This window comes from Spinacia oleracea, chromosome 2 (genome assembly GCF_020520425.1).
Source record: "Spinacia oleracea cultivar Varoflay chromosome 2, BTI_SOV_V1, whole genome shotgun sequence".
Classification (NCBI taxonomy): Eukaryota; Viridiplantae; Streptophyta; class Magnoliopsida; order Caryophyllales; family Amaranthaceae; genus Spinacia; species Spinacia oleracea.
The window spans coordinates 18,848,522-18,920,610 of NC_079488.1; the positions used below are offsets into that span (position 1 = coordinate 18,848,522).

The window sequence follows — 72,089 nt, forward strand, 5'->3', positions numbered from 1 at the left end:
TATGAATTATTCCATCAAAATAAATTAAAATTTATTAACAGATCGATAAAATGTGCCCAATTAGCAACCTATAACATCAGAACAACCACAAGCTCTAATTTGAACTTGGATTGAGACATTAAGCAGAATTAAAAACAGTATATATTCAGAAGAGGACGACAAAGAAAGGGGGAAGCAAAGCTATCATACGATCTTCCCAACAAGGTGCTAAACTTTGTAAATTCCAACCACCAAAGCCACCGAAAAATTGGTAATCGGGATGGTATCGACTAGATTGAACATATTACTAACAATTGAACTAAAAAATCCCAATTGAACCTATTACTAACAATTGCACTAGAAAAACCACAAATATCAAACCCTAATTTGTAAATTCATCCAATATTGGAACATTAGCCTAAATTTTCTGCATAATCAACTCATTATGCTCAACTAATTGAAGTGAAACTGAATTTTAAGACCAAGCAAAACAAGAATCAATAATAAACTAACCTTGACAAAAGAATAGAAACAGAGTCAACCGAGGTAGGGAAGACGATGGTCAGGGGCGACTACTATTGAAGAGGAGGCGAGGAAGGTGGTGGTGGTGGTGGATCCGCGCGGTGAGAACTCGTCGGCAGATTGCGTTGGAAGGTACGGAGTACTTGCTTTGTTCGAATAGAGAATTGAAGGGATTGGAATACCTAGCCCGCGGTGAGAAGCTGTAGTGTTTTAATTGTTTTAAAATTTGTGAGGACATATCTGTTAAAGCGAACAAAACAAAGCCCGCCCCTTTAGACTAGTATCTAATGAGGCGGGCATAATAAAGCCCCCTTCAACAGGTTCTATTGAAGCGAACTCCATAAAAGCCCGCCCCAATCTGTTAGTAAATTATTTGACCCGCGTTGACTAGATGGTTGTTGAGGCTCACTTATATATGCCCCCCTCAACAAGGGTGCTACAACAGGGGTTTTTTCCACTAGTGAATGCAAGTTTGTTAAATACGGATTTCGGTTGCACCCGTATGAGAAGAGATAGTCTACTTTACAAGATTGTATGAGGTTCTAACTTAAAAGATACTCCGTATTGCAATAAGGGAAGTAGCCTCTGCTGTTATCAATGTGGAACACTCGATCACAATGTGATGTTTCGTAGGTCAGATCTTAACAAAGTTTCATGCATACAAGTCAAATCTGGACCTGTTTTTTAACTATTCAGATAATGGAAGCAACTCCAAAACATGAGTCCGTTCAACAAATTGAAAGTTAAAAATGCTCCGAAGAAGATGCATCAATTGAATTCTATTTGTAAAGGCTATCAAATGCGTTGCACTAGGGGAAAAAACAAAGGGAATATCCAACTTAAAGTTAAGGTTTAAACGACCAACCAAACGCATAATAAGAGCATTCAATTGCTGGATGCCTGTAGCAATTCAAGGAACATTATATTGCAAACTTACCTAAGGTCACTATAGCACAAATTCTATTCATTTCTTTTTGTCTTCTGTTGGAAATTTTATTATCCTAATTCCGAGGTTTCTTGCTACTTTCTAACTACATACTCCGTAGTTAGAAAGTAGCAAGAAACCTCGGAGTAATTGATATACTTGAAAGCGAGCGACATATATACAACGAGACGCGATAAGATGTGATTTTATAAAACAACTGAGGTGGTACTTTTTTTATTTTTTTGGTTGAATTTCAGTTTAGTTTACTAGCATTCAGTTTTAGTTCAGTTAAGTAAAGTAAAGTTAAATTCAGTTAAGTTCAGCTCAAAACAACATACCCTAGCTCTCCTACGTATCATTAAATTTAGGCTTAAAGGTACGAGACTTAAAAACTACATTTTTAAGTTTAGGCTTAAAGGTACGAGACTTAAAAACTACATTTTTTTTTCTAGACAAATGTAGTACACTAGTACGAGTATTAGTGTGTAGTACATATATATATACATTTCTTTTCTTATACACCTAAAATCTAGAATAAATTAGACGAAATTTGGTATCAGGTTTATGGTGTGGCCTCGCAAGTCGCAACCTATACCAACTTAACATAGTTGGCAGCCAGAACATGATACATGCATAATTGCATAGGGTTTAGAAAGAAATGAAATAGCACGAGGGGGGTTTAGTTGTAAGAAATATATTCGTGTCTAGGGCGGGCAATGTAACAATGTTGGTGTGCCTCCACTTTCAAATCATGCATAATTGACTCGCACCAAATTATTCCTTTTCATCTCTTTTGTTCTTTACGTTTGATATTTTGCGCGGGTTTTAACGACTAATTAATGTACATTGAGATTTATCTATTTTTATTAGTTAAACCAGACAATTACGTCTATTTATAATGTTTTCACTTTTATCAAAATTCTGATATTGGGAAAATGATAAAAATTTAATGTTCCAATGGGAAAGTGTGAAAGGTTAAATGACCCAATGAATTTAATTGGTTAAGTAATCATTAGACACAAATTTTGATAGAATATTAAACATTTATGTGATAATATAAAAAGAAATGTAAATAACATTTTGGGACATCAAAAAAGGAAAACGTAAAGAACAAAAAGAGACGGTGAGATTGAGTAGTATTTATCAAAACATGCATATTGTTACAAGCAATAATAATCGTTGGATTGATTAATCTGTGATAGATGTTGATCGTTGGATTGATTAACCTGTGATAGATGTTGGTTTAGTAGGGTTCCTTCTTTATTCTTACCTAGTAAAAAATGATTGTCCTCATAATATATTGACATTTTCCAAATTGTTATGAAATTATGATGCATGCATGTGTTAATAGTATAGTGTAGTCTGAGTAGGAGACAAATAATAATAATATGGCAAGAATGGAATTGAAATGGTAGTTACTTTATACTTTTCCACAATCAAATCGCGTGCTTGAAGAGCCAACACCATCCACGTACTTAGACTCCTTTGCTTTGATCAACAAATAGTTTTTCAACAACATACTAGATATTTTAAATAGGTCAAGAATATTACACAAATATTATATTAATCCTTTAAATAATAATTTAAAATTAAATTCCAAGTAGAATGATCTATTTTATAAATCACTAGATTATGAACGTGGCTAAGAAATTTCAGCCATGCATGCATGCAAAATTAGAACATACACACTACTACCAAATTAAAGACGTTTTCGCATTTATTGATAGCTACTACCAAATCTTTGATTTTGTCTTGGCCTCCAAAATTATGGACAACAAAATTCAGCATTTCTATTCCTAGCTTTTCGTGGTGGACCACAAAGAAATTTCATAACCCTAGAACTACCAATTTTTTAGTAATTGTACGCCCATTTTAGGAGTTAAGTTAATGTTTGGAGACTTATCTTTTGAGTTTTTCACCTTTTGGGATCTGTACCTATTCTTTTCACCTTTTAGGACTTCAATTTCACTTTCCGGTAAATTAACTCACATTTAACTCACCTTTAACGAAAACGTGAAATTATATATAAAAAAAAAAAATTAAACCATTTAAATAAAATCTGAAAGTTTACATTGAATTAATACTTCCAAAATTTGTACTTTGTATTTATTTAGGAAATATATATTTTTAACATATACTTCATCCGTTCTTATTCACGTGACACAATTGAAATTTAGCAATATTCATACACTCTCTTTTGACCGAATTTTGTTACTTATGCGTCGGGTAAATATAGTCACGTGAGATCTTGTTAGAAACATATTGATAAACTTTAGAATATATATACTTTTTATAATTTGTTTCTTTTACAAAATTAAATTAAGATATTAACGATAAAAGAATGTACATAGGAAAAAGTGACTAAAAAATTATGTCAACTAAATAAGAACGAAGGAAGTATACAATATTATTAGAATTAATAAAAGGAGAGAAAATAGTTAATATCATAATTTATAAATTACAATATGTAACTTACTTCTATAGATTTTTTTAAAAAATTAAGTACATTCACATTATTCTTATACTCTGTATGAATTTTATATTTTAAAAGGACATTCATACTCTTTTTTTTATTTTTTCCGTCATGTTTTTCCGTTTGCACCCAAAAAAATCGTCGTAACTTGAATTTTCTATTTTTTTAGTGAATAAGAGAGGCAAAAACACCCTAAATTACAGTACAAGTAGCTAGCTAAAATTAATGAAAATAAAGAAAAACATAAAGTAAAATAAAAACGAAAGCAATAACCAACAGTCTTTGACCAACAAGACAAATCCTCAATTTGATGACGATGATGAGTTAATACAGTTAATTAGGTGATTTGATAACGATGAGTTAATACCATTTACTATGATGATTTAAGAAATAAGTACACAAATTTAAGAAATTAAAATAGAATGTTAAGATTGTTGAGTCCGTTAAAATTGTTAAGATCACCATGCATAAGTTTCAAAAAAAGTAAAATATATGTTGAGTACGGTAAGAATGTTATCAAATGTATAGATTATTTTGTATAGGAATATAGATCCAACAACAATTAAGTAGTAACAATAATAAAAATATAGAGTACACAAAAATATATTATTAGAATTTTAGCAAAAAATATTACTTCAGTAATAAAAAAAAAAATTAGTTACTGATAAAATATAGAGAGAATGAATTGTTTTTCATTTCCTTGCTGCTACCTTTCCACAAACAAAAGTATATATACAGCTAGAGCCTAGTATAACGTACAAGCTAATTAATATGCTAGGTAGCTAGAACACCAAAGGACAGTAGAACTCCAACAGACAAAAATGCTTCGCTGCACTAACATGGGCTACGCCCTTTCATTGCTCCAATACTCCCCCTCAAGTTGGAGTGTGTAGGTCTCGGACACCCAACTTGGACAAGAGAAAGGCAAACTGCACACTGCCAAGAGCTTTGGTAAAAATGTCGGCAAGCTGATGGTTAGTACGAACATGAGCAGGAGCAATAACACCAGAAGTGAGGAGTTCACGGACGAAATGACAGTCAATCTCGATATGCTTTGTACGTTCATGAAATACCGGATTAGCAGAAATGTGGAGGGCAGCTTGATTATCACAGAAAAGGCGCACCGGCTGAGTATGGAATACTCCAAGGGCCGCAAGGAAACTTCTCAACCATTTTACCTCAGCACATGTGAAAGCCATTGAGCGATACTCGGCTTACGCGGAGGACCGAGAAACGGTGGTCTGCTTCTTAGTTTTCCATGAAATAGGCGACCTGCCAAGTGCAATAAAATAACCAGAGACAGACCGGCGAGAAACGGGGCAACTAGCCCAGTCTGAGTCGCAAAATGCGTAGAGTTGGAGGTCGTTATCTGCTCGAAGAAACAGTCCCTGGCCCGGCCTCGCCTTCAAATATTTGAGCACACGAATTGCGGCATCGTAGTGATCCCGACGAGGTGCTTGCATAAATTGAGAAAGGAGGTGAATCGGATAAGAAATGTCCAAGCGAGTCAACGTGAGATAAATGAGACGACCAATAATACGACGATAAAGAGCCGAATCCTTGAAGAGAGGGCTTGTGGAGGAGGCGAGTTTGTGATGTTGTGGCAGAGGAGTGTCGACGGGCTTAGCACCAAGGAGACCAGTTTCTTGTAAAATGTCTAAGGTGTATTTGCGTTGACACATAAACAATCCTTCCGGTGAACGTGCAAATTCTATGCCCAAAAAATATTTTAGCGGCCCAAGATCTTTCAATTGGAAACATTTATCCAAGTACTGCTTGAAGGAAGCACAAAGAGAAGGATTATTTCCTGCCACAAGGATATCATCAACATAAACAAGAATAGAGAGAGAGTCTCCTCCTTTCCGGTAAGTAAATATAGTGTTGTCGGCATGAGATTGATAAAACCCATAGGATCGAAGAGCTGTGGCCAACTTAGCAAACCAATTTCTTGGAGACAGACGAAGACCGTATAGTGACTTCCGGAGTCGGCACACTTTTGTAGGTGTAGCTGAAGAGAAACCCGGAGGAAGTTTCATATATACTTCTTCGTTCAAGTCGCCGTGTAAGAAGGCGTTATTAACATCAAGTTGGTGTAGTTCCCAATTTTTTGCGACTGCTACTGCAAGGAAAGTAAGAACACTCACCATCTTAGCCACAGGAGCAAATGTTTCAGAAAAATCCTCTCCTTCCTTTTGATGATTTCCCAACACAACTAGTCGGGCTTTATGTCTCTCAATTGACCCATCGGACATATATTTGGTCTTGTACACCCACTTGCATCCGATTGGGGTTTTACCAGGAGGAAGGTCTACTATATCCCATGTTCCGTTCTTCTCCAGAGCATCAATTTCCAGCTTCATGGCCGTAAGCCATTTTTCTTCTTTAGCAGCTTCTTTGTAAGACCTGGGTTCCACAGTAGCAGTAACAGAGGCAAGAAATTTTCTATGATCGTTTGAAAAAATATCGTAAGTGACATAGTTTGCTATAGGAAATCGCGTACCTGAGGAAGACGATTGACTGAGTGGTGATGAGGGAGTGGAAGAGGGGTGTATAGTACGGGCCGAGTGACATATGTAATCTGTCATCCAACTAGGAGGACGACGATCGCGTTTCGGGGGCAAAACAGGAGATGCGGGCTGTATAGACTGCTGGCCAACGTTCTCTACTGCACGTTGGGCCGAGTCCAGTGGGTCTGGACGCACACAGGAGCTAGGTGCAGGCTCAGGTGAAGGGACAGTAGAGGTGGGCTGTCTGTGTTGGGCATAAGGGCTGGTGGAAGATCCCTGGTCCAGTGCCACAACACTCTCCCTCTCCATGGTGGGTGGGTTTATATCATTTTCACTTCCTTGCCCAAAATCCCAATCCAAGAACTCAGTCGTATCTTGCGGAGTAGATATAATTGGAGTAAAATCAATGGGATTGGAAAAGGGAAATTGAACCTCCAAAAATCGAACATCCCGTGATACAAAAACATCTTTAGTTTCCAAGTCATATACTTTCCAACCCTTCTTGCCAAATGGGTAGCCAATAAACACACACTTTCGACTACGCGGGCCAAATTTATCTTTCCGCCGTGGATTATTATGAGCATAACACAGAGAGCCAAATACCCTAAGCATAGAGTACGGTGGAGTTTTTCCAAATAAAATCTCATACGGTGTCTTACCATCCAAAATGCGGGTGGGAGTACGATTTATAAGATGGACCGTCGTATGTACACAATCTCCCCAAAATTCTATTGGCAAAGAGGCTTGGAATCGAAGAGCTCGAGATACTTCCAAAATATGTCTATGCTTCCTCTCTACCCGACCATTTTGTTGAGGTGTACCCACACAAGAAGAGTTAAATAGAGTACCTTGTTCATTGAACCAAGGAACCATAGAAGTAAATTCAGTGCCATTGTCAGAATGCATTACTTTGATGTTCTTGTTAAATTGGGTTTTGACCATAGGAAAAAAATTTCGAAAACATGAGGGAACTTCAGTTTTGTCTTTGATCAAATACACCCAAACTGCTCGAGAGCAATCATCAACAATAGTAAGGAAATAGTGTGCACCGGAATTGCTAGACTTTGTATACGGGCCCCATAAGTCGCAATGAACCAAATCAAAAATGTCTGAAGCTTTACTATCACTCAATGGAAAAACATTACGTGTTTGTTTTGCCCGAAAACACACATCACAAGACTCTAGAGTCTTCTTTATTTTGCTATTACCACTTGCACTAGAAATAAAAGAGAGAGCTTGGCACGATGGATGCCCAAGACGTTGATGAAGAAGACTAGCAGATTCAACAGTTGTGTGATGAGAGAGAATTTGTTGAGTCACCGGCCGGAAAACATACACCCCGTCCCGAAATTCACCCAGTCCAATCGGCATCCTCGAAGTGCGGTCCTGTAAAATACACAAACATTCATTGAATGTCACAAAACAATTAGCATCCGATATTAAAAGACCAATAGAAATTTAGTTGCATTTCAATTGAGGGACAAATAAGACGTTTCGGAGAATTAATCCGGATACCAAAGTGACACTTCCTTGCTTCGTGGCAGTTGTGTGGACCCCATCAGGTAGACTGACCGGAGACGGTGTGATATCAACACAATAAAAAAGAGACTCCAGGTTAGCTGTCATATGGTGGGAAGCCCCACTGTCAAGAAGCCATTCAATCTTACCGTGTAACTTATCAGATGGTGGAGAAGCCTCAAGCAGACATTTGAGACGTTGGAGTTGATCTGTAGAAAATCCTGGAAGAGAGGAGGACATGGCAGATGTGGAGGGTTTATTATCAGACCCTAGGTGCGCTGCCAAGGCACTATTTGCAATGGCTGTGGTGCCGCGTGCAGCTTGTGTGTCTCCCCTTGCATCTCCACAGGCACCATGCTTTCTACCTCGACCTCTCCCCCTCGTGCCACCTTGAGGGAAACCAATCCTCTTGTAACAAAATTCATATTCATGTCCATTGCGATCACAATATGTACAATGGAGAGGAGGGTTTGTGATAGGACGGGAAGCAGACTCGGAGGTCGGACTCGCCTGTACAGCAAAGCTCGTTGCTTCAGTCTTAACATCTCGAGCACGAACAATATTTCGATGGCGCTCTTCTTGAGTTACTAGAGAAAAGGCTCTGTTCAAATTCGGAAGAGGTTCCATGCTCAAAATTTGAGTGCGTATGGCACCATAATCATCATCATCAAGCCCCATAAGGAAGTCATGGGTACGATCTTGCTCGACCCGCAGTCTGAGTTTTGCGGCAGCCTCACATGTGCACCCACAAGTGAGATCTTTGGAGCCGTATAAGGCATCCCAAAGGGCAGTAAACTTATTGTGGAATGTGACAATGGTTGCCCCCTTTTGACGGAGGGTGTGGTACTCATTCTTCAATTGATGAATTTTGGGGCCATTAGTTGTTGCATATCTTTCCTTCAAGTCAGCCCAAAATTCAGTTGCAATTCTGTGACTCACAACACTAGATTGGAGAGACTCATGTAAAGAATTAAAAATCCATCCACAAATTGTGGAATTATTAGACCGCCAGGCGATGAATTCAGGGCTAGTTTCATCTGTTGGTCGAGCAATATCACCAGTAAGAAACCCAAGTTTATTTTTACCCTCAAGTCCATTCATAATAGCTTTAGACCATACATCATAATTCTCCCCAAGAAGGACACATTTGGTGATCGACATACCTGGGCCTTCAGAAGGATGGAGAAAATAAATTGAAGAAGTGTCATGAATTAGTTGGGGTGCCTTTTTCTCCGATGCCTCGCCTCCTGCCATGGTGATTGATGATGCAAAGAAAATGCTTTAAAGGAATAAAGCAGATAATCAACCTTGATTGGAGAAAAAAATGGCGATTAATACTGGAAGAAGGAAAATATTTGCGGAAAAAAAAAAATCAGGATTTTCAAACCCTTGGCTGTGATACCATGATAAAATATAGAGAGAATGAATTGTTTTTCATTTCCTTGCTGCTACCTTTCCACAAACAGAAGTATATATACAGCTAGAGCCTAGTATAACGTACAAGCTAATTAATATGCTAGGTAGCTAGAACACCAAAGGACAATAGAACTCCAACAGACAAAAATGCTTAGCTGCACTAACATGGGCTACGCCCTTTCATTGCTCCAATAGTTACACAAAAATATATTACGGAGTATTAGATTATATTTTCTAATTGATTTTTTAATTTACAAGTTGAAAAGAAATATTTAATTCACCATTTGCTGTGACACGTGTCAGAAATTAATTGGCTTCTTATTTATTGCACCGCAAATAATATGTTGAGAACGTAAATTGACTAATTTTTTAACCACGGAGACTAACCTTTTAACCATGGGGAATAAAATTTCAGATTTATTATTTACTTTTAGCCAGAATATATTTTAAGGGTCCTCAACGGTGAAAAGAAAAGGTTTGGGTCTTTAACTGTAAAAATTTACAAAGGTGAAACCCTATTCTTTATCTTAACTCATGTAATTGAGATTTTGAGAGATATGATTGTTATTTTTTTTATTATTATTAAGTGGGGACTGAGAGAGAGAAACAATAATATATATTGGGTAGTAGGGATTAATGAAAGAGAAAGATTTTTTTTTTTTTTGGTGCGAATGAGCCATAAGGGCGGGGATGAGAATCGATCCCAGAATCACTTGGAACCGGGATAGAAGCTCTAACCAACTGAGCTATCCATCACTCTCAAAGAGAAAGAAAATATGAATATTGTAGAAAGTTAACAACCATAAAAATTATGGCATTTTTTTTATGGTCATAGAAATGATGCATTTTAAAAAATAACATCCGTAAAAAAAACAAGTGATACAATTAAAAAACCTGGAAGGAGTATGTAATTATAAAATTTTATCTTACTATCTACGTAGTACTTTTTAAGTTAAAATACTACTTCGTATATATCTGAGTCCCATAATCATTTAAGATACTCCTTATTCCTTAATTTGTAATGCTTCTTTTATAATCAGTTAAGGATAACGTAGTTATCCTAGAGGATAGAATATCATATGAGATAGAGTTATGTTATATGATATGAGTGATACTGAGGGAGTGTCGTTATGTTATATGTTATGTTATATTATATACCTAAACCCTAGATTACATATTAGGTAACATACCATATGTAGGACTCATATTAGATAACATACCATATTTAGGACTCTACAGAATATTCACAATATAATATCTCCTATATTCTATCTTAACATAATCGTTTCTATAGTTTGGTGGCTAATATACGTACAAATTGTTGAGGGGGTTGTTCAACATGAACGATGGACGCATGATGAAATGTATACGTTGTCTTAAAGAAAAATGATGAAACTTATGAGGTTGGTGAAAAATCACTTGAAAGACACTTGATCCCGAGAGTTCGATCTTTTACTTACTCTTTGTCCATTATATTTACATGCAATGTCATAAGATTAAGTCGAGTTGAAAACAATTGATTATCATGTACTTGTGTCCCCTTAGGTCAACTAGACTATCCTAGATATGTCAACATATATATGCAGTTATTGAAATTAAGCATAAATCTACTTTGTAATCAAACTGCCAGTAGGATCCTCCACCCACATAGTCTCTGGTTTTATTTAAGCCTAATACTGAATTTTGGATGTCAATTAGCTAAGTTGATAAAGTGTTGAGAGAGTATTATCCAAGATCTAAGATTGAATTTCTATCCCATTTGTTGCCTTTCCCCTTAGGGCTCTATCTCTTTACACCAAACTTAAAATCAGTGTTATGAGTAATTTGAAACGAATTGTAAAGGATAGAATTAAATCAGTCATGTGTAAGAAAGTAAGTAGACGAGATAGTGTCTGGTTCTTGAGTCTGTAGTAGTTGAGTGGTTCCTTGTGCGTGCTGGCTGTTAGGTGTTGTGTGCTTTCTGTTGTTGGCAGTTAGTAGTAGTGTGTGTTCATCTCTGTGTGAGATGGCTAAGCTGTATTGACTTTGATTGGTAATAATTATAATAGCTTGCTTACAAAAAAAAAAAAACATAAAATCAGTGTTAGAATTGTTGATGAGATCGATATAATAGATTTCCTTGACCCACTTTTATGTCCTCGTTTTGTAAGCATTACAATTACGAGTCCCACAAATTTGAAGTTTGGACATTTTGACTAGGACAAAATCAAGATTAAATTATCACATGGATGCAAGATCAGCTCAGGACAGCTATACGTATGCATGTCTTTAGCCCTTGGTGAGGGCAAAAGGTTTTTATTCATAATACGGGGCCAATCCGGGGACAAATATACGTATCTCTATTATACCTTTTTTTTTTGTGAGAGAGTGTCTCTATTATACTATTTCCTCCGACTTTTAATATTCGCAATATTTGGACTTTTTACATTATTCATATCAATTACTTTGACTATTTTTTATGTTTTTTTATATAAGATAAAACATAGTCATGTGATATCTTATTAGATTCGTCTCAATGTGTATTTTCAAAATATCAAATTTTATATTTTTTGCATAAAGAGAATTTAAGATAAAAGACCAAGGTATTGAATCGGCGTGTATAAAAATAACAAACGTTGCGAGTATTAAAAAAATGGAGAAAGTATATTAAGTTAATTCTTGAGATTTTATTACTACGTAGTACTTCCTCCGTTTCAGAAAGTTCTTTACGCTTTGGAAAATGTGTCCAAAGTATAAAAACTTTGACCGTAAATTCTCACCATTATATACATCAAAACGTTACATGTAAGATCTTGTTAGATTGGTGTCGGGATGTATTTTCAGAATATCAAATTTTTATAAATTTTTTCACATGCGAAATTGGATATATTAGTAGTTAAATATTACATTGGAATCCGTGCAAATAGTACCTGTAAAATTTTTTTGAAACAGAGATAGTACTATGTAAGATCATGTAAAAATGCACACTTGTCTACACAATATTTTTTTTGGTGCGATCTAATTGTCTATGCAATTATGATCATATTCTCGTTTTTGTACATAATGTCACATAACGCGTGTATAAAAATTAGTTAATTAAAATGATAAATTGTTTTTTTACCATCTGAAAAAATCGAAAAATTATTTTTACCACCTAAAAAATTAAAACTTGTATTTTACCACCTAAAAAAATCACTACCAAAACTTATATCATTAACGATGGGAAATTCCGTCGCTAAAGGTCAATAATTGTTGATTAATGACGAGATTTCCTGTCGTGAAACCGTCATAAAAGTTTGCCGTCGTTAACCCGTCGTAAAAGACATTTGTGACGGTTGCTCCCATCTTTGTTTGGTTGTTAGCCCCGTCGCAAAAGGCTTTTACGACGAAATATTTGACCAGTCGTAATTAGGTTGTCGTTAAAGATACAAATTCTTGTAGTGAATATAAACTTGTTTTTTACCACCTAAAAAAAATTAGATGAAACCGTTATCTGGAGGGCCACAATAACGGTAATATATCTAATAGTTTTTTTTTCTTCCACGATTTCATGTATTTAACTCTCTTCTCTTTTTCTACTTCATTCTTTTTGTGAATTTACATGATTTTTTCTCTCATTAATTCACAAAATTAACAAAATTCAATGGAAATGAAGAGAGGAGGGTGAAGGAGTTAAAGAAAATTGTAGAGGGAGTGTATAAAATTGGAGGAAAATTGGATTAGTAAGACCAACATAACGATTTCATCTTTCTTTTTTTCGTTTTTCAGTGTGGTACAAAACAAGTTTTAATTCCTTTAGGTGGTAAAATACAAATTTTAGTTTTTTAGATGGTAAAAAATCATTTTTTGAGGTGGTAAAATTAAAAAGGAAAATGATAATTATTAATTAAATTCAATTTGAACTAATAATTAATTATTTGTTAAAAAAAAAATTAATATGAATATTAATTAGTAGGCAAAATACAAAATCCACGCGTTTATGAAAGGTGGTGTCATAATTAAGTTGAAGTTCTTGTGTTATTGGTGAATTGACCAACCTTATGTTGATTCAGTATTCTAGTATTCTTCTTTCTATTTGAAAAGACTTCTTGGTATCCATAAAAACACTAGATTGAGAATTATATTGATCTTCCTATTATTTTATTGAAGATGAGATAATGCTGATTACATGGAAAGTGATTATGTGATTAAAAAAATTATTAGATAATTAGTCAATTTTTTGTTTCGAATATAATCCGAGATGTACTCCGATGAACCCCTATAACACTATTGTTAAATTTAGGATGAAATGTTGGGCAAAATTAGTTACTTGCAATGATTCTATTCCTTTTGGTTATGTGATCCATAAGAGCACTACAAATGAGGGAGGAATGATTAAATATGTGATCTATCGTCTACATATCCTCAATCGTCTTCATCACTAGGCCAAACTCTTCCGTTATATTCTAACACAAATAGTATGTAGTTGATGCAAGGTTATGATATAGAAGCCTTGGCAAAACTACAAGGTCGTGCTTGGTAATTAGAGGTAACTTTGATTTTTAGTTGGTTGCATTATCTGATTTGACTTGCTTATTGTATTAGCTGGTTTGACTTAGCGGTTTATATTAGTAGTATGGCCCGGCCTGTTCGGCAAAATTAGCGGTATCGGGAGCGGTTGAGTAGCGGGTAGCGGTTCGAGTAGCGGGTAGCGGTGAATGGTAGCGGGTAACAGTTAGCTGTCAAAGTAGCGGCTAACTGATATGTGTGTTCGGTAAAAGTAGCGGTTGATATTCTAAAATAAAATAAAAGGTAGAATATTGTTTAAAACTTTATTATAATTTTGTCAAAAACTACCCACTACCATAAAAACTACTAATTTTAACGTTTGACAAAAGCTACACAAACGCTACCTCTACCGCTAAGTCGCTAACCACTACCTAAACCGATACCTTGCCAAACACTTACAAATTTTACAAGTAGCGTCCTGACTAGGTCAAACACGCCCAATATGCAAGAATGTTTGGTAAATAATTATTAATGATTAGTTATTTCAGTGAAGGTAATACGTACTACTCCTTTCGTCCCTCAATACTCGCACCGCTTTTCTTTTCGGGTCGTCCCTTAATACTTGCACCGTTTCTATAAATGAAAATTTTTATCAATATTATATTATTTCTCTCACTTACCTACTACCCCACCTACACCCCTACTCCTTACAAAGAATCATTTAAAAATCCACATCCCCCACTCACCACTCCCCACCCTTACACATTTCCCACTAACTATATTAAAAAAAATACTCCCCTATCAACAAACACCCATTAAATTAATAAGTTAATTCAAATGTCTTAAACTCCGCACCGGTTTGAGTATTAAGGGACGGAGAGAATAGTATTCAATAAGGTAAAAGATCTTCCAAAAGCTTTTTTCTATGACTCTATGAGCTATTTCAAAAATAGCTTATAAGATCCAAAAAGCCCTTTGAAAACACACATGCACCTTTGTTTGCGAAAAGTGCGTGTCGTACAAGTTTGAGACGGTAGTAACGGCTAAACATTCAAACAAGCAATAGTATAGAACCAGTATTCGAATCTAAAATTCTATATTTAGCAATTTCATGGTTGCTTAACTTGCTTTGATTGGTTCTAAACATAGGACATTGTCGAATGTTTAATCAAGGGTTGACTCTTTGAACGTTGTCATCAAATCCATTTATTTACTAATATCCACAAACTGAAACTTTATGCATTTATATATTTTGTTTATTTTATATAATTTCTAGGCTTAAAGTAGAACTTGTTCTTCTCCATATATCTTGGCTAAGTTCAATACACCTGGAATAATCATTTCACTTGTCTAGCAATGAAAATTCCAAGAAATTAAGTAATCCAAGGATATATTTCTTCTCATTTCCGGGTAATAGTTTTTTTTTTTTTTTAAAAAAAAAATCATTAAACAAGCAAAAAAATACTCTAGGTATATCCGAATGCATATAATAACCTTTAGTGAAATTCTAAAACACTTAAACGTTTTAATCAGATAAGATATTGGCATTTTTAACATTTGTTTTGACGGAAAACACTTTCTCGAAAAATGTTTTTTCCATTTTCCTTTGTTTTGTTAAGGGGTGGAAATAAACAGTCTTCACAAGTGTAGAAACCAAATTTTATAATGAAGGGTATGGGTGTTTTAACTTATTTTGATTTATGTCAGCAAAAATTAGTTCAGATAAGTTGATATAAGTCCTGCTAAGTTTTCCTTCACAAAAAGTCCTGCTAAGTTCAGTTTAGCAAAAATAAGTTTTATCAGACAATTTAAACACATAAAATAAATTTTTTAGCAAAATAAATTTAATTAAGTTAATTTCAGTCACATCCTGTTAAGAAAACGAACAAAGTAAAACTATTTAACATTGTGTTTGCTTATGAAAAAGCTTTCATGGAAAGTCATTTTCTATTTGGAACTAGCAGGGCCTTAATTATGTTAGATATATACTTCCTCCATTCTTATTTATATGACACAATTGAGTTTTAAACACTATTCACAAATGATCCTTTGACTTCGTTTTGTGATTTATACTTAAGAAAAAACATAGTCGTGTGGGGTCTTGTTAGATTCGTCTCAATAAATATTTTTTAAATATCAACTTTTTATAATTTTTTTGTATCTATAATTGAAGATATTAGTGTTTGAAATCGTGCATTGGCAAACGTGTCTAAATAATTGTGTCATATAAATAAGAATGGAGGAAGTATGCTCTTATATCAGGGGAATTTTGATTGACAATGACATATGACTTTATTCTAATACAATTTTCACTTCCATTAAAAAAAAAGTTACTCCTTCTGTCCCATATTAGTTGTTACACTTTCCTTTTCGTCTGTCCCAGATTAGTTGTTACACTTCTAAATTAGGAATGACCCCACAATTATTATATTGTTTCTATCTTCCTACTAAATATTTTTTTGTCCCCACACCCTCTCTTATTTAATTAAAAAAATCCTCCACTAACTCCTATCACATCTACTTTTTCAATAAAATAACAATTGATAACCAAACAACCACTTATCACCTAAAACTTTGTGCAAAGGTAAATGTAACAACTAATATGGGACGGAGGGAGTACATATATGTATATATACATCAGCCTTACTAATTTACATACCGTAACTAATACTCCCTCCGTCCCTTAATACTCGCACCGATTTGACCGGTGCAGAGTTTAAGACATTTGAATTGACTTATTAATTTCATGGGTGTTAGTTGATAGTGGAGTATTTTTTTTGATATAGTTAGTGAGAAATGTGTAAAGGGTGGGGAGTGGTGAGTGGGAGGTGTGAATTTTGAAATGATTTTTTTGTAGAGAGTAGGGGGCGTAGGTGGGTTAATAGGTAAGTGTGAGAAATAATATAATATTGGTAAAGATTTCCATTTATAGAAACGGTGCAAATTAAGAGATGACCCGAAAAGAAAATCGATGCGAGTATTAAGAGACGGAGGGAGTAAGTTGTTGTTTTAATGTGTGTTCATCCTATGTGAAAAAAACAAAAAACAAAAAACAAAAATCCCACTAAATGACACTTTCTCCTTTAGCGTCTGGCATACATAAATTCCCATGGACTTTCTATTGATTAAGACGTTACACCTTAGCTCCAAATAACTTACAATGAGAGGCAGAGAATCAATTAAGGGAGAAATTAGGAGACACCGAGACATCATATTATTCATATACATTTTGAACCAAAATGTGTATCGTGTGTCCGGATACACCTAGTCTAAATTTATAGAGTACTCGGCTATTTTGTTGATCATATGACCTTTTTGCTAATTTTGATGGTTCAATATTAATGATTGAGCGGAAGAATAACGATGTTGTAATTATTCGCACTATAAGAATTTGTATCATTAATAACAATCTAATAATTACGAGTAAAAAGTCTCGGTGTAAAAGTCTCGGTGTAAACGCCTTTTACGACGGGCTAATAACCAAATAAAGACGGGAACAACTGTTGCAAATGTCTTTTAAGACGGGCTAATGACGAGATTTTCCATCAACGACATCTCCTTTTATGATGGGTCCGCGACAAAAATTCCCACCATTGTTAATCTTTAACGACGGAAATTCTCGTCGTTAATGATACAATTTCTTGTATTGTCGAGGTGCACTTAGAAAAAGTTTAGCAACAACCAAATGTTTGGACCTAAAGATAGGCAATCTATTAAAATATTAAAAAGTACTTCAAAATCAAATACCCTCAAATCGAAAATTAAAAAGTATTGTAGAGTAATGCAAAAGCAAAGAAGCTAGAGAGAGAAGGGATGAGCAGATGAGAGGTAGAGGCTAGCTAGCTAAAAGAGAAAAATGACCTCAAATCATGAAAATATTTCGAAAGACCAAATATTAGGTGTTACCTCAGTCGAAGAGAGAGAAAATAGAAAATCAAATACTTTTTTTGCTAAACATGCTCTTACCATTATTGTAAATTTGACAAATTAACTTTATTTTTTGTCCTCGTGCAATTAAATATAAATATTTTAAGAGATTATAATTACCACTCATATTAATTTATGTGTCATAGCTCATAACGAAATTGGTTAATAAGGAATAATAATTGTAGTTTTGTCATTGTAGTATATACGAAGTACTTGCACTATTCATTTTAATCTTCTATATTACTCTTGGACTCTTTATTTTACATTAAGTGTATTTGTTGGATATTCGACATTCGAATATGGATTTTATATACCGACATTTCACTTTTAACTAGTCAAAATCATGAAATGTTTTCATAAAAATAAGACACTTAAACACGTATATATGTCAAATCTGAGACATAGGTCTTAAATTCCAAAACGAAGGTGGTAAACATTTATGAATACATTGATTGGGGTCATTATAACATTTGAGTTCAAAAGGGAGTACGTGCATTTCACCATTTAGCATTTTCTGTTCCATAATAATACAAAAATGGTGCTTTTTAAGGATAGAGTACGAAAGTATAAAAGTCAACAATTAGTTATAAACGTAAACTTCTCTTTTTTTTGATATAAAAAAATTGTCAAATATTACTTCTTAGTTCTTTCGTATTTTATTAAATAGTTCACTTTGACCGACACAAAGTTTAAGGAGTGCGGGATAATTTTATTAAAATATAAGATACAAACGGGGTAAGGGGAATAAACAATATAATTGTAATAAAATATAATGGGGTTTAAGGTGTTCAAGGAATGTGACAAGGTAAGGAAAGATCAATGAAATAGGTGAAAGTGAAACCCATGAGATAAGAAGGAAATAATCAAAATAGGAGGAAAACATATCAAAAATGAAAAGGTCCACCATTTAATAAATAGCTACCGCTTGAGAAAAGTGCACCAGTTAATAAAATAGGAAGGGGTAGTAAAAATTTTAAAAAAAGTTTCGTGAGTTGGAGATAAAAAATATTGATGATACTTCAAAATTGTGCTTCTCCAATTTCTTGTTGATTGAGGTCTACGTACTTACTCCGTATAACAAAATCTCTCTTGATACACAATTTAATAAAGATTTTGAAAAAGTAAATGGAAATAATTACATTAACTTAAATTAAGTATCAGTGTACGTAGGAAATTAAGGCCTTGCTCGTTATCGTTTTATGTTTACAGTTTTTGTTATTTAGAAAAATTAAAAACATAAATATGGAAATGAAAAAAATAATTTCCTACTTTTATTGTCAGATATGAAATAAATATGACCGTCAGAGTGTGATATTTTGTCCCTTGATTAATATACTACTCCCTAGTCCGGTAGTCCCTACCCTTAATACTCGACCTGCTTTGACTTTTTGCACTATTCACATAATTCACTTTGACTCTATTTTATTTATAGTATATGAAAAAACGAATGTTAATATATATACTTCGTAATATATTGTTGGCTTCATCTTAATATATACTTTCAAAATATTAATATTTTTAAAAGTTTTTATAATATGTAGTTAAAGAAATTGGTGGTCAAAGTAGTCCATTGGCAATCGTGTCCGGTCAAAACATGTCAAATATTAAGGGAAAGAGGGAATAACTTATCTCCCCCCTAACAAAAAAGTTCATCAACCCTCCCCCCACAAAATTATATGGCTTTCTACCAATGAGGTATTGACCTATTGGTTAAAACCGAGGTCTCGTATTAAGGTTTGAATTTCGCTAGTCCATTTATAATTTATATTGTCAATATGATTTATTCGCATGAAGAAATAACATCCAATTTTGCAAAACCAAAAAAAAAAAAAAAAAACTGACAGTAATACCAAAACAGGGCCAAGTAAATCTAAGAAGCTAAAAGGAAAGGGGGAAACCATGGAACGGTCCTCTTTCCATGCATGCATTGCATATTTGCATTCACTAACTAATCCTGTTTTCCCATTTTTTGAAGATAATTTCAAAGTCATAGAAATTACTCATATGACCACTATAGCAACGTGCCCCACCCCTTACTCTCCATTTACTATAAATACCTTGCCAAACACTCCTTCAATATATATCCCACAAACTAACTAACACACAATAAACCCTTGAAACTAAACACCTATAACCTTCTCTTCTCTAGCTTCCAACACCACCCCTCAAAATCAAACAATGGCCACCATTTCGTCGAAAATAGCCATCATCGGGGCTGGGATTAGCGGCATAGCGGCGGCTAAACAACTAGCCAAGTACGAGCCGGTGGTGTTCGAGGCCACCGACTCGATAGGAGGTGTATGGAAACATGCCTCTTTTCGGTCTACAAAACTTCAAACACCTCGTTGTGACTATGAATTCTCTGATTTCCCTTGGCCTAATAGGGATGACTCTTCTTTCCCATCTTATGCTGAGATCATTGATTACTTGGACTCCTACACCACCCACTTTGATGTCCTTAAGTTCGTTAAGTTTCGTTCCAAGGTGGTGGAGCTCCGCTACATCGGGGACGGAGACCACCGTGAAGGACAGGGCGAGTATGGGAGGTTGTTGACCGGCCGCCCGGCGTGGGAGGTCGCCGTTCAAACTAACGATGACTTCGACTCCATTGAGGTAAACTATGGTTTTTTTTTATATGTATGGAGTAACACCAGTGGGGGAGCCATGATTTTTAAATCGGGGTTTTGACATTTTTGAATTGGGGGTGTTGATATGTTAGTAAAAAAAAATTATTTACTCCGTATTAATTTACTTTTTCTAAAATTATAAGGTATAAACGTTTTTTAACAAAATTGGGTGGTCGGCGGCCCACCCTCGACACCCCTGTCTCGGCCACCGAGTAACACTATATATATCATATGGTGTCAGATAACCCTCTGTATGATAATGATGTTTGAGTTTCTACTTTTTACGTTTGTCAATGCATATTTTTTATCGTTCTTATCCCTAATTATAGGCAAAATTATAAAATTTTGATATTCTTAAAGTACTCATCGAGACGAATCAAACAAAACTACACATGATAGAATATATTTTTTTCCTTATGTATTAGAAATAATTAGGCGATTCTCTTCAATTATGAATAGTATCAAATTCTGAATCTGAAAACGTATACATAGATATGGTATAAGGAGATTAGGGTTTCTTCTTATCAAATTTCCTTGTACATGACCTTATAATTAAGGACACATTTTGTTTCTGTATACATGTTGTAGAGGTACACCTTTGAGTTTGTGGTGGTATGTATCGGAAAATATGGCGACGTCGCGAAAGTACCAAGTTTTCCAGCAAAGAAAGGGCCAGAAGTGTTCAAAGGAAAGGTGCTACACACTCTTGATTATTGCAAATTGAACAAGGAAGAAGCTTCTTCACTTGTTAAGGGAAAGAGGGTTGCAGTTGTTGGATACAAAAAATCTGCAATAGACCTTGCTGTTGAATGTGCTCAAGCAAACCAAGGTATATTATTTTATTCTTATAAAAAAATTGACTATTAATTATACTAGCATATATACCACTTTAATTTGGAAGTGAACAATGTAACATCTTTATGGAATCTTATAAGATTACATCATAAAAGGCGATCTATAAGTGACTTTTATGTGTTTAAGCATGTCTGTAAATTTTTCCATGGAAAACTTTTGAGGTTGTAATGAATAATGCTATTAATAGGTAATAATTATTAATTATCGGAACAAAAGTTGAACATTTTTTAACTTCATAATAAATTGTATTCATACTTGGACTTACCCTATGATGTTCTTAATTTGGCAAATTAAGGGTAGTTCGGATTAGGTTTTGTTCGGGTCAATTTGATTCGACTGAACCATATTCGAATAATAAGTTTCAATTAGGTTAGATTCAAATCTTATAATTGTCAACTAACATCTAGAAATATATGAATGAAAGATGACAAGGTAAAAGTTAGAGTAATAAACTTTAATTTGCAAATCTTCTAGTCTTTGAGAACTAGCATAATTGACTAAATATTGATTACTTGTAATACCCGTACAAAATTTTGCAATTAAATATAAAAGTACACTCTTAGAATCTCAATCAAGTCCCTTATTTTTAATGTTAATTAAGTTAGACAGAAATTTCCAACATCAATCTATTTTATTAGAATTATACATCAAAAGCAAATCTCTAATAATGTACGGATTGCATGTTATGTCATAGTTGACTTAATTTTTCAGCCCATCAAGGCATCAACTACATCCCATGTGGCAAATGGAAAATCCGATTAGTTAGTTGTTTATTTAATTTAATTGCAAAGGAGTCTAAGGACAACATAAATTATAAATGTCGGACTATAAAGTTTTCCCTTGTTTTGAAATTTTGAAAATCAGTTACGTTGGTCTCATCACCTTATGTTTACTCTACCAAGTACTACTCCTAATTAGAGTACGTCAAGTGAAAATGTTACTTGACTTCTACTCAATCAAACAATTCAAAGCTTGACTTCGGTTAATATTGTTGCCGATGAATAACTAATTAATTGAATTGTTCAATTGTTTGATTACCTAGCTAACAAACAAGGCAAACAAATTTATATTATTTTAAAAAATAACTCCATAAAAAGCAAAAAAATAAATTTTCTAAATAAAGAAAGAAGTATATTTGAAGTCAATTCATACTATGACTAGTCCAATGATGTGTGTGTTGACCTTTGTTTTTTCAATTTTGGGTTGGACTTTTCTCTTGCATGTGCATGCAACATTATTATAGCGTCATAATAAATTGATAGAATATTGTTTTCATACTACTACCCGACAGAATATATCTAGTTTGGTTAGCTATGTATTTACTTCGTATAAAATATATGTGTTCATAGTTCATACTATCGCCGGATAGCGAATATATGTTAGTCATTTAGTGAAAATTTCATTGTACTTCTTCTTGTAATAGTTTGCTCCTCCTCTAGAATCTAGATCTTAATATTTCAAGTGATTACTTAGGTGTTCCTCTTAAGAGAATGACATCCTAATATATTTTCTCCTTATCTGGTAAAAACAAAAAATTATACTACTATTTTAAAATAATATTTATAGTTACTATTTGCATAAATATTAAGACAAAATAGAAAAAGTGGTAAAAAAGTGGGTGGTTATAATAAAACATGGATGAAAAAGATAGATGTGTAAAAAGGAGGGTGGATGTAAGAAAAAAAATGAATAATATAAAAGAAAGTGAATAGAAAGTTGTAAACGTTATGGGGTAAGAGGATAAGATAATAAATTTTCATGTCCAAAAATAGAATAAAGCACAATGTAAATAACTTTATAAAATAGATTAAAACAAAACCGTAAAAGATCATTTTGAAACAGAGGTAGTATATGTTTTCACACCACAAATTACACTCATTACTCGTAAAATACTAATATCATATAAAATATTGGTGTCCATACTAGTTGTAGTGAATGAGTGATATGTATTGATCATTTGTTACATGATGAATTCATTATTCGATATTCTGTTTATACTGCAATTATACAATAGTATCTACTACGTAATATGATTGTATCAAATAATACCAAGCATCTTGTATAAACGACAGAATCATATGAAATGATATAAAATGTGAAGTTCATACTATGTAGAGGCGTCGTAGAGTAATGCAAATTGAGCATGCACATGTTAGATATAGATATCTTTTCCTCTATTACTAGATACTATTACCTTCCTTCAATTCCTTTAACAATGTGTCTAAGTATAAAAACTTTGACCGTAAATTCTCAATATTATAATATATAAAAGCGTTACATAAATTCCCATGAACTTATATTAGATTAATCACGGTATGTATTTTCATAGTATCAACTTTTTTATAAGTTTTCATATAAAGAATTAGATATATTAGTGGTTAAATATTGCATTGAAGTCTATGCAAATAGTAATTGTAAAAAATTTTAAGAAACGGAGGTAGTAATTAAGTGTCGCTTGTTCGGCCTGTAAAGTTAGAATGGATTGACCCGTGAAAGGTTGCGGTCAATCAAGTAGTACGTATTACATGTCATAGAACTTATGCATGTTTTTTTTTGCTGTAGGTATGGATGGGAAAGCATGTACCATGGTGATACGAACTTTGCATTGGACTGTTCCACATTACTCTGTTTGGGGTTTGCCATTTTACTTGTTTTACTCAACAAGATCTTCACAATTTATCCATGAGAGGCCTCACCAAAACACTCTTAGGGCTTTGACGTGCCTCTTCTTATCTCCTATGGTAAATTTTCTACTTTTGTCCCGTAAAACACATAATTTCGACCGTTAATATCATTTTGAGTTTAAAATCAAAATAGTTAAGACATAAAGCCATATAGATAAGTCGAGGAAGTGTACATATCCAATGACAAATATCTATTTTATATACAGTGACACATGGCATTTCCTTGTGCAAAACTTTTTTCCCCCAAAAAAATTTCCCCAAAAAAGTGTTTTCCTAAAACCTGTTACTTCCTGGTGCAAAAAATTTCCCCTAAATTTTCTATCCTTTCAATTAAATGTTTATGTATGCGAAAAAATATTATTATTGAAATAAATATATGCTAAACAGTAATTTGCTAAAAATGATTTTTGGTAATATTTTAGTTAAATTAGTAATGGAAAATATATTGCTCAATATTTTTGGTCAAAAAATCAACATATTAGTATATTGAATATTTTGGTCAGATTAGGGTATATATTCCGTATTAAATGATTAGATAAGTATATTCAAGATTTATTAATTATGCAGCAAGTTAGTAACATTAGGGAGAAAAATATTTCAGTCAAATAATTTTAGAGTATTCATGCATGCACGATATCTAATCTAGTTGTTACTTATTTCAGAGAGGGGTTGTGTCGAAAATTATAGAGAGTTACTTGCTTTGGAAGCTTCCATATGAGAAGTATGGGCTAAAACCAGAGCATCCCTTCGTGGAGGATTATGCAAGTTGTCAAATGGCAATCTTACCTGAAAACTTCTTCACTGAGGCTGATGAGGGAAGAATCAAGTTTAAGAAGGCGTCGAAATGGTGGTTTTACGAAAATGGCCTCCAATTCGACGATAATAGCAAGCTTGAGGCCGATGTAGTGATTTGCGCAACCGGTTATGATGGCAAGAAGAAGCTCGAATCCATACTACCACAACCTTTCACTAGCTTCCTTGATTATAATGGTGTAATGCCATTGTACAAGTAATGATCTATACACATCTCTTTAATCTTAATTACTACATATAATTATATTTTCAATTTACCGCGTTTAAATTTTAGGTTTTTATATTTACCGCCTTAATTTCATGAAATGTTTTATATTAACCATCTCTTAACGAATTTAATCCAAATTTTCATCCATGTGGGCCCTACGTACTTAACTAACTTCTTTTATTAGAAACCTGATAAAAGAGAAGGGAAATCAAAGAAGTTGGTTAAGTGACGCCCATTTGAACGGAAATTTTTATGAAATCCGCTAAAAAGTGATGAATACAGAACATTTTATAAAATTAAGGTGGTAAACATAAATTATATTTTATAAGGTGGTAAATGCAAAAAATTAAAACTTAAAAGGTGTTAAATATAAATCAGTCCTAATAAGAAGACGATTAAACTTAATTTTGGAGCTTATTTGACTAATTGCAGGAGCACAATAAACCCTATGATCCCAAACATGGCTTTTATAGGCTACATTGAGTCAGTATCAAACCTACAAACGGCTGAGCTACGGTGCAAGTGGCTCGCGAGGCTGGTGGATGACCGGTTCAAGCTCCCTAGTGTCGAGAATATGCTCGGCCATGTCGAAAGGGAGGTGGAAGTTATGAAGAGGACAACAAGGTTCTACAAAAGGCAATGTATTTCAACCTATATTATTAATCATAATGATGAACTATGTGAAGAAATGGGGTGGAATTCCTGGAGGAAGAAAAGCTGGTTTTCTGAAGCATTCAGCCCTTACACTAGTCAAGATTATGACGATGACAACAACAACGACAATTAATCAAAGCAAAGATCAACTAATTACATGTATAATGTTCTAATGTTCAACTATCATATATCATTTATTTTTATAATCACCAGGGAGGAAATATCTCTAGTGGTTAAGGAGCAAAATAAAACAGATACAAAATCTGTGATTAAGGAAATATAGTAAAGCATTTTTTATTTTTTTAGGGCATATAAAAGGGTTTATAACGCATTGTAACATCATGTAATAATCACGTATTTAACGCATTTATATATATTTAACAAAATAAACTACTTCCTCCGTCTGTTTTTTTTCTTTACGTTTTTCCTTTCTTGGTGTCCCAAAATGTTCTTTACATTTCCTTTTATATTATTACATAAATGTTTTAATATTTTATCAAAATTTGTGTCTAATGATTATGTTAACAAATCTCTCACACTTTTTCGTTAGGACATTAAATTTTTCTCATTTTCCAAATATCTAAATTTTGATAAAAGTGAAAATATTATAAATAAACGTAATTTGCCTTGTTTAGATAAAAAAAAAATAGAGGAATCTCAATGCACATTAATTAGTCGTTAAAACGTACGCGTGCAGAATACCAAACGTAAAGAACACAAAGAGACGGGGGAGTATTATATCGTCAAGGAAGTTGAGTTGCAGTTTTTATTTCTTTTTTCAAACACGAATTCTCCCATTTCTTCGCTAAAACCACCACCACAGCGGCGGTTACAGACTTATCGGGTGGCGCGCGCGGGGTGAGCGACGGAACAAGACCCCAAATTTTAGATACAGTATAATTAGTTTTCTAAATCTAAACAAAACTAAAATTGGTATTGTGGTTAAGGGGATGACAAGTAATTCCCAAAGACCTGTGTTCGACGTCTAACAAGTCATCTATACCTAGTATTTTAAAAAGAAAACCAAAACTTTGTCTATACCTAGTATTTTAAAAAGAAAACCAAAACTTTGGCCACGTGTCTATCCCATTGCTCTCCCATCCGTATAATTGTAAAAATTGAAGGAAAAAAAACATAAAATACCCACCATCACTCCACACCAGAGCACCGTCCAACTTCCCCATTCTACTCCATGCCAAACCCTTCTTCATTTACCCTCCTTCAATTTCATGAGCAGTTACAACATATAAATATCTCATCTAATTCTTTTATGAATCTTTAATTCTTGAATCTTTAATTGTACAAACTCTTCAATTGAAGTAAATTGTAATACACTTCAATTGGACCTCTAAATACATCATCTTTATGGAATTCCACCTTCAATTTGATCCACCATTTTCTCCCCATCTCCTTTAAGAGCCTCCATTTATAAATCAATTCCTCCCGGAACCATTAATAATTGATTAAATAATGTCGGTTACACTTCGTGATCACAAACGATCGCTTATATTTGGCTCTCATCTCTAAATCCAATCCTAACTCTATTTAACACAGTAGATACGACAACAGTAATGCTATGAATGAGAGCTAGACCGATCGAGACAGGTACTTTTTTTGGGTTCCTTTTTTCTATTTGGGTTTACCAGTTCCGGTGATTAGATTTGATGTATCGGTTTTTGATAAATAGTAGTATGTTAATACGGAGTATTTAGTTTGTTTTGTGTGTTTGAAAGTTTGTTTCATTAGAGGTTTAATTGAGGTTGAATGTCATAGTGTAGTCAAATCAAATGCTCTCATTATGTGTTTTATGCGTTGAGTGTAAGCCTGTAACTTTTTTTCCCAATTAATTATAGTACAGAGTATTTCCAAGTGTTGCATGTTTTGAGTTTTACTAAAATTTTTGAAAACAATGATCCATCAAAGATAAGCTAGGTTTTGTTACTCATGTAAATAGTTGGACTTCTTGTGATTAAATGAGTGGACAGCCAACATTGATTAATTAAAACTTGGTTTTGTTGTTGTTGGATTGTTGGGCTGATATGTTAATGTTGTAATCAGGGATTAGGGACTGAGAAGCACAATAGAGAAGAGGCTGTAGGGAAAGAAGGAAGAACTAATAATATGTTTTTAAAAGGTTTTGTTTTCAGTTTTAGGATTAAATTTATGTATTATTGTATTTTATTGTTTTTGAATAATGATTTTGTGATTAGAATAATAATTTGCTAATAATCTTGCCACTCATCTGCAATGTGTACTTCGGAAAAACAAAATACATATATGTAAATCAATTTGGGTGTTTAAGCTTTAGAGGATCAACTGATATTGTTGCAGGAAAAATTTGATATAGCGTTTGGGAGACATAAAACACGAGCAAACTTCTTAAAGATACAACCTCAGGTACTTGCAAACTTGCCATTATAACTTATTGGATTAAGAAACATTTTGTACTTTGGCATTATATACAAAGCTGATACATTTTGATCATGTTTCAGGATATAATGGTGTGAATTTCTCGCGTCGTCAATTCACTTATAATGTTAGCATTCAGAAATAAACAAAATTAGCAGTTTGATCATACTTATTCACCGTCAAGTATCTTATGGTAATCAAACTCCTCAATGTTAGCATAAAGGCCTAAGGATGGGGAAAATAAATTATCTTCATCTTTCTATTGTAATGTTAGGAGTTGAATACGGAGTACGCTGTAGCAAGCTTTTGTAAATGGGTTGTCTTCACAATTCACCAGTTATGTTAACCCAATTCTTGCATAGTCTATTGGTAATTTGGTACTATTACTTTTTGCCTTTTTTGGAGGTACTTCAACTACAATATTAGTTTTATTTATTCCTAAATTATCTAATATGAGCACTTCAACATGGTGATTGTTAAGTTTAATTGGATCTTTAAAATACCACACATATCACGGTGAACCAAAGCCCGTTCATCGAACGGGTTCAAGAACTAGTTTTTTTAATTCACTTTCCTTTTTTTCATTGAACGAGGACCTCATTTTAAAATTGCAGAGGGCCCCAAAGTCGTGGCTTCATCTAGTCACGACCTTACACCAAGATCACCTCCAACGTCACCGCCTACTCCTCTAACATCATCTAAATCGACTGATGGCCTCCAATGTTACCGTCTACTACTCTAACATCATAGGTTCGAGTCCTATTCAAGGTATAACCTTGAGAATGTTCATTGAATTGAATGATCAATTTCAAGATCTCGGATTGAATCATTATTGATATACCCGAGATTTTGGAATTGGAATAAGCATTATGAGAATTTGTATCTTTAATGACAACCTAGTTACGATGGGTCAAAAATCTTGTCGCAAGAGTTTTTGCGACGGGGCTACCAACCAAACAAAGACGGGAACCACCGTCACAAATGTCTTTTATGACGGGTTAACGACGAGATTTTCCATTAACGATGCCCCTTTTATGACGGGTTCGCGACAGAAAATTCAGTCATTAATCAACGATTATTAGCTTTTAGCGACGGGATTTCCCGTCATTAATGGTACAATTTCTTATAATGAAGTTTGGCAGCGGATCATGAAAACTTGGTGATCGATCCTCGCTATCTAATGAAAGGGGAGTTTGCTTTGAAATCGTCCGCCCTACAACCACCCTTGAGTTTATGCTTCAACAGGAATCACACAAGGGGAGATTGATACAATCGAAACGTCTAATAAAACGCCTGCCCGTAATGTAACTCCACAGATAAATTACGTCTATTGTGGCAATGCAAGGTATTGAAAGAAATAAAAGCAAATGATGGATTCAACACACGTATCTGTCGAATACTGATGTTCTCAACTTAATTTTATTGCATTTAAATTGTTGATAAAGTGATTTAGTATACAGAAATAATCACAATTAGTTGCAAAGAAGGAAGATCTAAAACATACATTAGAGAATCAAGGATTCAGGTATTCACAGTTCCACAGTATCTGCCACTAGATATCGAGAAATCTTGCTCAAAGACTCTCTAAAAACTTGAGGGTCTCGTTAATATGTTTCTCGGGTTGAAATTGATTGTTGTAAACAAGTTGCACAACTCCATTTTTGTCAAGGACGTAAGTTTGTCTCCCTGGGAGAGCTCCAAAGAGATCCGAAGGGATCCCCCATTCTTTTCTCACGCTGTTATCTTCATCGCTTAGTAAAGTGTAAGGGAGTCTGTACTTCTCTTTGAATGCCTGTATATATACATATATACATTCATTCAAAACTTTTCTTGTAGGATTTTCCATAACATGCATAACTTTTCTAATTGTCATAACAAGTTGTTTGCTAAATAAGTATCAAGTAAAATTTTGCATTTACCTTGTGAGACGATGGATCGTTAACACTGATACCAATAACCTCTGCTCCTGCTTTCTTAAACTTTTCATATGAGTCTCTGAAAGAACAAGCCTGTGGAGAATGTGGAGAATGTACAGAAGGTCAAGTCATGACACTAACGGTCCTTTTGGTAGCCGGTAATAAACGGTGGAAATGAGAATAAATCCAAGTATTATGTGGCAAGAAATTAACATCATGATATTCATGGTAATGAAATTTTGTGTAAAAACTTGTGTTTTTCTTCATAAATTTGCATTCCCACACAATACCACTCTCTAAATGGTAATGGATGGTAATGGAAGTTTAATAAAGAAAATGAGATTATATTGAGTGAATTATCATTACATGGGAAATGAATATTGATTTTCCTTATAAATTCATATACAAATTCATTCTCATTGACACTATTAATGACCGGCTATCAAACGGCAGTGGCGGAGCCAGGTAGGTGCATGACCCCCCAAAAAAATTTGGGAAAAAAATACTTATAGCTGAAATCTAAGTTTTTATTTAAAACCGATCTCTTAGGTTATACTTAAAAACACCCGCCCCGCAAGTAAGACATCTGGTATACAATAGAGATAATCATAAGAGACCATCCTTTCCAAACAACTGATCTCTTAGAGTTCTGAAAAAATATAGGGGGATAATCCTAAGAGACCAGTCTTTATAAATAACTTCTCACTTAGGATTTTGAATTTAAACACCCGCTTTCTTAAATTAAGTAATTCTTTTCAGTTTTTACCACACATCTATAATTGTAATAATTTTGCACGATTATAATATGAATATTGATTAATTTTAGGACGATACATTTTTTTAGTAGTATATTGTGTGTTGTAGAAGATCACCGGACACAACACTCTAAAAATCTTGGGAACGCCCCTGCCGACACCCCAAAAAAACATTCCTGGCTCCGCCACTGTCAAACGGGCCGTAAGAGAAACATTCAAGAGAAAATTTTAGCTCATCCCAAACCCATCCGGCCATCCCCAGACTAATGAAAGGGTGTAACATAACAAAAGGTCTTGCGCGCACAAGGTGTACAATAAATTTATTGTACACCAAGATAACTTTTATGCAGTTTTTTGTAACTTTAACCTATTTTTCTTTAACTTTTATATTATAAAATTAAAAAGTTGATAGATAAACATTTTAAATGGTTAAATGATTAATTTATACATTATTAGTGATTTTGAAGAAATAATTTTTATTCAAATGAAAAATTTATCATTAAAAAATAGATAACTTATACATATATAAATGTAACTTTTAAGCATTTTGATTCAACTTTTACTCCGGTATACAATATTTATTGTACACCCATTATAAATAAGAATTTGTGGTAACATAAAGGAAAATGGGAAATAATGTAACAATGAGATTTCCACATTAAAACACGATTTCATATGATCAAGTTTTGACCACCAAAGTCAAATGCGGTCTAGCATTCCAAAAGGCGAAAGGTACCTTTACGAGGGGGTCATTAAAAGAATGAAGCAATATAGCATGGAATTCATACAATTATACACAAAATTTATGAGGGCCGTAATTAAAATACACTCGCAACTTTTCGCCCGGGGTGGCTGGGCCCTGAAGGAAATAATGCCCTTGGTCCAAGTATGCATTCTATGTTAAGTCTAATAAATGCGGTTCAGTATTAATTAACAAGTTAATAATTCAGTGAGATCAAGTGAGCTGAATGCCTAGCTAGAGGCCGCTTCAGTTCAAGTGGAATTAATGATATTAATCCACAGCTTACTCTTGACTGAACCCGTAGGGTCACACAAATAGTACGTAAACGGATCAAGTATTTAATGGCATTAAATACTCCATCTATGAATATTCGGAACCGACGGATCTTGGTTTCAGTGGGAGTTAAGATCGTCACAGGCAAGAAATGAATACTCCGGAAACGATGATATTGCCGAAAACGGAAATATGGATCGTGTCGGAAATATGAATATTATCCAAGTCGTAGATGTTGCCGGAAACGGAAACATGGTACGTATCGGAAAATATTATTGGAAATGGAAATATTACCAGAATCGGAAATATTGCCGGAAACGGAAATATTGTCAGAATCGGAAATATTACCGGAATCGGAAAATAATTCCGGAAACGGAAATATTAAATATTTGTTCGAAACGGAAATTAATTCCGGAATCGGAAATATTAAATATTGTTCGTATCGGAAATAAATTCCGGAACTGGAAATTTAATCGGAAGCGTATCGTACGAATTAGCATCGGACGAGGCCTGCCGGACGAAGGCCCAGCACGAAGCCGGGCCATCGCCCAGCAAGCACGCGCGCGCCACAAGCCCAGCCAAGGCAGCGCCCAGGCCTACCACAAGGCAGGCCCAGCGCGCGCCAAGGCCACCGTTGCGTGGGCCGCGCTGCGTGGGCTGCTGCTCGCACGCGCATGGGCAGCCCTTGTGGCTGCCGTGTGTGTGTGAGTTTGTGCTCATGCGTGATTCCTAAATCTACAAGAGTCAGTGTATGATTAAATTTCTATTCCTAATTGGATAAATTAATTAAATAGAATTCATGTAGGATTCTAATTTCAATTAATTCGTATCCTACTAGGATTACGATTCCTTTTCCATAACTCTATAAATAAAGGCCTAGGGGTCATAATTTATACACAAGTTTCAAAGTATTCAAAAGTGAGTTTTTTGAGAGAAAATTAAAACACACATCTTGCTCATAAAGTGCCGAAATTTTCTAGTACCTTAAGGGCGATTCTAGTTGGTCAATCTTAAGGCGGATCCGGACGTGCTGTGGACTATCTACGGAGGGACGACACTTGGAGTCCTAAAGACTTGTTCTTGTTCGGTTCGGGCGCAGCTAGGGAGGGCATGCAACAAAGAGTATGCATCTAAATTATGCTATATGATTATGTGTAAATAATATGTTGTCTTGGGTTAATGGTTGTTTCCGCATGATCTATGTAATGTCATATGTATCATAACCTAACAGTGGTATCACGAGCCCCTTATTATTTTCATAATCTAAATTGCATGAACATGGTTAAATATTACAAATTTGCAAGAATTAAAAGGGGTGATTAATTTTCGTAATTGTTAATTAATTGCAAATTGCGTTTATTTAATTATACGTACGCAGTTTTTCGGCAGTTTCTTCGTTACTCATCCGAATTGAGTGATTTTTGTGTCAATTCCGCATGTAAAAGGCATTCTAAAATTTTGACAAAAAAAGTATTTTTCTGCCGAACCCAGAATTCTCAAATTCGAAGCCTAACTATGACTTTTCGAAGGTTTTAGTTTTTCGAATGCAAAATTTCGTAAATTTAAGATGTTAAATTAAATATTTGCGATTCTTGTTGATAAATCTTGAATTTTTGATTGACCTACTGCATATGTTTAACAAGTTTGAATGCCTAGTCTTGTTAATTATGCAATCTAATTTGTAATTATGATTAATTTGTTGAAAATTAGAATAATTTAGAATTAATTTGATTTTCATAATTAATTGTAATTTAATTAGAAACCTATGATTAAAAACCACCATAAAAATTGTAAATTTACGATAAATTTTAAATTTTTATGACCTAGACTTGAATCCATAACAATCGGAAATCAATTGGATAATAAATTTTCGATTTTTTCGCCCTAAAATTATGAAATTAATAATATTTATTAATTTGTCATTAATTTTAAATATAAATTTTAAATTTTATGCGATTCGTTCATATAACTTGCACGCACGAAGCAATGGACGCTTCGTGTTACCCTTAAGGGGTGTTGTATAATGCGAGCATGCGACGACGAGCAAGGGAGCTCGTCGCCCGTGCGGCACGAATGCAATGAGCAAGGGCGTAGTGCACGAGCACAAGGCAGCAGCCCTGCCTTGTGTCGTGTGCCACGAGCAATGAACGAATGGGCATGGGCGAAGGGCGAGCCAAGGCAGTCGCGTGTGGGCAGCAAGCGAGCTGCGCCACAGCGCGCACTGCCTCGCACAAGAGCGCGCAGCCTCGCGCGCAGCGAGCGCAAGCTCGCGTGCCACGAGCGCTGCGCCCAGCATCACTCGCGTGCACAGCGCGCGATGTCGCGCGCCCAGCGAGCGATGTCGCGCGCCAGCGAGCGATGGCTCGCGCCAGCGAGCGATGGCTCGCGCGCACAGCGAGCGATGTCGCGCGCCCAGCGAGCGATGGCTCGCGCGCCCAGCGAGCGATGTCGCGCGCCCAGCGAGCGATGTCGCGCGCGCGCACTGCGAGCGATAGCTCGCGTGCGATGAGCGCTGGCGCGCGCAGCGAGCACGATGTGTGCGGAGGCTTGCGATAGGGAAGCAGCAGCTATGCGACGAGCGCATGGGCTGCGCGCACATGGCCAGCAATGGCTGTGTGCGCACGGTCCATGGGCGTGCAACGCGTAGGGTGTTTGCGTTACGATTAGATCGTTTTGAATGTTTAATTTGAAAATTTCAGTTCACGTAATTTTAATTAATTTTAAAATTAATAATTTGAATTATTTTCTTGGATTTTAATTTTGAATATTATAATTATAATAAATGTTACTTATTCTAATTATTTTACTAAAATTAAAATCATGAATTAATTTAAATACGACTGAAATTAAATTAAATTTTTGGATTCAATTATAAATTGATATGAGCTTTAAATTTTAATTAAATTTGTATGTTTCCGGTTGGACTAGAAATACATTTTTATGTTTAAAATTGGTAAAGCATATGAATTTACTGGTTTAAGTGGGAGCGCTTTTTAGTCATAAACTCTTGATTAGGTCTACAAATCCTTAAGGTTAAAACAACTTGATTAGAATTAATAAGGACTGAATAATTGGTAGATTATTGGTGCCCTTGATTAATTGCTGCAAATGTTTACGTGATGCATAATGTGTTTTACTAACCAGCTATGTGGGCCATTCATGATAATGAATGGGTGAATGGTATATATTGTATATGTACTGTTTTGCAGGTTATGAAGTGACTAGTATGGCCCAAATAGGATAGAAAATATGGTCTGCGTACCATTAATTTGAATGTAATTGGTCTAAAGTACCAAAGTTGTTTTTCAATTCAAATATGGTCTGCGTACCATCAAATAGTTGTAATTAGTTTTAGTTATAGCTTATCCTATTTGAAGAAAATGGTGCCTCCCACGGAGATTTTCAAGACGGACTTTGAAGTCAAAGCTTCAAGATGAAGTCGGGCCATACTAGATCACAAATATCTTATGCATGTTTTAAGTTATTTATTGCTTTAAATATGTCTTAAAATGCATGAGATCAAAAGCTTGATTATGTTGCATGATTAAGGATTTTAGTTCACTTAAAATCTAACCAACATAGTAAGAGCCTTAAGTTCCAAACTTAAAAATTGAGTTAAAAGGTGCCATGCCAAAATATACACTTGCTTGGATATCCTTTACATCAATCTAGTAATAGTTTTCGCTCAGCGAGGTGTTACTTATTGGTCCTAAAGGGGCAAGGTACACAAATAATTGTGAGTACATGTTAGTTTTGGTGAAACTCAACGATATAAGTAAGGAGTCCTTTTATGTCGTGGCAAATTCGATAGGTTTACCTAATAAGTTCTTAGACGTACCTATCAACCAAGAATAGTTTCTAGACTATTAGCAAAAGGCTTTTGCTTACCTAAGATATTCTAGGATTAAGTCGACAAACTGTGCTTAGTTCTTCAATGATTTTAGGATCTTGGAATCATTTTATTCACACCTGCCGGAACACATAACTTGAATAAAATGCTAATAAACATTGAATTATGCATGTATGCTAGAATTTAAGTTTATTAAGAGAAACTGTGAATGGTTATTTATTTGTTTATTCTTTTCAATTGTAGTTTTAATATGGCAAACAACAATCAAAACATCATCATGGGTTCTGAGCTTATGGTCAAGCTGAACCTGACAAATTTTCTTGAATGGGAAGCTAAGCTAGTTGAAATAGTCAAACTCAATGGACTTGAGTATGTACTATCACATCCCATGCCAAGCTACTATGCCAGAGACATGACCCCTGAGAGATTTTACGCCTGGGATGCGGATCTCAAAAAGGTTATGAGTCTCATGCTGAACAATATCCCTGATGATTGGGCTAGAAGGTTTGTAGCCTATGAACCTTTTACGCTCATCAAGAATCTGAGGGATATCTGTCGTGGAAGTACGGAGGACAGGGACCTGAACGTCCATGAGTTGATTGAATCAATGTCTGGGCTAAAGGTTAGTTCTCCCAACAGGTGTTATAGGATGGAGGTCCAAGAAACACATGTTCAGCTCCTTCGCACTAAACAGAGGGTAGGCGTCCCACTGAGGTTCCATGTGGATCTTATGTGTTCATATTTTGATCGCCTAAGTCTACTAGGAACACCAATAAGCGAAAGGATGGCAGTCTCTGTCTTGCTCAATTCACTACACAGTGGGTTTGGTCGCTTCAAGCAACAATACCTAAGTGAACCAAGAGAAGAAACAGTTGCAGAATTTATTCACCTTGTCAGAAAGGCTGAAATAGTACTGGACTGTGAAGCCAAAGATTTACTCAAGGCTAGAAAGAGACCATTCAAGAAAGGTGGAAAGTCCAAGGGCAATGCTAAATCAAAGCAGGACAAGTCCACATCAAGCTGTCTTTATTGTGATGGAATAGGCCATTACAAAAGAGAATGTCCAAAGCTAAAGGAAGATCAGAAGAACGGAACAGTCGTTCCATCTTCAGGTATTTTCGTTATAGACTGTATACTTGCTAATTCAACTTCTTGGGTATTAGATACAGGTTGTGGCTCACACTTATGTTCCAATCCACAGGGACTAAGAAGAAGTAGAAAGTTAAGCAAGGGTGAAGTCGACCTACGAGTGGGAAATGGAGCACGGATTGCTGCATTAGCCGTAGGAACTTACTATTTGTCGTTGCCCTCCGGGCTAGTTTTGGAACTGGAAGAATGTTTCCATGTTCCAAGTCTTACTAAAAACATCATTTCAGTTTCTTGCTTAGATGCTAAGGGATTTTCCTTTATAATAAAAGACAATAGTTGTTCGTTTTATTTTAAAGAGATGTTTTATGGATCTGCTAGATTAGTCAATGGACTTTATTTATTAGATCACGACAAACAAGTATATAACATAAATACCAAAAAGGCCAAAAAGGATGATTCAGATCTCACCTATCTGTGGCATTGTCGATTAGGCCATATAAACTTGAAACGCTTAGAAAGACTTCAAAGGGAAGGAATTCTAGAACCATTTGACTTAGAGGATTATGGTAAATGCGAATCATGTTTACTTGGCAAAATGACAAAGCAACCTTTCTCTAAAGTTGGAGAAAGAGCAAATGAACTATTGGGTTTAATCCATACAGATGTATGTGGACCAATGAGTACAAATGCTAGAGGTGGTTTCAGCTACTTTATCACTTTCACTGATGACTTCAGTAGGTATGGTTATGTCTACCTAATGAAGCATAAGTCTGAATCCTTTGACAAATTCAAGGAATTTCAGAGTGAAGTAGAGAATCAATTAGGCAAGAAGATTAAGGCACTGCGGTCTGATAGAGGCGGTGAATATCTGAGCTATGAATTTGATGACCATCTGAAAGAATGTGGAATTCTATCAGAATTGACTCCTCCTGGAACACCACAATGGAACGGTGTGTCAGAACGGAGGAACAGAACCTTGCTAGACATGGTCAGGTCAATGATGGGTCAGGCCGAACTTCCATTAGAATTTTGGGGACATGCACTAAATACAGCTGCACTCACTATAAATAGAGCTCCGTCTAAAGCTGTCGAAAAGACTCCATACGAATTATGGTTTGGAAAGCCTCCAAATGTGTCTTTTCTTAAGATTTGGGGATGTGAAGTATACGTCAAACGATTAATTTCAGACAAACTTCATCCAAAATCTGACAAATGTATCCTTGTGGGCTATCCAAAGGAAACAAAGGGGTATTACTTCTACAATACATCTGAGAACAAAGTGTTTGTTGCTCGAGATGGTGTCTTTTTGGAGAAGGATCACATTTCCAAAATGACAAGTGGGAGAAAAGTAGACCTCGAAGAAATTCGAGTCGAACAACAAACTCTAGAGAATGCTCAAGATGACATTCAGGATGAAACTCAGAGATCTTTAGAAGAATCTGGTGAGAATCATGGTCAATCTAGAAATGTTACCCCGCGTAGATCGCAAAGATATAGATCTCAACCGGAAAGGTACTTAGGTATTTTGACGAATGAGAGCTATGACGTTCTATTACTTGAAAGTGATGAACCTGCGACTTACAAGCAAGCTATGACGAGCCCTAGCTCCAAGCAGTGGCAAGAAGCCATGCAATCTGAATTAGACTCCATGTCTGAAAACCAAGTATGGGATTTGGTCGATTTGCCAGATGGCTACCAAGCCATTGGAAGCAAATGGGTTTTCAAACTGAAAAAGGACAAGGATGGGAAACTTGAAGTTTTCAAAGCTAGATTGGTTGCAAAAGGTTACAGGCAAGTCCACGGTGTGAATTACGATGAAACCTTTTCACCAGTTGCAATGCTAAAGTCTATTCGAATAATGTTAGCAATCGCTGCATATTACGATTACGAAATATGGCAGATGGATGTCAAAACTGCTTTCTTAAACGGCGTTTTAACAGAAACTGTGTTTATGACACAGCCTGAAGGTTTTGAGGATCCAAAGAATGCTAAAAAGGTATGCAAGCTAAAGAAGTCAATCTACGGGTTGAAGCAGGCATCCAGGAGCTGGAATATACGTTTTGATGAAGCAGTCAGTGACTTTGGTTTCATCAAGAACACGGACGAATCTTGTGTATACAAGAAGGTCAGTGGGAGCAAAATTGCTTTCCTAGTATTATATGTCGACGACATATTGCTTATCGGAAATGACATTCCTATGTTGAACTCTGTCAAGATTTGGCTTGGGAAATGTTTTTCGATGAAGGATCTAGGAGAAGCACAGTACATATTGGGCATCAAGATTTACAGAGATAGATCTAAAAAGATGATTGGACTTAGTCAAAGCACTTATATCAATAAGGTGCTTGATAGGTTCAAGATGGCGGACTCCAAGCGAGGCTACCTACCCATGTCTCATGGAATGACTCTAAGCAAGACTCAGTGCCCAAAAACACTTGATGAGCGTAGACGAATGAATGGGATTCCATATGCATCATTGATTGGTTCAATAATGTATGCTATGATATGTACACGCCCGGATATTGCGTACGCACTCAGTACTACGAGCAGATACCAGTCAGACCCAGGAGAGGCGCATTGGACTGCTGCCAAGAACATTCTGAAGTACCTGAAAAGGCACAAAGATGACTTCCTGGTCTATGGTGGAGATGATGAATTAATTGTTAAAGGCTATACGGACGCAAGTTTCCAAACCGACAAAGATGATTTCAGATCACAGTCTGGGTTTGTCTTCTGCCTCAACGGAGGAGCAGTAAGCTGGAAAAGTGCTAAGCAAAGCACCATTGCGGATTCTACAACTGAAGCGGAGTACATTGCTGCACATGAAGCAGCAAAGGAAGCTATATGGCTAAGGAAGTTCATAGGAGAACTTGGTGTAGTCCCCTCCATTAAAGGACCAATAGCCCTGTATTGTGATAATAACGGAGCTATTGCACAGGCAAAAGAGCCTAGACACCACCAGAGAGTCAAGCATGTACTTCGTAGATTTCACCTTCTACGAGAGTTCGTTGAAAGAAAAGAAGTCGAGATAAGCAAAATTGGAACTGATGACAACATATCAGATCCATTAACTAAACCTCTGCCGCAAGCGAAGCACAACTCGCACACTGCAGCTATGGGAATCAAGCATATTGGAGAATGGCTTTGATGTCTCTGTTTAATGTTTTAAAGTTTTAGAGTTTAAATCTTTGTAAAACATTATTGGTTAATCATTCACAATAAATGAAAGGAATTCATTTTTCCATTTAATTTGTGGTTTATTAAATGATGAGTCCCTTCAACTTGACGATATATTCAAGATAGACTGTCAGGACCAGTCCTGTGACTAAGAAATGTCTATCAAGTGAACTTGAATGTCAAAGGTTGAAAATGGTCCCTAATCGGAGTTTTCTATAAAATTGGACGCATAGAAAACGTTAGACGATTAGAATGCAAGATGACTAGTAGTTCTGTTTCTTGAACTATGTGGACATGGCAATGTCATAATCATTTGCATAGATACTTACTTTGGGAAGACTAGTATCGGACAAAGACCTATGAAACTTTACTGTAAGAGATGAAAATCTGTCATGAGTAAATTTCATTAAAATTATTAGACACTAAATCCTCAATACCTGAGTGATTTGAGATTACTTGTTTGAGAACTGGTTGCTTTGACGTTGACCAACCGTCGCACCGTAAAAGGAGGCTATAAAGGCAACGCTCAGGTAATCACCTATCAAACGAAGTCTAATCTCAAGATCGCAAGATTGGGATTTTCCTCCCATAAATCGGGATGAGATGCTTAAAAGTTGTACAAGGCCACTCGGAGAGCTAGAAACTGTGAAATGCATGGCCGTGCTCGGATGAATCATAGGCTATGATTATCTGTTTATTTGATCAGTTAAACTCTGAAACCGAGGAACACCTCTGGACATAATAAGGATGACAACTCTTACCTTATGTTCAAGAGCAAGCATCGAGCGACAAAGGAATTAGGAAATGCACACTTGTCCCTAAGGACAAGTGGGAGACTGAAGGAAATAATGCCCTTGGTCCAAGTATGCATTCTATGTTAAGTCTAATAAATGCGGTTCAGTATTAATTAACAAGTTAATAATTCAGTGAGATCAAGTGAGCTGAATGCCTAGCTAGAGGCCGCTTCAGTTCAAGTGGAATTAATGATATTAATCCACAGCTTACTCTTGACTGAACCCGTAGGGTCACACAAATAGTACGTAAACGGATCAAGTATTTAATGGCATTAAATACTCCATCTATGAATATTCGGAACCGACGGATCTTGGTTTCAGTGGGAGCTAAGATCGTCACAGGCAAGAAATGAATACTCCGGAAACGATGATATTGCCGGAAACGGAAATATGGATCGTATCGGAAATATGAATATTATCCAAGTCGTAGATGTTGCCGGAAACGGAAACATGGTACGTATCGGAAAATATTATTGGAAATGGAAATATTGCCAGAATCGGAAATATTGTCGGAAACGGAAATATTGTCAGAATCGGAAATATTACCGGAATCGAAAATAATTCCGGAAACGGAAATATTAAATATTTGTTCGAAACGGAAATTAATTCCGGAATCGGAAATATTAAATATTGTTCGTATCGGAAATGAATTCCGGAATCGGGAATTTAATCGGAAGCGTATCGTACGAATCAGCATCGGACGAGGCTCGCTAGACGAAGGCCCAGCACAAAGCCAGGCCATCGCCCAGCGAGCCGCACGCAACGCACGCCTCGACCAGGCCCAGCGCAAGGCCAGGCCCAGCCTAGACACCACCAGAGAGTCAAGCATGTACTTCGTAGATTTCACCTTCTACGAGAGTTCGTTGAAAGAAAAGAAGTCGAGATAAGCAAAATTGGAACTGATGACAACATATCAGATCCATTAACTAAACCTCTGCCGCAAGCGAAGCACAACTCGCACACTGCAGCTATGGGAATCAAGCATATTGGAGAATGGCTTTGATGTCTCTGTTTAATGTTTTAAAGTTTTAGAGTTTAAATCTTTGTAAAACATTATTGGTTAATCATTCACAATAAATGAAAGGAATTCATTTTTCCATTTAATTTGTGGTTTATTAAATGATGAGTCCCTTCAACTTGACGATATATTCAAGATAGACTGTCAGGACCAGTCCTGTGACTAAGAAATGTCTATCAAGTGAACTTGAATGTCAAAGGTTGAAAATGGTCCCTAATCGGAGTTTTCTATAAAATTGGACGCATAGAAAACGTTAGACGACTAGAATGCAAGATGACTAGTAGTTCTGTTTCTTGAACTATGTGGACATGGCAATGTCATAATCATTTGCATAGATACTTACTTTGGGAAGACTAGTATCGGACAAGACCTATGAAACTTTACTGTAAGAGATGAAAGTCTGTCATAAGTAAATTTCATTAAATTATTAGACACTAAATCCTCAATACCTGAGTGATTTGAGATTACTTGTTTGAGAACTGGTTACTTTGACGTTGACCAACCGTCGCACCGTAAAAGGAGGCTATAAAGGCAACGCTCAGGTAATCACCTATCAAACGAAGTCTAATCTCAAGATCGCAAGATTGGGATTGTCCTCCCATAAATCGGGATGAGATGCTTAAAAGTTGTACAAGGCCACTCGGAGAGCTAGAAACTGTGAAATGCATGGCCGTGCTCGGATGAATCATAGGCTATGATTATCTGTTTATTTGATCAGTTGAACTCTGAAACCGAGGAACACCTCTTGACATAATAAGGATGACAACTCTTACCTTATGTTCAAGAGCAAGCATCGAGCGACAAAGGAATTAGGAAATGCACACTTGTCCCTAAGGACAAGTGGGAGACTGAAGGAAATAATGCCCTTGGTCCAAGTATGCATTCTATGTTAAGTCTAATAAATGCGGTTCAGTATTAATTAACAAGTTAATAATTCAGTGAGATCAAGTGAGCTGAATGCCTAGCTAGAGGCCGCTTCAGTTCAAGTGGAATTAATGATATTAATCCACAGCTTACTCTTGACTGAACCCGTAGGGTCACACAAATAGTACGTAAACGGATCAAGTATTTAATGGCATTAAATACTCCATCTATGAATATTCGGAACCGACGGATCTTGGTTTCAGTGGGAGCTAAGATCGTCACAGGCAAGAAATGAATACTCCGGAAACGATGATATTGCCGAAAACGGAAATATGGATCGTATCGGAAATATGAATATTATCCAAGTCGTAGATGTTGCCGGAAACGGAAACATGGTACGTATCGGAAAATATTATTGGAAATGGAAATATTACCAGAATCGGAAATATTGCCGGAAACGGAAATATTGTCAGAATCGGAAATATTACCGGAATCGGAAAATAATTCCGGAAACGGAAATATTAAATATTTGTTCGAAACGGAAATTAATTCCGGAATCGGAAATATTAAATATTGTTCGTATCGGAAATAAATTCCGGAACTGGAAATTTAATCGGAAGCGTATCGTACGAATTAGCATCGGACGAGGCCTGCCGGACGAAGGCCCAGCACGAAGCCGGGCCATCGCCCAGCAAGCACGCGCGCGCCACAAGCCCAGCCAAGGCAGCGCCCAGGCCTACCACAAGGCAGGCCCAGCGCGCGCCAAGGCCACCGTTGCGTGGGCCGCGCTGCGTGGGCTGCTGCTCGCACGCGCATGGGCAGCCCTTGTGGCTGCCGTGTGTGTGTGAGTTTGTGCTCATGCGTGATTCCTAAATCTACAAGAGTCAGTGTATGATTAAATTTCTATTCCTAATTGGATAAATTAATTAAATAGAATTCATGTAGGATTCTAATTTCAATTAATTCGTATCCTACTAGGATTACGATTCCTTTTCCATAACTCTATAAATAAAGGCCTAGGGGTCATAATTTATACACAAGTTTCAAAGTATTCAAAAGTGAGTTTTTTGAGAGAAAATTAAAACACACATCTTGCTCATAAAGTGCCGAAATTTTCTAGTACCTTAAGGGCGATTCTAGTTGGTCAATCTTAAGGCGGATCCGGACGTGCTGTGGACTATCTACGGAGGGACGACACTTGGAGTCCTAAAGACTTGTTCTTGTTCGGTTCGGGCGCAGCTAGGGAGGGCACGCAACAAAGAGTATGCATCTAAATTATGCTATATGATTATGTGTAAATAATATGTTGTCCTGGGTTAATGGTTGTTTCCGCATGATCTATGTAATGTCATATGTATCATAACCTAACAGGCCCACCCTAGGCAAAGGGAAGATCCGCCATTGCTTAAACACCCAATATTGGTCCACTTAACTTAACATGACCACTATTAAGTACTCTGTAGTATCATGATCCCTATAATATGTGTTCTTTAAGGGTTTACAAAAGGTTCTAACAAGAATAGCAAATACTCCGTACTTATTAAGGATATAGTTCTTTCACAAGGACATTTCTAAAGAAATACAGCATTAGAATCAAAATTCATAGTTACAACCAAATTCACAACCTACATATACCAACCAAAGCCAAAATAAAGCAATAAACCGAATACTTCTTGTAAAAGACAGTATGACAGGTTCCGTTTCGTTATCAGATATTAGTCAAACAAAAAACAATAGAACAATAGGAAGAGAAATAAAGGTAAGGACCTGTTTGGTGCAACCAGGGGATTCATCAGCAGGATAAAAGTAGACAACAACAGGCTTCCCTTTAAACTTAGACAAGCTCACATTCCTTCCATCTTGATCTTTCAAACTAAATGCTGGTGCCAAAGTACCTTCTTTAACCTGCATTTTCAACAAATAATTTACAAAAATTAACAAAAAAAAACCAGAAAAATAATAATATAAATAGTCCCCTAATCAAGCATAAATTTGAGATGTAATTAGATTGCTTAGGTGTGATTAGATAACTTTGGGCACCTAAATTTAACCTCTTCTAATAAAATTTACTGGAAAAGGAAATAGAAAATCCCAAATTATCTAATTAGATGTACTCTGCTGAATATTTGCAACAATTTGACTGTCACAGTTGCAAGTTACTATTTTGACCGTAATTATACCCAATGACATATTAGTAAACACTTAAAAGAATAGATATTTGAAAATTTTAAGATTAATACAACAACATCTTACACAATAACATTAATTTGTACATTAATAAGAAAATATGGTCAAAATTAATGTATGAATAATGCAAAAGTAAAGTTTGGAAGAGAGTAGTACCTTAGCAATAACGGAAAGTTTGGAAGAACGAGAGGTAAAAGGTGAGGAGAGAGGAGATGTGTGTGACAATTTGAGGCCGCAAAATTGGGATTGTGTTGCATTGGAGAGGATGCAGAGATTCTGAGAAGAAATGGGTTTTCGGGTTTGGGTTTGGGTTGGGAGAGTGGAAATAAGGGAGTGTTTGGGGAGAGAGAGGGAAGCCATTGTTGAAGGAGATCGAAAGAGGTGTAAAAAATGTAAAAGGGTGCGAATTAAAGGTGAGAGTTACTCCGTAGTAATGTTGGAAGTTGTTAGAACAAGTGGTGGTTTAGTGGACTTCCTTTGTGCGTGTGGAGATTCGTTGGCCAGCCAGCCAACTCCGAACTTTGTCTCTTTGATTTTTACATGACCAATATCATAAGGTACGATTGTCGACATAAACTATCTCGGTGGTACGTATGCCCGACAACGTCAATATTTTTTGGAGAAAATTTTGTTGATTAGTACCAAAGATGTTGATGGCCGGGATGGCCCGAAGCCCCAACCCGACCCGGTATGAAAAAACCCGGTCTAATATGGGCATAAAGTCGTGGGTTGGGCCTGGGCCTTAATCTTTTGGGAAAAAGTACGATAAGACACGGCACGACTAGACCTGATATGACAAAGCATGCGAAATTTAGTAAAATTGACCTTAGGCACGACAGTCGGCCCTACCCGGAACGAAAGCACGTGGGCTCGGGCCGGGTCGGGTCGACATAAACTATCTCGATGGTACGTAATCCCGACAACGTCACGATATTTTGGAGAAAATTTTGTTGATTAGTACCAAAAATGGTTGTGGCCGGGCTGGCCCCCGACCCGATATGAAAAAGCCCGGCCTGGGCACGAAGTCGTGGGTCGGGTCTGAGCCTTAACTTTTTGGGAAAAAACACGACAAGGCACGGCACGATTCGACCTGGCATGACAAAGCACGCTAAATTTAGTAAAATTGACCTTAGGCACGGCGGTCCGGCCAGGAACGAAAGCACGTGGGCTCGGACCGGGCTGTTTTGAACTTTTCGGCCAGGCCCGATACAAGTGGGCATGCTATGTCTCGGCCCGGTTAGGCCCGTGGGCTCAGTCCGAAGCCCGGCCCACGACGATCTTTAATTAGTACGGTTAGAAAATTTGTCAATTACTCTTTGTGTCTCTAGATATTTTCCCGTTTCCTTTTAAGATATCTCACTTGTAATTCTATTGGTTTATTAATAAAAGATCTTGTACTTTCATTGGTTGGATAGCTCATCGGTGGTGTTTGTGTGAAATATAGAAGTCATAGCCCCCTGGTCATAGGTTCATGCCCCACCAATGCTTCAAAATTCAAATTCATGATTTTCATTGCTCATTTGCAAACTTTGCCTATGCCTTCCTTTTCTATTAGTACTCCGTATTACCCAATTTGAATCAAGCTTAATATTAACCCTAAAAGAAAGAAAGTGTTACATGCACAATCTTTAAAATCCTAATATTTTATTCTTCTTTTGTCAATTTAATCACTTCTTGTGTTATTTGGGACTTAGAAAAATTAATTGAATATTAGTACGGAGTATGTAACCAATTTAATTTATCGTATTTCAAAAAATTTACCAACAAGTTAAAACTTTTGGACGATTCACTACCACATCATCCCCCTTCAATAAATTTATTTCATCCATCTTTGAGAGTCTAGACTTATAATGTTGTTTTCATATCTTAACTAGTGTGTGGCTCGGGCGATGCCCCGATTGCTACATTGAATAGTTAAAATTTTAGATTTTCTTGAGCAAAATATTTGATAAGATATATGTATAGCATTAAGTGAAAGCATTCATCAAGTTCGTCAACTACACAAACACACTAAGTCATTTATCATGAGCAATAATTTTTCAATTGCATCATCTTACAATTTGTATAATTTGTTTTCTAGTGGAAATAAGTGATTCAAAATTAACAAACACCAAATTAGACATATGCAGTCATGCAAGGCATTTTTGTAGTTGATGCTTATGAGACTGATGACATCATGTTTATTCATGGTTGTTCTAATTATTTAATTATTATTTTTTTCCAAAATAGTCAATAGAAAATAAAAAGTCACATAAAATTTTAGTTGTTGTAAACTTCATGTTAACATTCATTTATAAATTAATGTGAAGAGATAAACCACAAATGGTTGTTGGTTAAGATGGTAATGAGAGTTATCTTCCACACTTGAGGTCTAGAGTTCGAACCTCATTGTACGTATTGATTTTTGGTTGTCCATGATATGCCATATCATTTGGTGAGTGGATGATGTGGCACAAAAGGAAGAGTACTACGTGCCACATAGACATTTTTCTCAACGCCTTTTAATATATTAGTATAGATTTGATAATTAATGTTTGAAACTTTGAAATATTCATGCAAGCCTCCAAATGTTTTTAATCATGATAAACTTTCTCTGAGCTTAATTAGATAATGAGTAGTGTTAAGTCTAAGACCCTGTTCTTTTGGACTTTATTTGGCTGAACTGAACTGAATGAAGTTGAACTGAACTGACCGAACTGAACTGCAATAAAGTCCAAAAGAACATAGCCTAACTGTCTAAGAAGTGAAAAAATCGAGAATTTCTATATCATCTCACCCTATTTACGAGCAATTTTTTTCACAACATACTTCTAAATGTATAAGGCCCCAATTTATTGTTTCGCCCGTGGACCACCAAGAAGTCAGGAACGGCACCGAGTGTACGTTTAGTCTAGCTTCAATTGTTAGAAAAATATTGTTTAGTTAGCGCCAATCGTTTTGTGATTTAAGCACACTATACAAATTACAAACTAAACTTCCTGAGTACATGACAATATACAAACTGATATTCTCAACTTTTATTGCATTTAAATTGTTGATAGTGATTTAGTATACAGAAATAATCACAATTACTGCAAAAAAGGAAGATCTAAGACATACATTGGAGAACCAAGGATTCGGGGATGAATGGTAGTTGATTGCACTGAGAAAAGAGAGAGGATTCACATAATCTGCCACCAGAAAAGAAAAATTCTCAAAGGCTTTGTAGAAACTTGAGGGTTTCGTCAATATGCTTCTCGGGTTGAAATTGATTGTTATAAACGAGCCGGACAACTCCATTCTTGTCAAGGACGTAGGTTTGTCTCCCGGGGAGAGCTCCAAAGAGATCCGAAGGGACTCCCCACTCTTTTCTCACGTTGTTACCCTCGTCACTTAGTAAAGTGTAAGGAAGTTTGTACTTCTGTTTGAATGCCTGTATACATTCAAAGGAAAATATGTAAAAAGGTGAGCGGATATAATAAAATATGGATAAAGTATGGTAGATAGGTAAAAGGTAGGCGCGTGTAAGAAAAAAAAGGAATGAAGTAAGAGAAAATGAGTGGAAAGTTGAAAATGTTGTGGGATAAGTGGGGTAAGATAGTAAATTTTCATGTTCAAAAATAGAATAAAGCAAAGGGTAAAGAACATTATGAAACCGACTGAACCAAAAAGTGTAAGAATCATTTTGAAACGGAGGTAGTATGTTTTAGAGATTCATAGAGACAATTCAAGAAGTGCAACAAGTTTTGCTTCGTTAATACCTAGTTGATTTATGAAGCTAGTAGTTTTGGATAACACAAAACAATTTCATGATAGACAAGAAAGTCAACTAAAAGTAGACTGGAATTTCTCAAGGCATAACACAAAACAATTTCATTATACAACAACGAATAAGCTATACTCCAGGGGAAGAACACAAGTACACAACATCAGAATTTCCAGTGTTCTTTTTTTCTTCTCTTTTTTGGTTCGATAAAGTGCAGTGATGCAACTTTGGAGACATGATTTTATCCCACATCTTGAATGCCACCATTCAACAACTCCACACTAGATTACAAACACCATAATTTCCCTTTCTTAGGTGACTTAAAAAATACGAAATTGTTGTTGTAATACTGCATGAGTTGAAGGACTTTTTCTCCATGCCAATAACACAGACAATGATGTTTTTTAATTGAATGTAAATATTTGCTGAGCAAGTATGGACAACTCTAGAATTTTGTATTTACCTTGTGAGATGATGAATCATCGCCACTGATACCGATAACCTCTGCTCCTGCTTTCTTAAACTTTTCATACGAGTCTCTAAAAGCACAAGCCTGTGGTGAAAATGAAGAAAGTCAAGTCATAAGGTAAGAAGTAAGTCGCGAACCAGTTCCATGACAGTAAGAGTGACATGGTAAATACATTGTTGCAAAGACCAAAAAACAAATATTCAAGAGTCAAGACTCAAGAGAACATTTTGCCATCTTCAAAGCTGTTTTATTAGCACAATGGCAAACCAATTAATAGGAGAATGTCACATACGTTGGAGGTGCAATGTCTTTTATTGGCTATTCAGTTGGTTTTTACTTCTTACAGGAAAGAGAAGCAGAAGCCTCAACCCTTCTGCACAGTATAGCTGCATAGGCAGAGGATTCCATATATCCCAAAGAAAGCAATCTTCCACGGGAGCTTTACATGAATGTCAAGTAAGAAAAATACTTAGAAATAGAAAACAGTACACTAGTATAACATTCGGTCCTCAATAACAATGCATTATTTGATACTGGCTTGGTTTCACCACTACCCCTAGTTACTTGTAATTTCCAGTGAAAAGAAAAAACGATATATGAATTTGGCAGCTTAAGGCCCCGTTCGGCCGTTCGGTATCGTTTTTTGTTTTTAGTTTTCTGTTTTTTACAAAATATGAAAACCACATAAAGTAGTTTCCAGTTTTTTGTTGCCAGTTTTCGAAATCAACATAATTACTAATTTACTATAAGTATGACTATTTTTTAGCTCATGATTCAATCTAGTTCATATGACTTTTAAAACCAAACAAACAAAAACTGGAAACAGGAAACAGGTAGTGATATTTATCTTTTGCTTTGCAAACAATTGAATACGTCAAGGATTCCTAATATCAAGAACATAGAAAATTTTCAATTTTGGAAGCGCATTTGATTTGCCAGAGGATTGTTGTTGGCCAAGGACTCTCTCCTTTAGGATGTCCAGATAAATGCTGAGCTTTTACTCCTTGATTCCTTCACTATCAAATATTCCATGTTCATTGCATATCCTATACATACAATGTAACCTAACTAAATGTCTAAAATCATTTCTAAATTGTTGATCACCCTAATCAGCATAGCATACCTCATCAACAATCCATCAAGAGATTTGCTGAACAATTGATAATCCTCTGATAAACATAATGTTAGAACAAATTAATCTAAGCAACTGCTTGAAAATGATGAGTGCTGAGACTGCTGACAGCTTCAAAAGGAAAGGGCATTGTTTATTCTTCCTCCACCAATGTAATTTAATTCGAGGTCGTTTATCACCATGTGGTAGCTACTATACAATGTGACTATACTGTATGGTAGCTACTATACAATGTGACTATACTGTAAGCCATAGTTAGGTTGATCAACTTTTCAATATTATTGACATACAAAATGAAGTTTAGCACTCCTGAATATCATATTATAAAATCATGGCATTAAAATACCCGAGGTTGATCAAGTCTCCATTGGTCATTTGATTGACATATAATAGCTCATCCCAAACCCATCCCAAGACTAATGGTTAAGACTGAGGTCTTGGCCTAGTGGTTAAGACTGAGGGTTTGTGTACATTAGGCATCAGGTTAAATTTCCCCCCACCACCACATTTGTAACTTATATTGCCCTTGTGGCTCATTCCCACGCACAACAGTTTTATAAATATACATTGTTCCACTTACCTTAACATGATCACTGTTTAGTAGCATTATATATCAATCATGATCCCTATAATATGTGTTCTTTAAGGGTTTACAAAGGTTCTTAACAAGAATAGTAAATACTTAAAGGATATAATTCTTTCAAAAAAGAGGCATTAGAATCAAAATTCATAATTAGAACAACAGGTGAAAAGGGAGAAATTAAGGTAAGGACCTGTTTGGTGCAACCAGGGGTTTCATCAGCTGGGTAAAAGTAAACAACAACAGGCTTCCCTTTAAACTTAGACAAGCTCACATTCCTCCCATCTTGATCCTTCAAACTAAATGCAGGTGCCAAAGTACCTTCTTTAACCTGCATTTTCAACAAATAATTCACAAAAATTAAAAACCCAGAAAAAGAAATATTCACTGAAAAAAAAATCAGAAAATCCCAAAATTACACAATTCTAGCAAAATGCAGCACCTTAGAAACAATGGAGAATTTGGAAGAACGGGAAGGGAATGGGGAGGAGAGAGAAGATGGGTTTGACAATTTCAGTCCGCAAAATTGGGATTGTGTTGAATTGGAGATGATGCAGAGGCTTTGAGAAGAAATGGGTTTTGGGGTTTGGGTTGGGAGAGTGGAAACAAGGGAGTGTTTGGGGATAGAGAGGGAAGCCATTGTTGAAGGATGACTGCTTTGAAGAAGAAGAAGAAGAAGAAGAAGAAGAAGATAAGGAGGAAGAGGTGAAAAGGGTGTGGTTTGAGAGTTTGTAATGTTTGAACAAGTGGACTTCCTTTGTGCAATTCTGCAGGTGGATAAACGGTGTCCAGCCAAGAGGAAGTCTTTGTCACAAGTGACTTGTGTTCATATTGGACACAAGTGACTTGTGTTCATATTGGACACAAGTGAGTACCAATACATAATTTGGAGTACCAATACAGAATATGTTAGTACCAATACAAATTATGTGAATACCAATAATAACACATATGACTTATATTGGTGGTATTTCTAAGCAATTTTGCATTTTGGTACTGACATATTATGTGTTGGTACTCAAGATGATTGTATTTGGATCACTTGTGTCCATGTGGACACAAGTCACTTGAGGTTTAGAAACCCTCGTCCAGCCAACTCCAAAGTTTGTTCTTTGGTGCTACTTAAAGTTGGTTGTGGGCCGGCCTGGACGCAAAAAGCCCGGTCCGCACGGGCAAAAAAAAAAAGCACACTCCGGCACGAGCAAGAAGTCATGGGCTAGACTTGGGCCTCATTTTTTTAGAAAAAGCATGATAAAACACGATCTGATAAAGCACGCTAAATTTAATAAAATTTGGCTTAGACACGACGATAGGCTGGTATTATGGTCCGTGGGCCTGGGCACTATTTTAAATTCTCCGTCTGGAATGGCCCGATTCAAAGTGGGTTTGTCTTCACTACAAGAAATTGATTAATTCCCGACCGCCAAAAGTAGTTGGTAAAACACGAAAAACGGTTGGTAAATGTTTTAGCGACCGCCAACTGCCGCAAAAAGGCGGTCAGTGTTCACCTGGACGGTAATTAAGGAAACTCCGACTGAATAGCGGTCGCTAATATTTACCGTCAGAAATAGCGACTACCAATGCAGTCACTAATTTAGTGCCAGTCTAAGCAGCCGCTAATTTGGTGACCGTCAAGGCAGTCGCTAAATTAGCGATCGTTTAGGCGGTCACTAAATTACTGACCGCTACAACGGTCGCTAAATTACCGTCCGCTTAAATGCTCGCTAATTTAGCGACTGCTTAGACGGTCACTAAATTAACGACTGCTTAGACGGTCACTAAATTAGTGACTGCATTGGTAGTCGGTAATTTAGCGACCGCTTTGACAGTCGCTAAATTTTAATTGTAGTCGCTATTAAGTATTTAATTAGGCTTTATTTTTGCGGTCTATAATCTGCCTGTAGTGGTCTGTAAATTTGTATGCAAATATCATTTTGCAGTCATGATCATTAATATATGCCTGTATATATACGAATTTATATAAATCCTGTAAAATCGTATGAAACTTGCTCAATGTTATAATATTAAACATGTTCTAAGTCATACAACAAAATTCATAATACACCTGATGTTGTTTAAACATGTTAATACATTCATAATATATAGGACTCAACAAGAAAAGTTGCAACTAGTTCAAACTCATACAAGAATACTAACTACCTAACACAAAGGTGTCCCGCCGCCAGTTGGATCTCGAGGGTCCTGCGACTGCGAGAAAGGAAAACCAGTACACTGACTGAACATCCTCTCGTAAGACTCCATTGCCTTTTACATCTGGGCGGCATATTCTTCTCTCTCCTGTCTCTCCCTTTCTCTCTCCCTTTGACGCTCTAGTCGCTCTTCTTCTCTTTCTTCTCTCTCCCTTTGCCTCAAAAGTCGATCTTCCTCCGTAGCTTTTGTTGTTTCAAGCTCAATGGATTTTTGAGTCAACTATTGTTGAGTCTCTTCCAAACATGTTGAGAGTTGAGAATAAATAGATGGGGTGTATGAGCTAGAACAACTACCACCCCTTCTAGATGGTGCAAAGTATAGAGTTGCTCCACTCCCTAGGCCGGGAAACTTTCCCTTCTTTCTCCCACCTACTGTCTCAAAGTAGATTTGGTTGAGATCTTTATCAATGCCTTTTTCACGGCATTCAGCAACATTTTTTTCGTAGTTTTCCTACAAGAATTGAAATGATTATCACCCATGCATAAAAAATATATTAAACCAACTTGCATAACAAATAAGAAACTTTTGTTAAAGGACAAAAAAATTGAGCTCTTGTACTTTTAGACAAGTTCGTGACGAATTATAGTAGGTGATTCCTGTGCTTGCATGATTGAAGATTTACACACCTGCTCAAGTTTGAAGCATAAGCATCCGAGAATTTCAAGTCTCGAACCCATTCACATAACACCTTCTTTTGAGCCTTGTCAAGTGAAAAATATGCTTTGGGCATGGTTTGATTTCCATTTTCAAGCTCTAACTGCCGACGTTTATAATATTTAGCCATATCTTTCCTTGCATTAGTGGTGTCCGAGTTGCTGCCTTTCACATCCATCAAAGTGTTTATGAGTTGGTCAAAAAAGTTCTTTTCAATGTGCATGACATCCAAGTTGTGACGAAAAAGCAAATCCTTCCAATATGGGAGTTCCCATAGAATACTTTGTTTGAACCAACCCTTTTTGGACTCCTCAACTTCTTAAGAGCTTCAAGACCATCAGTTGCTTTAGGCAAGTCCTTCATACATTGCCACAATTCTTCTCCACACATTATATGCGGACCCATGCCATTTTCAGCTTTGTTTTTGCAGAAAGCTGTTTTATTCTTTCGAAAAGGGTGATCATGTGGAAGGAATTGTCGATGGCAATCAAACCATGAAACTTTACCTCCATGTTCAAGCCAAAACGCCTTGCTTTTATCCATACAATAAGGACAAACCTTCTTTCCAGCAGTGGACCATCCAGATAGCATGCCATATATATGCAGGGAAATCACTAACAGTCCACAAAAGGGCTGCGCGGAGGTTGAAACTCTGCTTGCTTGAGATGTCATAAGTCATAGCCCCAACCTCCCATAACTGTTTTAACTCTTCAATGAGTGGTTTCATGTACACATCCAAGTTTCATTTAGGATTTTTAGGATCGGGAACGAGCAAAGAAAGGAACATGAATGGTCTTTTCATACACATCGATGGAGGCAAGTAGTATGGTGTAAGAATAATTGGCCAACATGAATATTGGGATCCAAATTTACCATGGGAGCAAATCCATCCGTGCACAAACCAAGCCCAAGATTTCTTGGCTCTGATGCGAAATTAGGAAAGGTTGTATCCAAGTGCTTCCACGCTTCACTATCACTAGGATGTGCGAAGGTGTTTTGAACTCGGGGATTCTTGGCGTGCCAAGTCATATCCTCCGAAATGTTCTTGGTAGCATACAACCTTTGCAACCTCGGTGTGATTGGAAAATAGATTAGAACTTTTGCTGGAATAAGCTTGTCCTTTTTAGTCTTTTTATACCGATCACTTCCACATACTCTACATTTATCTAACTGTGCATCGCCTTTCCAGAAGAGCAAACAACCTTTAGGACATGTGTGGATCCTCTCATGAGGAAGTTCCAAGCCCTCAAGAACCTTCTTTGTGCTATTGAAAGTTCTACCCATTTGGTTGTTATCTAGAATCGCATCATTCAACAAAGATGCAAACCCATCCACACACCTGTGTTGTAAGTTGAATTCACATTTCAAACTTGTAATTCTTGATGCCATCTCCAACACAGATAGTTTTCTCCCTTCATATAATGGATCTCCAGCTGCCTTTAGAAGGTCAATAAACTTTTTAGCTTCATCATTTGGTTCTTCTTCAACTGAATTACCCTCTTCATTTAACAAATGCTCTTGATTATTTCCAAGAGCATCAATAACTATATTCCGGTATGGATTTGGCTGAACACGCGAGGACTATACTAAGCTTTCCCCTTGACATATCCATTGATAGTAATTACAAATAAACCCCTAGCTTCTTGTACAAATGTACTCTAACTGTTTCAGTATCATGGAAACGTCTATTATCACACAGGGGGCATAGGCATCTTATTTTGTCACTATCATTGCAGGTTGGATGTTCTTTGAAAAACTCAATGAACTCTCCAACCCCCTTGAGAAAGTCAGGCTTAAGATTGCACCCATCAAGTCTATCATACATCCAACTACACTCTCTTCTTTTCATGATACCAAATTCTACACATCTCACAAAAAACATGTTACTAACCAATCTCTACACATCTCACACTAATCATATTACTAAACCTACTATATAATCTAACTAACGCTCGATGTTTTCTAAATAAACACTCAAATAATTGTTATTATTAATTATATAAAAAACAATAATTATAAATGATATAAAGTTCAATAATTTATTAATGATATAGAGATCAATAATTTACTTAAACACACTTATTAATTATATAAAGATCAATAATTTACTTATAAATTATATAAAGATCAATAATTACTTAAACAGAACCCAATAAGAATAAAAGTCAAATACAAACAATAAAATGCATTTACAATAAACACCTAAACATGCACAAATTTATTCAATACAATTACTTACTACTCAAATTCATTCTCTAAATTATTCGTTGTTTCTCTAAAAACCAGAAGCATACTATAATTAAGCTAAATTTATAATTCATAGTTACTCTACGTTGCTACCAGCATAGCCTCAGTGATAAATTACGCAGTATCAATTATAATGCCAATAATTAAGCACCTAAATTGGAGTACCAATTGAATAATCAATGTCACATGATTCAAATTCAAGAGAAAACTAAAATCCATAAGAAACTCTAAATAATTTCATAATCTTAAACAATAATTAAAACTAGTACATTTTGTATTTCTTTGTGCCATTTAGGAACATCAGTAAGAATAATAAGTCATTTGCTCAACAAAATTAGAAGAGAAAAACGAATACTTACCCTTAAAAGATCGAAGAGTTTACAGAGCCGGAGATTTACGCTGAATAAACTACATTTGATATAAACAACAAAGTTAGGGTTTGAAAAATTGAAGCATTATATCATGAAAAATTAAGAACAAAGGTTACCTTTGGTGGGAAATCGCCGACAGGTGGTCCGACCCGGCTAGGTGGTCCGGTCCGTCTAGGTGGTCCGGCTGGGTGGAGATTCTTCAGCCAACGCGCGCAGCTGGCTGGGTGGGACCGCGCGCGGCTGGCTGGGTGGTACCGCGGCTGCCTGGGTGGGTGACGGCGTCGGTACGGTTGGGGTGGCGCGGTTGGGAGCGGTGGCGGTGAGGGTGGTTGCTTCGCCCAATTCGCTACTCCTTCTGGCAATATTTTTTTGGGGGGGGGGGGGGGGGGGAATGTACGAATGAGCAAATTAATGACTGCTAGTTTTTTGGAATTAATTTGTTGTACTGGTATGGCATTAATTTGTTGTATTCAATGACCACACGTTTTTTTGTTTTTTTTTTTAAAAATTCCGACCGCTACAATGGTCAGAGATATTAAATAAGCGGTTACTAAAATTTTAAATGTATTTTGGAAATAGTCGGATATTTACCGACTGCCACGTAGTCGGGACACAAGGAAAGCGGTCACTAAACTAACGACTGCTTTAAAAGTGGTCAGTCAATTTAAAAAATAACAACCGCCTCTAAATTGGTCGGTAAATTAACGACTGTTTTTTAGCGGTCAATAAATTTTGTTTTACTGACTGTTTTCTGGCGGTTGGTAAATTCAGTTGGTAATCAACCTCTTCCTTGTAGTGCGTGGACCTGAGCTGTTCATGTTACGCCCGGTGGGATCGCCCCATAGCCCGACCCGACCCATAATCATCTTTAGTGTTACTCCTCTGTCCATGTCCTTTTTATATCTTCTCATATTCCATTGCTCTACAGGGCAATTAGAGTAAGTCACTGAATTTTCACATGAGCATGCGGCAAGGAACTATACTTGAGAAGTTTACGTTTTAAGTCGCATTTTATAAAATGAAAAATCAAATGGAGCAAACGATAAAGGACGGAAGGAGATGATGCATCCCTTGAGAAGTTTACGTTTTAAGTCGCATTGTGCATACAAACTAGGCACATTGGTCCCATTATGATAAGGTCATTCGCCTTTATCATCAAACACTATAAAGAGATTGTCAAATGGTGAATCCCTAGATATGTTCATATGCTGTTGCAAACAACCCTAGTAAGATCATTAATGTATTCTCTGTGTAACTTAGGCATTATTAGACTCCCTTCGACGATTAAAGCCTCACTCGAAATGATTGGTTTCATACCCGAAACAATCACTATATCATTTAGGCAAGATTAGTGTATAAAAATGTTGATCAAAGTTAAATAATATTGTAATTCCTCATGTTTTTACGTATTTATAAATATATTTTATTATATTTATAAAGCATTTTATGATTTTTAGAATTTAAATCGCATTTAAATATTATTTAAATGTATTTTTATTTATTAGAATATTTATTATTTTAATTAATATTCGAAGTCGGGAAATTAATTGGGTTTTGATTTTAATATGGTTTGAATTAATTCTAAGCCCAAGTCGTTTTAATGGTTGAACCCAACTAGAGTTTCTAATTTAAATTCCTAATTCAAACCCGGTCATTAAATGAAAGCCCAATACCCAAACTCATAAGGCTAGCCCACCAGGGATTACGGAAGCCTATAAATACACCATATATTTCAATGGGATCCCCACTTCATTAAACCCTCATTATTTTTCTCTTTCTCTCTCATACCCGACTCCTTCTCTCTCCTTGCCCGTGTCCCCTCGCGTCGCACAGCCAGCCGAGCACATCGCTCGTTGTTGCCTTCGTCCCTCCTCTCTCTTTCTCTGCTCTCGTCCGCGTATAGCACAGTCGAGCCCTTGCTCGTTGTTGCTTCCTTCGTTCGTGCACTCGACACCCAGCGCCCACGAGCACCCATACTCGCTGCTGCTTCCCTCGCACAGCATGCACACTCGTGCTCTCTCTTGCCCCTCGGTCGAGTGTTGCTGCCCCGCACAGCCCCTGTTACCCCTTGTTGCTTGCTTCATCGCACACCACACACACCCGCAAGCAACATCACTGTTGTTGATGTGCCGCATGTTAGGTTATGACAAATATAAATCATATATTTCATGCGGAAAAAAATATAAAGTCAGGAATCCAAATTAATTGCCACATAGTCAATTAGCATAATTTAGGATACATTCATGTGATGCGTGCCTTCCCTAGCTGCTCCCGAACCGAACAAGAACAAGTTTAGGACTCCAAATGTCGCCCCTCCGTAGATAGTCCACAACACGTTCGGATCCGCCTTAGATTCATTTAACTAGAATATTATCTAAGGTTTTATGTTTATTCGAAAGCTTAATTATATATTTAGGCAATTTATAAAATTCGTACTCAAACTTAAACTATATGAATACTTATTGATTGTGGTGTATAAATTGTGATTATGAACCACGTATTTATAGGGTGGAAATAATGGACTTAGATTTCTATTAGGATTCAAATAACTAAATTAATTAGGATTCTAGTTAAATTAATCCATTAGAATTTAATGTTTAATCAAAAACAAAAACATTCAATTCGAGTAGAATTAGGAAAACGATATTAAGCAAGAAATCCTAAACGACCAAGGACTCGGTCGTACGTAGCAAAGCAGCCACGCATCCCACAAGGGACGTTGGTGCGCTGCTCGGCCCAAGGCAGGCACTGGCAGCACGTGGCCCATCGTGGGCTCTGTGTTAGGTTATGATACATATGACAAAATATAAATCATGGGGAAAACCTTAATGCCAGGAAAACATATTATTTACACATAATCATTTAGCGTAATTTAGGTGCATACACTTTGTAGCGTGCCCTCCCTAGCTGCGCCCGATCCGAACAAGAACAAGTCTTTAGGACTCCAAGTGTCGTCCCTCCGTAGATAGTCCACAGCACGTCCGGATCCACCTTAAGCTTGACCAACTAGAATCGCCCTTAAGGTTCCTAGGAATTTCGGCTAAATGGTTGCAAGTGTTTTGGCTGATTTTTGCTTCAAAATCTTACCTTTGAATATTTCAATGTTGTTTATAAATTTGTGACCCTAGGCCCCTATTTATAGAGTTATGGAAAAGGACTTATAATCCTATTAGAATACTAATCTAGTTTAATTAGAATCGTGCTAGGACTCTTTTAAATAAACTTTATCTATTAGGATTAGAATTTAATCATATGTCGAATCCCGATAGCTTTAGGATTTTTATAGCACGCACACGAGCATCGCACGAGCACCGTTCACCCGCTCGCAGGCCTTACGGCCCACGCTGAGCGCACAGCGCCTCGGCCCAGCTCGCTGCCAGTGATCCGCGCGCGTGCCCAAGGCCTTGGCTGGGCCTGGCCTTGCGCTGGGCCTGGTCGAGGCTTTGGCGTGTGGTTTGTTGCGTGTGGCTTGCTGGGCGACGACCTGGCTTTGTGCTGGGCCTTCGTCTAGCGAGCATCGTCCGATGCTAATTCGTACGATACGCTTCCGATTAAATTCCCGATTCCGGAATTCATTTCCGATACGAACAATATTTAATATTTCCGATTCCGGAATTAATTTCCGTTTCTAACAAATATTTAATATTTCCGTTTCCGGAATTATTTTCCGATTTCGATAATATTTCCGATTCTGACAATATTTCCGTTTCCGGCAATATTTCCGATTCCGGCAATATTTCCATTTTCCAATAATATTTTTCGATACGTACCATGTTTCCGTTTCTGGCATCATCTACGACTTGGATAATATTTATATTTCCGATACGATCCATATTTCCGTTTCCGGCAATATCATCGTTTCCGGAGTATTCATTCCTTGCTTTTGACGATCTCACCTCCCACTGAAACCAAGATCCGTCGATTCCGAATATCCATAGATGGAGTATTTAATGCCATTAAATACTTGATCCGTTTACGTACTATTTGTGTGACCCTACGGGTTCAGTCAAGATTAAGTTGTGGATTAATATCATTAATTCCACTTGAACTGAAGCGGCCTCTAGCTAGGCATTCAGTTCACTTGTTCTCACTGAATTATTAACTTGTTAATTAATACTGAACCGCATTTATTAGACTTAACATTAAATGCATACTTGGACAAAGGGCATTATTTCCTTCAGTCTCCCACTTGTCCTTAGGGACAAGTGTGCATTTCCCAATTCCTTTGTCGCTTGATGCTTGCTCTTGAACATAAGGTAAGAGTTGTCATCCTTATTACGTCCAGAGGTATTTCTCGGTTTCTGAGTTCAACTGATCAAATAAATAGATAATCATAGCCTATGATTCATCTGAGCATGGTCATGCATTTTACAGTTTCTAGCTCTCCGAGTGGCCTTGTACAACTTTTAGCATCTCATCCCGATTTATGGGAGGACAATCCCAATCTTGCGATGTCGAGATTAGACTTCATTTGATAGGTGATTACCTGAGCGTTTCCTTTATAGCCTCCTTTTACGGTGCGACGGTTGGTCAACGTCAAAGTAAGCAGTTCTCAAACAACTAATCTCAAATCACTCAGGTATTGTGGATTTAGTGTCTAATAATTTTAATGAAATTTACTTATGACAGATTTTCTTCTCTTACAGTAAAGTTTCATAGGTCTGTCCGATACTAGTCTTCCCAAAGTAAGTATCTATGCAAATGATTACGACATTGTCATGTCCACATAGTTCAAGAAACAGAACTACTAGTCATCTTGCATTCTAGTCGTCTAACGTTTTCTATGCGTCCATCTTTATAAAAAACTCCGACCAGGGACCATTTTCAATCTTTTGACATTCAAGTTCACTTGATAGACATTTCTTAGTCACAGGACTGGTCCTGACAGTCTATCTTGAATTATTTCGTCAAATTGAAGGGACTCATCATTTAATACTAAACCAAGATTAAATGGAATATGAAAATACATTTCTTATATGATAAATGTTCAACCCTTATGTTTTACAACCATGGGCCTCAAACCCATCTTTTAAAACAGTTCATGGAATTCAAAGCTATGCTTGATTTCCAGTGCTACAATGTGAATGTTGCTCCTCACTTGTTTCATAGGTTTAGTTATCATGCTTTGCCAATCTTTAATATCCTCTTCATCGAATGTTTTTCGAGATAGGATGATAAGATCTTTTGAGTTTGTTTATTATGTGATCTTTTCTTTCTTACTTAAATAGTGGTTCTACGCATTTTGCAATGAAGAACTATTAAGTCAACAGACATGTGATCTACCCAAGTTCAATGAAGAACTCTTTAACATAAACAACCCTGTTTTATTGCTTCTTAGGCAATAAGAACTTTTACTTCAACTGTATAGGTTGCTAGTGATGCTTTGTTTGGATTTACCTATCCAAGCAGTTCATAGATATGTGGAAGACTTTCCAACTATATCTTAGAACATAGAAATTATTATTTTAATTTCCCACGCAACAACTCATGGTCTCCAATCCATGTTGCCATTTCAAAACACGATGCTCTTTAGCTCGTCCTTGTCAATGGATAACTCCAAAGGAATCTTGCTTGATCCTTTGCCAGTGTTTGTGTGTGTAGCATCAATATTTAGCATATCTTTATTTCCTTGAATCAAGAATTGATCCTATGTACCTTTTCAAGTACCATAAGTTTTTCTTGATCTCAATCTTGTTGATCTTTACTTAGACCAATAGAGACTGGTATGTGTTCGTCATGCCTAAAGCCATACGATACATTTTTGGCGATCCTCATATTATATTATACATGATAAATTCTTTTTGCAGAATAATTCCCAATTGAATTCTATTCATGTAACTTTAGCTCATTCAATTTCAGTAGATAATGAATCCAGCTAAATTCTTTGACATATAATATAATATAGGTTAAGAATCTCACTTAGATCCTTTGATGTTTAACTTAAATGCTTATACATAGTTCAAACATTCATTACTTAGATTTATTCATATGGATCGAATATCTCCAATGGAGTCTTTCGTGTTTGATTTAGTAAATGCATTTACTTAATCCAAAACAATATCATAAGATCTTTGTAAATAGATCTTAATACCCAGTATGTACTAAGTTTCGCCTTGGTCCATCATTGATGAATTATTTCAAACCTAAGTTATTAGCATTTGAATGTTATTTCACAATAGAGAGATATGTGTATGACACACATAGGACCAATTAAGTTTTATGTACTCCCACTAAACTTCTTATATATCTATAAGAATCATGTACCTTTTATGAAACTAAAATAGTTATTAGCTTCACTAAAATACAGTTCCAATTCCCAATTGCTTGCTTAAATCTGTACTTAGATTTCATAAGCTAGCTTTCCTTTTCAAGTATTTATTTGGATCCACAAATCCTATGACATACCATGTACATAGTTTCTTCCAACATTTGACTGAGGAAGATGTTTTGTCATCCAATTGCCATATGTACCAATATGAAATCATTGCTTGAATTATAGACTTGAGCATTATGATTATGCATGAGGTTTCAACACAATCCATGCCATGAATTTGCTTGTAACCTTTATCAACTAATCTAGCTTTGTGTGTGAACACAATTCCATGTTTGATGGTTTTTATCCTTAAAACCAATTTGCAACCAATAGATGTAAATCATTCTTGCAAATCAACAAATTTTCAATTTTGTCATCAGAACATTGAGTATGTTTTTATGGCCTTTAACCAATTAAACATTAAGTCTATATATGGCCTCTAACCATTTTAGGGAATCTAGGTTTCGTCATAGCTTTCTTACAAGTCATAAACTCATTAATCTACATGATAATAGTTTGACTGCAAGTTGTAGGTTTCCTCGCTATCTAATAGAAGAATCGCATAGCTTCAGTGACCTGAACTCCATGTTTCTTCACTATCTAATAGAAGAATCTCATAGTTTCAGTGACTTGAACTCTATGCCTACTTGGGTATAGAACATCAAACAATAGAATATCAACAACCACTTGAAAGTCCTTTGAATATTCAGTTCTCCTTGAAGCACTTGTAAAGTCTTCTAAGAGATGTCTATTCTTTAAAGCCACTTCTAAAGTCCTAAAGAATACGTGTTCGGATTTTCTAAAGAACTTCGAAAAGCCTCCGGAATGTACGTTTATGTTTGTTGTTCGCCTCGAAGACTTTCGAGGTCTATTTTCTCCCACTTGTCATTTTGGAAACGAATCTTCAAAAGGACATTATTTCGAGCAAACAAACATTATGTTCTCAAAATTCGTGGTAGAAACAATACCCTTGTGTCTCATTTGAATAAATCACAATGAAACATATATCTATACTTGGGCTTTAGTTTGTCGAATAACAAACACTAAGCTCCCACTGAGTTTGGCAACTCTCTAGATATATATTATCGAAAAGATATTCTTAAATTACTTTTCATTAGCTTTGACGAATTTGGTTTAGTTTGGTGGTAGTTGAGAATTTTGTTTTAGAAATTATAGGAAAATTCTTTATGATTCATCATTGATCGAATCAAGTACTAATTGACTTCCATCATTCCAATTTAGATATGCCATATCTTATCGTTACAACACACAATCATTGATGATCATTTTTGGTCTCAAGTAATCATCAACATGATCTAACCTAGATCTTTATGATTTCTTGCCAAGTGGATTTTATACTTCTGAATCTTTGAACTAGCCAAACATATTCAAACTTATATCACTTTGAGTAAATAAACCAATATCCACTCAAATTTAGGTGAAATAATAAAGTCATAAAATCTCTCTTTAGCTTTGAACTCTATTGTCTAGGTGTTATAACAATAGTTCATATCTCTTGTTACTTTCAACAAGTAAGACTAGCTTGTCTTGAATTGATCTAGAAATCAATCAACTTTCAAAAGTTCATCAGAATAGAGCTTTTGAATGTTAACTTGTTGACATGGTATAAGTAACAATGCCAAAGATTAGTGGAACTCAAATCAAGAGATTGATTTGAACCTAGTAAAGTTTTAATTGTTAAAGAGTTGTTTGTTTTAATCAAGCATTTTAACTCAACCCGTAAATGACCATTTTCATTCAAATAAACAAATAAACAAGTATTGTTTTTATTCTTCTGAATGTGAGTCTTTCTGTGTTTGAAAACAGAAATTTAGGTATGCTGGTTATGGAACAAAATAACCATTAAGTTCCAGCCTTGGAAGGACTTAAAACAAACTAGATGACCCTACAACTAATGTAGCATTGCCATGCTTCATTTCCCTCTTGTAGGTCATTAGTGTAGCCTAGCTTCCATTGTTTGAGTTATTACCGAAGTAAGAACCTCAAGCGGTATATGATACCAAGGAAGTTTGATTGCTAGGTCACTTCTCTTTAAACATAAACTTTTAGGTAGAAACGGAACTGTAAGTTCCTTTCACTTGTTCCTTGTTTTCCTATTTCTTGTACCCTTTCTTATAGTCTTAAGAATTTAATTCTTTAGTGTTGACTTTTATACTTTGTTTAGACATGTCCAATGTGAAGGAAATAATGCCCTTGGTCCAAGTATGCATTCTATGTTAAGTCTAATAAATGCGGTTCAGTATTAATTAACAAGTTAATAATTCAGTGAGATCAAGTGAGCTGAATGCCTAGCTAGAGGCCGCTTCAGTTCAAGTGGAATTAATGATATTAATCCACAGCTTACTCTTGACTGAACCCGTAGGGTCACACAAATAGTACGTAAACGGATCAAGTATTTAATGGCATTAAATACTCCATCTATGAATATTCGGAACCAACGGATCTTGGTTTCAGTGGGAGCTAAGATCGTCACAGGCAAGAAATGAATACTCCGGAAACGATGATATTGCCGGAAACGGAAATATGGATCGTATCGGAAATATAAATATTATCCAAGTCGTAGATGTTGCCGGAAACGGAAACATGGTACGTATCGGAAAATATTATCGGAAATGGAAATATTGCCAGAATCGGAAATATTGCCGGAAACAGAAATATTGTCAGAATCGGAAATATTACCGGAATCGGAAAAAATTCCGGAAACGGAAATATTAAATATTTGTTCGAAACGGAAATTAATTCCGGAATCGGAAATATTAAATATTGTTCGTATCGGAAATGAATTCCGGAATCGGAAAATTTAATCGGAAGCGCATCGTACGAATAAGCATCGGACGAGGCCTGCCGGACGAGGCCCAGCACGAAGCCAGGCCATTGCCCAGCAAGCCAAGCGCGCCGCACAAACAGCCTCGCCAGGCCCAGCGCAAGGCCAGGCCCAGCAGGCTGCGCAGCGCGCACAGCGCGCACAGCACGCGCAGCGCGCAGCGCGCGCGGGCGCTGCGTGGGCTGCTGCTCGCGCGCACGCATGGGGGCCCATCGTGGCTGCCGTGCGTGTGTGTGCAAGTGTTTGTGTTCGTGCACGTTTCCTAAAACATGCAGAGTTCGGTTAATGATTAAATTCCTAATTCTATTTGATAAATTAATTAAATTAGAGTTCTTGTAGGATTCTAGGTTTAATTAATTTGTATCTGAGTAGGATTTCGATTCCCTTTCCATACCCCTATAAATATGAGGCTAGGGCTCACAATTTATAACAAGTTTCAAAGTATTCAAAGTGAGTTTTTGAGAGAAAAATTCAGTCACACATTTGCCTATAAAAGTACCTTAAGGGCGATTCTAGTTGGTCAATCTTAAGGCGGATCCGGACGTGCTGTGGACTATCTACGGAGGGACGACACTTGGAGTCCTAAAGACTTGTTCTTGTTCGGTTCGGGCGCAGCTAGGGAAGGCACGCAACAAAGAGTATGCATCTAAACTATGCTAAATGATTATGTGTAAATAATATGTTTTCCTGGCTTTATGGTTTTTCCGCATGATTTATGAATTGTCATATGTATCATAACCTAACAGTGGTATCACGAGCCCCTTATTATTTTCATAATCTAAATTGCATGAACATGGTTAAATATTACAAATTTGCAAGAATTAAAAGGGGTGATTAATTTTCGTAATTGTTAATTAATTGCAAATTGCGTTTATTTAATTATACGTACGCAGTTTTTCGGCAGTTTCTTCGTTACTCATCCGAATTAAGTGAATTTTGTGTCAATTCCGCATGTAAAAGGCATTCTAAAATTTTGACAAAAAATATTTTTCTGCCGAACCCAGAATTCTCAAATTTGAAGCCTAACTATGACTTTTCGAAGGTTTTAGTTTTTCGAATGCAAAATTTCGTAAATTTAAGATGTTAAATTAAATATTTGCGATTCTTGTTGATAAATCTTGAATTTTTGATTGACCTACTGCATATATTTAACAAGTTTGAATGCCTAGTCTTGTTAATTATGCAATCTAATTTGTAATTATGATTAATTTGTTGAAAATTAGAATAATTTAGAATTAATTTGATTTTCATAATTAATTGTAATTTAATTAGAAACCTATGATTAAAAACCACCATAAAAATTGTAAATTTATGATAAATTTTAAATTTTTATGACCTAGACTTGAATCCATAACAATCGGAAATCAATTGGATAATAAATTTTCGATTTTTTCGCCCTAAAATTATGAAATTAATAATATTTATTAATTTGTCATTAATTTTATAAATTTTAAATTTTTTTTATGCGATTCGTTCATATAACTTGCACGCACAAAGCAATGGACGCTTCGTGTTACCCTTAAGGGGTGTTGTATAATGCGGGCATGCGACGACGAGCAAGGGAGCTCGTCGCCCGTGCGGCACGAATGCAATGAGCAAGGGCGTAGTGCACGAGCACAAGGCAGCAGCCCTGCCTTGTGTCGTGTGCCACGAGCAATGGACGAATGGGCATGGGCGAAGGGCGAGCCAAGGCAGTCGCGTGTGGGCAGCAAGCGAGCTGCGCCACAACGCGCGCTGCCTCGCACAAGAGCGCGCAGCCTCGCGCGCAGCGAGCGCAAGCTCGCGTGCCACGAGCGCTGCGCCCAGCATTGCTCGCGCGCACAGCGAGCGATGTCGCGCGCCCAGCGAGCGATGCCTCGCGCGCCCAGCGAGCGATGTCGCGCGCCCAGCGAGCGATGGCTCGCGCGACCAGCGAGCGATGTCGCGCACCCAGCGAGCGATGTCGCGCGCGCACTGCGAGCGATATCTCGCGTGCGATGAGCGCTGGCGCGCGCAGCGAGCACCAATGCGTGCGGAGGCTTGCGATGGGGATGCAGCAGCTATGCGACGAGCGCATGGGCTGCGCGCACATGGCCAGCAATGGCTGTGTGCGTGCGGCCCATGGGCGTGCAACGCGTAGGGTGTTTGCGTTACGATTAAAGATCGTTTTGAATGTTTAATTTGAAAATTCCAGTTCACGTAATTTTAATTAATTTTAAAATTAATAATTTAAATTATTTTCTTGGATTTTAATTTTGAATATTGTAATTATAATAAATTTTATTTATTCTAATTATTTTACTAAAATTAAAATCATGAATTAATTTAAATACGACTGAAATTAAATTAAACTTTTTGGATTCAATTATAAGTTTATATGAGCTTTAAATTTTAATTAAATTTGTATGTTTCCGGTTAGACTAGAAATACATTTTTATGTTTAAAATTAGTAAAGCATATGAATTTATTGGTTTAAGTGGGAGCGTATTTTAGTCATAAACTCTTGATTAGGTCTACAAATCCTTAAGGTTAAAACAACTTGATTAGAATTAATAAGGACTGAATAATTGGTAGATTATTGGTGCCCTTGATTAATTGCTGCAAATGTTTACGTGATGCATAATGTGTTTTACTAACCAGCTATGTGGGCCATTCATGATAATGAATGGGTGAATGGTATATATTGTATATGTACTGTTTTGCAGGTTATGAAGTGACTAGTATGGCCCAAATAGGATAGAAAATATGGTCTGCGTACCATTAATTTGAATGTAATTGGTCTAAAGTACCAAAGTTATTTTTCAATTCAAATATGGTCTGCGAACCATCAAATAGTTGTAATTAGTTATAGCTTATCCTATTTGAAGAAAATGGTGCCTCCCACGGAGATTTTCAAGACGGACTTTGAAGTCAAAGCTTCAAGATGAAGTCGAGCCATACTAGATCACAAATATCTTATGCATGTTTTAAGTTATTTATTGTTTTAAATATGTCTTAAAATGCATGAGATCAAAAACTTGATTATGTTGCATGATTAAGGATTTTAGTTCACTTAAAATCTAACCAACATAGTAAGAGCCTTAAGTTCCAAACATAAAAATTGAGTTAAAAGGTGCCATGCCAAAATATACACTTGCTTGGATATCCTTTACATCAATCTAGTAATAGTTTTCGCTCAGCGAGGTGTTACTTATTGGTCCTAAAGGGGCAAGGTACACAAATAATTGTGAGTACATGTTAGTTTTGGTGAAACTCAACGATATAAGTAAGGAGTCCTTTTATGTCGTGGCAAATTCGATAGGTTTACCTAATAAGTTCTTAGACGTACCTATCAACCAAGAATAGTTTCTAGACTATTAGCAAAAGGCTTTTTCTTACCTAAGATGTTCTAGGATTAAGTCGACAAACTGTGCTTAGTTCTTCAATGATTTTAGGATCTTGGAATCATTTTATTCACACCTGCCGGAACACATAATTTGAATAAAATGCTTAATAAACATTGAATTATGCATGTATGCTAGAATTTAAGTTTATTAAGAGAAACTGTGAATGGTTATTTATTTGTTTATTCTTTTCAATTGTATTTTTAATATGGCAAACAACAATCAAAACATCATCATGGGTTCTGAGCTTATGGTCAAGCTGAACCTGACAAATTTTCTTGAATGGGAAGCTAAGCTAGTTGAAATAGTCAAACTCAATGGACTTGAGTATGTACTGTCACATCCCATGCCAAGCTACTATGCCAGAGACATGACCCCTGAGAGATTTTACGCCTGGGATGCGGATCTCAAAAAGGTTATGAGTCTCATGCTGAACAATATCCCTGATGATTGGGCTAAAAGGTTTGTAGCCTATGAACCTTTTACGCTCATCAAGAATCTGAGGGATATCTGTCGTGGAAGTACGGAGGACAGGGACCTGAACGTCCATGAGTTGATTGAATCAATGTCTGGTCTAAAGGTTAGTTCTCCCAACAGGTGTTATAGGATGGAGGTCCAAGAAACACATGTTCAGCTCCTTCGCACTAAACAGAGGGTAGGCGTCCCACTGAGGTTCCATGTGGATCTTATGTGTTCATATTTTGATCGCCTAAGTCTACTAGGAACACCAATAAGCGAAAGGATGGCAGTCTCTGTCTTGCTCAATTCACTACACAGTGGGTTTGGTCGCTTCAAGCAACTATACCTAAGTGAACCAAGAGAAGAAACAGTTGCAGAATTTATTCACCTTGTCAGAAAGGCTGAAATAGTACTGGACTGTGAAGCCAAAGATTTACTCAAGGCTAGAAAGAGACCATTCAAGAAAGGTGGAAAATCCAAGGGCAATGCTAAATCAAAACAGGACAAGTCCACATCAAGCTGTCTTTATTGTGATGGAATAGGCCATTACAAAAGAGAATGTCCAAAGCTAAAGGAAGATCAGAAGAACGGAACAGTCGTTCCATCTTCAGGTATTTTCGTTATAGACTGTATACTTGCTAATTCAACTTCTTGGGTATTAGATACAGGTTGTGGCTCACACTTATGTTCCAATCCACAGGGACTAAGAAGAAGTAGAAAGTTAAGCAAGGGTGAAGTCGACCTACGAGTGGGAAATGGAGCACGGATTGCTGCATTAGCCGTAGGAACTTACTATTTGTCGTTGCCCTCCGGGCTAGTTTTGGAACTGGAAGAATGTTTCCATGTTCCAAGTCTTACTAAAAACATCATTTCAGTTTCTTGCTTAGATGCTAAGGGATTTTCCTTTTTAATAAAAGACAATAGTTGTTCGTTTTATTTTAAAGAGATGTTTTATGGATCTGCTAGATTAGTCAATGGACTTTATTTATTAGATCACGAAAAACAAGTATATAACATAAATACCAAAAAGGCCAAAAAGGATGATTCAGATCTCACCTATCTGTGGCATTGTCGATTAGGCCATATAAACTTGAAACGCTTAGAAAGACTTCAAAGAGAAGGAATTCTAGAACCATTTGACTTAGAGGATTATGGTAAATGCGAATCATGTTTACTTGGCAAAATGACAAAGCAACCTTTCTCTAAAGTTGGAGAAAGAGCAAATGAACTATTGGGTTTAATCCATACAGATGTATGTGGACCAATGAGTACAAATGCTAGAGGTGGTTTCAGCTACTTTATCACTTTCACTGATGACTTCAGTAGGTATGGTTATGTCTACCTAATGAAGCATAAGTCTGAATCCTTTGACAAATTCAAGGAATTTCAGAGTGAAGTAGAGAATCAATTAGGCAAGAAGATTAAGGCACTGCGGTCTGATAGAGGCGGTGAATATCTGAGCTATGAATTTGATGACCATCTGAAAGAATGTGGAATTCTATCAGAATTGACTCCTCCTGGAACACCACAATGGAACGGTGTGTCGGAACGGAGGAACAGAACCTTGCTAGACATGGTCAGGTCAATGATGGGTCAAGCCGAACTTCCATTAGAATTTTGGGGACATGCACTAAATACAGCTGCACTCACTATAAATAGAGCTCCGTCTAAAGCTGTCGAAAAGACTCCATACGAATTATGGTTTGGAAAGCCTCCAAATGTGTCTTTTCTTAAGATTTGGGGATGTGAAGTATACGTCAAACGATTAATTTCAGACAAACTTCATCCAAAATCTGACAAATGTATCCTTGTGGGCTATCCAAAGGAAACAAAGGGGTATTACTTCTACAATACATCTGAGAACAAAGTGTTTGTTGCTCGAGATGGTGTCTTTTTGGAGAAGGATCACATTTCCAAAATGACAAGTGGGAGAAAAGTAGACCTCGAAGAAATTCGAGTCGAACAACAAACTCTAGAGAATGCTCAAGATGACATTCAGGATGAAACTCAGAGATCTTTAGAAGAATCTGGTGAGAATCATGGTCAATCTAGAAATGTTACCCCGCGTAGATCGCAAAGATATAGATCTCAACCGGAAAGATACTTAGGTATTTTGACGAACGAGAGCTATGACGTTCTATTACTTGAAAGTGATGAACCTGCGACTTACAAGCAAGCTATGACGAGCCCTAGCTCCAAGCAGTGGCAAGAAGCCATGCAATCTGAATTAGACTCCATGTCTGAAAACCAAGTATGGGATTTGGTCGATTTGCCAGATGGCTACCAAGCCATTGGAAGCAAATGGGTTTTCAAACTGAAAAAGGACAAGGATGGGAAACTTGAAGTTTTCAAAGCTAGATTGGTCGCAAAAGGTTACAGGCAAGTCCACGGTGTGGATTACGATGAAACCTTTTCACCAGTTGCAATGCTAAAGTCTATTCGGATAATGTTAGCAATCGCTGCATATTACGATTACGAAATATGGCAGATGGATGTCAAAACTGCTTTCTTAAACGGCGTTTTAACAGAAACTGTGTTTATGACACAGCCTGAAGGTTTTGAGGATCCAAAGAATGCTAAAAAGGTATGCAAGCTAAAGAAGTCAATCTACGGATTGAAGCAGGCATCCAGGAGCTGGAATATACGTTTTGATGAAGCAGTCAGTGACTTTGGTTTCATCAAGAACGCGGACGAATCTTGTGTATACAAGAAGGTCAGTGGGAGCAAAATTGCTTTCCTAGTATTATATGTCGACGACATATTGCTTATCGGAAATGACATTCCTATGTTGAACTCTGTCAAGATTTGGCTTGGGAAATGTTTTTCGATGAAGGATCTAGGAGAAGCACAGTACATATTGGGCATCAAGATTTACAGAGATAGATCTAAAAAGATGATTGGACTTAGTCAAAGCACTTATATCAATAAGGTGCTTGATAGGTTCAAGATGGCGGACTCCAAGCGAGGCTACCTACCCATGTCTCATGGAATGACTCTAAGCAAGACTCAGTGCCCAAAAACACTTGAGGAGCGTAGACGAATGAATGGGATT

General features: G+C 36.4%; 4 protein-coding genes and 1 long non-coding RNA gene across 6 annotated transcripts; 2 read left to right on the forward strand and 3 right to left on the reverse strand.

Moving 5' to 3' along the window:
* Positions 1 to 7,864: 7,864 nt before the first annotated feature.
* Positions 7,865 to 9,178, reverse strand: LOC130467257 (uncharacterized). The gene has a single exon (XM_056835717.1). The coding sequence runs from the start codon at positions 9,176 to 9,178 to the stop codon at positions 7,865 to 7,867; it is 1,314 nt and encodes a 437-aa protein (XP_056691695.1).
* Positions 9,179 to 19,733: 10,555 nt separating this feature from the next.
* Positions 19,734 to 25,924, forward strand: LOC110791941 (probable flavin-containing monooxygenase 1). Its single transcript, XM_021996711.2, has 5 exons — positions 19,734 to 20,347; positions 20,950 to 21,190; positions 23,779 to 23,957; positions 24,563 to 24,909; positions 25,354 to 25,924. The coding sequence occupies exons 1-5, from the start codon at positions 19,913 to 19,915 to the stop codon at positions 25,706 to 25,708; spliced, it is 1,557 nt and encodes a 518-aa protein (XP_021852403.2). The 5' UTR covers positions 19,734 to 19,912; the 3' UTR covers positions 25,709 to 25,924.
* Positions 25,925 to 26,597: 673 nt separating this feature from the next.
* Positions 26,598 to 28,380, forward strand: LOC110791942 (uncharacterized). Of its 2 annotated transcripts, none has more exons than XR_008926957.1 (3): positions 26,598 to 27,180; positions 27,634 to 27,972; positions 28,068 to 28,380. It is a non-coding gene; the product is annotated as an uncharacterized lncRNA (long non-coding RNA). The 2 variants fall into 2 exon arrangements; XR_002534243.2 differs by having other exon boundaries at positions 27,907 to 27,972.
* Positions 28,381 to 29,374: 994 nt separating this feature from the next.
* On the reverse strand, positions 29,375 to 45,131 carry LOC110791943 (peroxiredoxin Q, chloroplastic). The gene is made up of 4 exons (XM_021996712.2): positions 44,806 to 45,131; positions 44,230 to 44,367; positions 29,904 to 29,993; positions 29,375 to 29,776 (listed from the first exon to the last, which is right to left on the reverse strand). Exons 1-4 carry the CDS (start codon positions 45,007 to 45,009, stop codon positions 29,558 to 29,560), a joined length of 651 nt encoding a protein of 216 aa, XP_021852404.1. The 5' UTR covers positions 45,010 to 45,131; the 3' UTR covers positions 29,375 to 29,557.
* Positions 45,132 to 47,644: 2,513 nt separating this feature from the next.
* LOC110791944 (peroxiredoxin Q, chloroplastic) lies at positions 47,645 to 51,309 on the reverse strand. Its single transcript, XM_021996713.2, has 4 exons — positions 51,018 to 51,309; positions 50,769 to 50,906; positions 48,858 to 48,947; positions 47,645 to 48,061 (listed from the first exon to the last, which is right to left on the reverse strand). The coding sequence occupies exons 1-4, from the start codon at positions 51,213 to 51,215 to the stop codon at positions 47,843 to 47,845; spliced, it is 645 nt and encodes a 214-aa protein (XP_021852405.1). The 5' UTR covers positions 51,216 to 51,309; the 3' UTR covers positions 47,645 to 47,842.
* Positions 51,310 to 72,089: the final 20,780 nt, after the last annotated feature.

Coding starts and splice junctions, on each gene's coding strand:
- LOC110791944 (XM_021996713.2), bottom strand. CDS start 51,215: ATGGCTTCCCTCTCTATCCCCAAACACTCCCTTGTTTCCACTCTCCCA. Junction 50,907..51,017: donor AATTCTCCATTGTTTCTAAG/GTGCTGCATTTT, acceptor TTGAAAATGCAG/GTTAAAGAAGGTACTTTGGC. Junction 48,948..50,768: donor CCCCTGGTTGCACCAAACAG/GTCCTTACCTTA, acceptor TTTTCACCACAG/GCTTGTGCTTTTAGAGACTC.
- LOC130467257 (XM_056835717.1), bottom strand. CDS start 9,178: ATGGCAGGAGGCGAGGCATCGGAGAAAAAGGCACCCCAACTAATTCAT.
- LOC110791941 (XM_021996711.2), top strand. CDS start 19,913: ATGGCCACCATTTCGTCGAAAATAGCCATCATCGGGGCTGGGATTAGC. Junction 21,191..23,778: donor ATGTGCTCAAGCAAACCAAG/GTATATTATTTT, acceptor TTTTTGCTGTAG/GTATGGATGGGAAAGCATGT. Junction 23,958..24,562: donor GCCTCTTCTTATCTCCTATG/GTAAATTTTCTA, acceptor TACTTATTTCAG/AGAGGGGTTGTGTCGAAAAT.
- LOC110791943 (XM_021996712.2), bottom strand. CDS start 45,009: ATGGCTTCCCTCTCTCTCCCCAAACACTCCCTTATTTCCACTCTCCCA. Junction 44,368..44,805: donor AACTTTCCGTTATTGCTAAG/GTACTACTCTCT, acceptor TTGAAAATGCAG/GTTAAAGAAGGTACTTTGGC. Junction 29,777..29,903: donor ACGATCCATCGTCTCACAAG/GTAAATGCAAAA, acceptor GTATATATACAG/GCATTCAAAGAGAAGTACAG.